This window comes from Grampus griseus (assembly GCF_964374135.1).
Source record: "Grampus griseus genome assembly, chromosome: 5".
NCBI classification, from domain to species: Eukaryota; Metazoa; Chordata; class Mammalia; order Artiodactyla; family Delphinidae; genus Grampus; species Grampus griseus.
The window spans coordinates 15,084,451-15,153,194 of record NC_138998.1 but is presented as its reverse complement, the minus strand read 5'-3'; the positions used below and the strand labels follow the sequence as shown (position 1 = coordinate 15,153,194).

The 68,744-nt window shown below is 39.9% G+C and overlaps 1 long non-coding RNA gene across 1 annotated transcript; it reads left to right on the top strand.

Annotated features, from left to right (window-relative positions):
• Window positions 1-11,528: 11,528 nt before the first annotated feature.
• LOC309823424 lies at window positions 11,529-48,110 on the top strand. The gene is made up of 3 exons (XR_014296829.1): window positions 11,529-11,901; window positions 46,128-46,245; window positions 47,304-48,110. It is a non-coding gene; the product is annotated as an uncharacterized lncRNA (long non-coding RNA).
• The last annotated feature ends 20,634 nt before the right edge of the window (window positions 48,111-68,744 follow it).

Here is a 68,744-nt window from a genome sequence, read left to right as displayed (position 1 = left end):
ATTCCTGCCTCCCCTCAGGCCGGCTGATTTGCCTCCCTAGGAATGTGGCAGGCGGTGAGCCAGTGGCAAAGCTTCCCTTCTCCGCATCACCAGGCAGAGAGGAGAGAGCCAACTCCACAGCTTCTGGTCCCACTTTCCTCTGGGATAATTCCTCCTCACTCTGTTTCAAATGTAATTAGAGTTTATCCGCTCTGTTCCCAATGTTAACACTTTTCTGAGCAGGTAAATCAGGTAATTCTCCTCACCAGCTGCTGCTTCCTGCTGAGTCAAGTCCTCCTGGAAGGCTGCATTTCCTGTTGAACGCCTGATGAGAGGTGCTGTTTACAATGAGTCCAGTTCATAAATAGCTCCTCCAGCTGAGACCATTTGTCTGAGGGATATTTCCATCAGTTACCATTGGAACCTGAAGTATTTTCACTGCAGTATGCTGTAATCTCCTGCAGCATTAGGGGAAAAAAAGCAAAAAAAAGAAAATATATATATATACATTTTTTTAGAAATCTCTGTAGTTTCACCAATAGGAGGTAGCCTCCCTCTAAATGAGCGAGACTCAGCAGGCCTGGCACAGCTAACCTTGATTCTTCCTAGCTGGTTTCCCATTGCTGCTTCTTGCCCAGCCTCCTTTCTGTTTTTGACCTGGCCTCCTCTTTTATGTTCACTTATTTCATGACTTGAAAGGAAACAGCAGAACCTGGAAACTGTAGTCCAGTCATGCTCCTGGACTCCTGTCTCGCCCTGTGGTCTCTTTTGATCTAAATTTCTTTCTCGCTGTTACAAATGCGGCAGCTGAGAAGCCTGGGGAATCTGAAATAAACCAAGGGATTGTATGAGGATGTGTTTGTAAGGGTATGAAACCAGGTGTGTCCCCCACATCACTGTCTGATCTCAGGTTGGCGGCAATTGTAGACGGCGCAGCCTCCCTCCCCAAACAGAGGTTTTTATGGCCACACAGAAGTGTGAGTTCCTACATTTAATTACAACATACGGTGAGTTGCAACATGCTCTGGTGCTGATTTTAACACTTGTGAGGCAATTGGAGGATTGTCCATTCTTATTTAATTGCCTCACGGCTGGAGAAGAAGTATTGCCACAAGCTGGTTTCATAATGAAAGGCTACTGCCGGGATACTCTGGTTTAGGCTGGCCTGCTTTTCTTGGGCAAAGACAACATGCACTCCAGCCTGCCTTTGTAATACTATGTTTGATATACTGGTCTTCTGTATTTTTTGCTTTCTCAGCTAGCTCTTTAAAAAAAAAGTCAAATTTTAGAAGAAATGGAGTTTAAATTGGAAAATGGCCATACACTATTCAGGTAGAGAGGGCATGTGTAGCATCCTATTACATACACCTATACAATTTTATACATTTCATATACATATTTTTATTTGAATTCTTATGAGTGGCTACCTTTTTCTTAAATCTCAATTCATTCATAAAGATGTTAGCACATTTTTATGCCAAACATTAAGGGTTTTAAATTTCATATTTCATAATTGGTTTTTTCATATTGTGTATTTCATACTGTGTGCTTAAAAACATATTTTGAGTTTGTGTTTATATACTATTTTCAAGCTGAGCCATTTTGAAGACCTCCAAGATACAACTTATATTTTCATTTGGAATTATAATGATTTTCAACTCACTTAAAATACTAGATTTTTTTTTTTTTTTTTTTTTCCGGTACACGGGCCTCGCCCTGTTGTGGCCTCTCCCGTTGCGGAGCACAGGCTCTGGACGCGCAGGCTCAGCAGCCATGGCTCATGGGCCCCGCCGCTCCGCGGCATGTGGGATCTTCCCGGACCGGGGCATGAACCCATGTCCCCTGCATCGGCAGGCGGACTCTCAACCACTGCGCCACCAGGGAAGCCCAATACTAGATTTTTAATTGAATTGATTTGTTTTGCAGACTAATTTCATGTGGTAATTAAAATGTTTCCTTTATACACACTTCACAACATTTTGTTGCTGTGTATTCATTTCTCACATCTACTACCTAATCCTGGAAAAAAGAAAAAACAAATCAAGCACAGAGTATTTCCATTCTGGATGAGACCTAATGTCTTTTCAGTTCTGATTCTGTTTCCTACTAAACCAGGAGATGTGTTTTAGAAGGACATGATTGACCTCCATGATGTCAACTTCAAAACGCAATCTAGGGCTTCCCTGGTGGCACAGTGGTTGAGAGTCCGCCTGCCAATGCAGGGAACACGGGTTCGTGCCCTGGTCCAGGAAGATCCCACATGCCGCGGAGTGGCTGGGCCCGTGAGCCATGGCCGCTGAGCCTGCGCGTCCGGAGCCTGTGCTCCGCAACGGGAGAGGCCACGACAGTGAGAGGCCCACGTACCGCAAAAAAAAACCCCCAAAAACACGCAATCTACCATTCCCCACTAAAAGGAATGAGGACTCCTTGAGAATGGCCGATTCCTGGGCAGCGGCAGTGAGAGTACACCATGAGCCTGAGATTTTTTTTTTTTTAATGCCAGAAATAGGGAAGTGCTCAAAAAATGATGAGAACATGTCAGAAGTTCACAGAAGCCAGCTTGAATGAGTTCCCACAGGCCAAATATAGGACAATTTGGGCATGAGAGAGAGAGAAAAATAAAAAAGAGAGTTACATTAATGGAAAATAGTTGAATAAAGCAAGAATTCATGGGTCCAAACTGTTAATAAATAAATAAGGAATAAAATAAAGCTGTTCCTTACTGCCAGGTAGATAGAGTAGGCTAATAGATAAATAAAATGTAAATTAATTACCATTTTGCAACCATCCCAGTGAAATTGATTCAAGCTAGAATGAGCAATAGGCTAAACCTAGGGGAGGAAATTTGATTAGGAACAATATATTTACATAGTTTCAAACTGTCTCTTCACAAATTACTTAATAATTATAAAAGGGAAAATAGTGTACAGTGAAATGGCATAACATCTTAAACAAGTAGATCTACGTTAACCTAACCAATAAGAGGGAAAGTTACATCCAGTTCCTCCAAATTTGAAACCATGAGAAAGACACATCCATCATGTAGCAACCCAACTAAAAACAGGTACTCTGAGTTTAATCACCAGGAAACAACAGAGAAACCAGAATCTTAATCAGTATGAAATAACTGGCCTGTATTCATCAGAAATGCCAATGGTATGAAAGACAGAGGAGGGCTGAGGAACAGTTCCAAATTTAATAAGACTAAAAAGACATGATAAAATGCAGTATGACATCCTAGACAATATCATGAATTAGGGAAAAAAACTAAAAAGGATATTATTTGTACAATTGATAAAGTTGAAATATAGAGTTTAAAGTGTTATATCAATGTTAAGTGTCCTGAATTTGTTAATTGTACTGTTACTATGTAAAAGAAAAATCTTGTTCCTAGGAAACAAACTCAAGTGTGGAGGGATAAAGGGGCATGATGTGTGCAATGTACTCTCACATGGATAAGAAAAACTATGTATATTTTTAAAAGTGTAACATATAATAGATCTATGATAGATAAATAGATAGATGGATACGTAGATGAGAGAGAAATGTTAAAATCTGCTAAATCTTGGTAGACAGTAATCAGGTGTTTGTACTGTTTTTACAACTTTTCTGTAAGTTTGAAATGGCTTCAAATACAAATTTAAAAGAAAAAAATACAGAAGAGAAACAATAAGCCAACTCATTTTTATAGAAAGCTTGCTGTAGCCCAATTCATCTGTAAAAGCAGAGAGGAGCTAAGAGACATGGAACTTCCCATTAGAATTTGTAAATATACTTGAGAAGACTACATTAGCATATAAAACAATTAAATCAATGGATCTTACATAATAAAATAGTTACAACTATTTATTGAATAAACCTTTATAAGTTAAGAATGCACATCTATTTACACCATGGACATTCCCTGATCATATGAAACTACAGGGTTCTAACTTTTTTCCTGAAATCGCATAGATTCAATTTATTATCTGGACCTGTTTATCATACAATTGACTTTTTTTAATATAAATTTATTTATTCATTTATTTTTGTCTGCGTTGGGTCTTTGTTGCTGCACGCGGGCTTTCTCTAGTCGCAGAGAGCGGGGGCTGCTCTTTGTTGCGGTACACGGGCTTCTCATTGCGGTGGCTTCTCTTGCTGCAGAGCACGGGCTCTAGATGCGTGGGCCTCAGTAGTTGTGGCATGTGGGCTCAGTAGTCATGGCTTTCAGTCTCTAGAGTGCAGGGTGGGTCAGTAGTTGTGGCGCACAGGCTTAGTTGCTCCATGGCATGTGGGATCTTCCCGGACCAGGGCTCGAACCCTTGTCCCCTGCATTGGCAGGCGGATTCTTAACCGCTGCGCCACCAGGGAAGACCCATACAGTTGACTTTTGAGTAACAGGGCTGGGGAGAGGGGTGGTTGGGGGTGCTGACCTGGACACAGTCGAAAATCCAAGTGTAGCTACAGTCAGCACTCCGTATACCTGGTTTTGCATCCACAGGTTCAGCCAGCCATGGATTATGTAGTACTGTAATACATATTTATTGAAAAAATTCCACATATAAGTGGACCTAGCAGTTGAAACACATGTTTTTCAAGGGTCAACTGTATTATTATTATTATTTGGCCATTTCTTTATTTATGTAGCAGAAAAACATTACCCTAGGACTCAGGACACTTAGTTTTAGGACTAATTTGTCATTTCATTGCCATTGACTTTATCAAGTTAGTTAATTTTGTATGGCCTCAGTTTCCTCACCTATGAAAAGGGGAAGGTGAGCTCAAGAGTCTCTGAAAGTCTTTTCAACTTTAAAGGCCTATGATTCTACATGGGATGGAAACTATGAGAACTACACAGAGCAGAAAGCTGATGAAAGTAACTGGACATATTAAATATGTTTTGATGATTTGCAGTTAGGATGCATAAGCAAACAGCCAAACTTCTGTAGAAGCTACACACTTTGATGATAAAAACACTTTTATTTCCCCCAGTACTCCCATACCTTTGTTTTGATATTCGTGGCAAAGCTGCTGTGAGATAGAGAGTGTACATCATCAATCCAATTTTTCAGGAAACAAAACAGATCCTGAGAGGTGACCTTTATATCTGTAAATAATATTAATATTTCTTTCTTGGTCTGTCAACTTCAGAAATTTGTATTCATAATCACATAAAATGAGGAGATTAAATGCCCCCTATGCTTTCTTCCATCTCTACTCTATTTACATGTCCCAACTTTTTACACTGTCAATGTTTCTGTCAGTTGGATTGTTCTAAATGGTTGATTATTCTACACTTTGCCAATAGGCTGAGTGAAAAAAAATTTTTTTAATAAAAAGCTTTTTTACTATTATATAATGCGAGTATTATTACTTAAGGTACAAAGTAGTATGATTAGACCCATAAAGGAGGAAATATAGCCTTGTGTTAATTAACCTATGCTAGTTGAAGAAGAATATTCCAAGTGTCAAGGTCAAATTGATTCTTCTCTTTCAATGTATTAAATATCACACAGCATTATAGTTTTTTTTATATTTAGGCCATGATTTCTTTATATATCATGTTTGTTGTTTGGAAATTCTAATTAAATACTTTTCTTGTGGACAGAATTGTAGTATGCTTTCATCTTGTCAAAGATTGTTCAGTTTATTAATAATATTTCCTACAGGAATCTTCCAACGTGAGGACTTACTCCTCAGAGCTTTCTGATTTCCTGTTGCTCTTTGGACTGTTGATTTTCTAAGCCTGCTGAACCACTTTTATCTAATTATTTTTCATAGATTTCTTTTTTCATGGCTGTCATGTTCACCTTTTTCTTGGCTTCCATGACCTTATTTTTGCTGGATTATTTTTTCTTTTTGCTCTAATACATCCCCCAATATTTTTTTTTCCAGAGAGTATGCATGGGAGATAAAATTTTCTCAGCTCTTGAACGTCTAAAAATGTCTTTTGGACTTGAAAAATAATTTAGATAGGTATATAATTCTAGTTTCAAAGGAATTCCCCCTCAGAACTTTTAAAGCATTTTCTGTTATCTTCTAGTGACCAGTTTTGTTGGGGAGGAGATTAACACCAGTCTGATTCTCATTTCTTTATAGATAACTTGTTTCTTCTCAGAAATGTTTAGGCTCTTATCTTTGACATAGTGAAGTTTCAGAAAAGTTGCCGAGGTGTGGATTTTTTTTTCCATGTATCATTTTGTGATCCCTTTAAAGTTAAATCATTCATTTAGTTATTAAAAATAGAGAGGCTACTCCTTATGTACCAGGCGCCTAGAACAGGAGCCTTAGCCCTTCACAGACAAGTTATTCAACTTCTTTAGAGAATACTTCTTTGGATTTAGTTTAATTAGGGGACACATCACCCCTACATGTAGATGTGGGAGTAGAGAGCAGGGGGAAGATGGACTCTTGTAGTTTTTCTGTACACATTAAACTAATACCCTTGATTTTTCATTCACGTTCCCCTGGAATTCTTGCCAGTTCCAAGCTTTGAGCTTCCAGCTTTCTTCTGTGTAATTTCTTAGTTGTAAATTCTTTGGCTTCTGTTTATAACAGTGAAATCTAACTTTTATTGAGCTGTGTTCCAGGAAGTATCCTAGTGCTTCATATAACTTGGTCAACCTACACAACAACCCAGTGCCATAGGTCCTATGATTTTTCACATTTTAAATAAGCAAACAGTTGCTCAAAGTCATACAGCTTATGACTCATGGAGCTGACATTTGAATCCAGACAGTCTATGACCCCATCCTCTGCTCATCTTGGACAAATATATAGAAATCTTTCATTCCCTGATATGGGGATTTATTATGAATTTATTTCCTTTATATTTTTAAACAGGTATTTCAGTGGAATGTGAGGTGGGAAGGCAGAGAAGGAAATTCATGTGTCTGTCTCCAACATTTAACTGAAATCTGTCCATACCTCCTGAATGCCAAATGCACAAATGCTGCTGGTCAAATCTGAGTCTGGGTGGTTGCTTCTGCTGTGAGTTTCTGAGAGCCAAAATGGCAGACAATGAGTAGCCAGAGCCCTTACTTTTAGAGGTACGACTAACTGTGGTCACTCTTTCCCATTGCTTTAATTACCTTCCAGTGACACAGCTGGAATGACATCTTGCTGTTAGAACCTAAAGATACAGGTGAATTTCTCCACTTCCTGCCATGCTCATTTCTCTGATTGGGCTGGTCAAGGGCTGGTAGGTGGAAGGAGGCAGACCACCAAGGGAAGGTGGCACTGGGACTGGAGGAAGGAGGAAGTGAAGAATGGAATTTGTGTGGGAATCTAGGCTTGGCTTCTGCTCCCTGCTAATTACTAAATGTGTCTAATGTGTCATGTGTTGGTCTAGGTATTCCATGTATATCATTCTGTTTAATTTTTATAATGACCCTGTAGCAAAGGTATTATTATGCCCATTTTATAGATTAGGGCACTAGGTTTAGAGAGGTTAAGAATTTTGTTCCAGGTTACACAGGCAATATGTTCAGCTGGCTTTCAAGCCCATGTCAGTTCTACTCTGCCATGCTGTCTCTTAACTCCCTAGGGGAGTATTTGGAATGGAGCTGGTATTTTTGCATGCTCACCCTTCCTCCTTCTCTCTTGATACACTCTTAGGCTCACACATAAACATACATTCATGCACACATGAATTAACTAATTCAGTATTTATTGAGCAGTTATGTACCAGGTGTTTGGTAGAGTCAAGTGATTGATGTACTTACTCCCTTCCATATGTCAAATCATGCTTGTCAAGCACACTGTGATGTAACTCTCTAAGGGGTGTAACTCTCTAAGGAGCGGGTGTGGAATCTGTGTTCAGATAGGTGGCTGCCTGTAGATCAGGACTGGAAGGGCTGCAGAAAAGGCCTTTGCAGAAGAAAAGCTCTTTCTCATCTACCACTGTGCCTCCAATTCTGACTCTAGACATTGGTTCCCTGGAGGTGAGATATTTTGCCAAGTTATGAAGCAAACCACCTTGTTAGGGGTCCTTAATCACCTTCGTGTGAATTAAATTTATGGGATTTCTCCAAAATGATAGTGTGATGGTTCACACAAGTTACTTATATCCCTGTATCCCTTTGCAGTGGAATTTTTGCCATGACTCCCATCAAAAAACTGAGTTTATTTCTCTATCCTTTGAACCTGGGCTTGGACAGCTAACTTTCTTTGGCTGATGGGACATTAGAAAATGTGGTGCAAGGGCTTGAAAAGTGCCTCCAATAGGGTTTTCCTTCTCCTGCTGCTAGGGACCTTTATGTCACCATGTGGACAGACATCCTTGAGGATGAGAGACCACATGAAGAAAGGCCTTAAGCATCCCAGGTGTCCTGGCTGTAACCCCAGACATGAGAGGGAGGCCGTTTTAGAGCATTCAGCCCCAAATGAGCTGGCCTAATCCAGAAGAGCTAGCCAGATCACGCACAGGATTGTGATACATTATAGATGGTTGTTTTAAGTCAGATTTTGTGTTGTTTTGTTATGGGACAAAAACCTAACTGATGATAGATAGCTAGATGGATAGGTAGTAGAGGTAGGTTGGGGAAGGGGGAGTGAAACAGAAAGGGAAAGGGAGCGAGAGAAAAAGGCCTATATTTGTGCAACTGGAGGGCTGTGAAATCTTGGGTAGAGACAGGGGAGCCCCTGGGGAGAGTGAACTACAGAAAAGGAGGAAGAGAATACTTCCTCATAGTTGATCGTTTTATAACTCCCAAGAAGAAACATTTAAAGCATGAACACTTCACCTAAATGTCAGGGTTTTGCTGTAATTTGAACAATCCAAAAGCAATCTGACACTCCTGTTTACTTTTTATTTAATAGTCCAGCAGAGATAAATCATTTCTCAACAGAGTCATTGAGTTGCATGTTGACCCAGAACTCAGTCTAAATACAGCCCTTATCTAAAACTGTGAAACATCAGAAGGGGAAGCCGACTCAACTTGTTCTCTGGCAAACTCCTGCCACCTTGTTTTAACATCCCACTGTGTTAAAGAACGGCAGACCCTGATGTTTTGATTCAGTATCACACTCTCAGTTGGATAATCCTCTTTCTCCCTCCTCTGCCCTCACATATAATGCTTTCTTTTTCTTCCACAATGTAAATAACCTACTCTGCAGTCTGGTTGCTTGAATGGATGGTTGTTTCAGAGACTTTAAGCTTTCTGAGGGCAGGGACCTTATTTTATTCATTCATTCTTCTATTAATTTATTTATGCAGGGAATGTTTATTGTGGAATGATGATTCATTCCTGCTTTCAAGGATCTGATTATCTAGTAGAAGAGGAAAAATCATATGTCAGTTTGTAAAGAACGTGTAACCTTAACATTGAGTCCTGGCAAAACGTTGTGTGAGCACAGAGAAGAAAGCATCGCCTTGGCCCCTCCTCCACCTGTATCCTAATTTGTCTTCCTGCTTCTATACCTGACCCCCTAAAACCCAATGTGCACTCAACAGCCAGAGAGGTTTATTAAACTATATTAGATTCTATCAGCCCTCTGCTTTAAATTTTCAATTTAAACTTCTTACAGGCCTTACAAAGCCAGTGGGGTCTGGTGGCTGCCTTGCCCTCTGGCAGCACCTCAGTCACGCTGGCTTCTTTCAGTTCTTGGGAACCAGGCTTGCTCTCTAGCTTAGCGCCTTTGAATGAATGGTTCCTGGCTCTGCACAACTGGCTCCTTCTTGTCATTCAGAGTTCAGCTTAAGTGACTGGATTCCTGACATCCAGTGTCACTGAATGTCATATGGCCTGCCTAACCCTAACCATAATGAGTTAGCAACTCCCCTCCTGCCTTCTTCTTTCCTTCCTCCCACTGCCCTTCCCTTGCTCCCTTACTTCTTTCCTTCCTTCCCTCCTTCATCCATGCTTTCTTTTTTTTCTTTCTTAACTTTGTCTCTCTTTCTGCAGTAAAATGAAAGTTTCATCAGAACAGTGACCTTCTTCCCTCTCCCATCTCCCCGTTTCTGCCTCATAATAAGTGTTCAGTAAATACTCTTTGAGTGTATGAACAGATGAATAGAATTCTGAATGCTACAGGCACTCCCTGGGTGGAACAGAGGGGGAGAAAAGAGAAAAGAGCACCTTATTCAAAGACACATAACAAGGGACTTCCCTGGTGGTGCAGTGTTTAAGAATCCTCCTGCCAATGCAGGGGACACAGGTTCGAGCCCTGATCCGGGAAGATCCCACATGTCATGAAGCAACTGAGCCTGTGCTCTACAGCCCATGAGCCACAACTACTGAAGCCCGCGCGCCTAGAGGCTGTGCTCTGCAACAAGAGAAGCCACTGCAATGGGAAGCCTGCGCACTGCAACGAAGAGTAGCCCCTGCTCGCCGCAACTAGAGAAAGCCCATGTGCAGCAACGAAGACCCAACACAGCCAAAAATAAATACATTTATTAAAAAAAAAAAAAGACACATAACAAGGACCAAGCGCGCCAAAAGTATTCAGGCACGGTCAGAACACAGGGTATGAGCTGAGCTTGGAGAGAGCAGGAAAATAAAAGGAGGTGAGAACTGAAAGGTTATATATAATAACACACAGGAATGCCGACTTCTGCCACTTTCTGACAGCAGGAAGAGAGGGAAGTGGCCTTGACGAAAGATACTGACAAATTTGGTCTGCTGTAATGACTTATTTCAGAGTCTTAACTTGAATTGGAAATGTACTACTGAAATTGGCCAGTTGTGAGAAACGTGTATAATCATTTTGTGTCACTTATTCATTTGACTCTTCAAATCACTGTAAGCAGCAGCTTCATTTATGATTTTTTTTGTTTTTGCTTGAGCTTTGTTTATTATTTGTGAGGTTTCAAAACACTTTGGGGAGACAATGAAAAGGCTTTCATTCATTTTGATAACTTCCTCATTTGTAAAATGGGAACAATAATAACGCTTATCTCAAAGGGTATTTGTAATACTTAAATGACTTAAAATATATAAAGTGCTTAGGGCAGTTCTTAATGTAATAATTGTTAGCCTTTATCATCATGATAATCATTTGCTGCTCTCATGAAGAGAAACATAATGTAACTTTATTGAAGCAATTTTACACTAGGTTCAAAACACTGCTGTAGATGTGTTTACATTTTGCTGGAGAGACACTGCCGTTTTGCATTGTGAAGGCGTTGCTTGATAATGATGATTGATATCATTTCTTGCGTGTTTTTTTAAACAGAGTATAAATGAGGACCACTCAATTAACTGTGTCAAGCCCACTGTTTAAGAACAGTGCGAGGGCCAGAATATACCAGGCAGATACTGCATAAAAGTGAAAAGAGAAATCTCAACAGAAACAGTGCTCTCTAGGATGAATAGAGCATGTTTTCCTGGCAGCTGGGTCCTGACGTTTTAATCCATTTGGCGAGCCCACCGCAGTGGCCCAGACTCTGTCTGTGGCTCTAGCCCTGCTCCCCAAGATTCTAGGCTCCTTGTGGCCTGTGGTTCTGCAACTCAGCTGGTCGGGAGGGCAGGAAGGAAGGGTGGACCCGCTTGACATTTCCTGTCTTGCTGTGAGTCACTGATACCAAGTACTTTTCTTGCACTTCTCTGCCTACTATCCGGAGAGCAGGAATGCGGCCACAGAAGTCAAACCGGAACCATCCTCTGCGTCATGATAACGGCTCTCACGCGGTAAACTAGTGTGGTCTGCCCCGATATCAGGGGGCACACCCTCCCTGTGCAGGCAAGGAACTGAAGGATGGGCTCGCCATTACATTATCCTTTGTGAGAAGAGGATGGTGACACTTAGGAGAAAGAAAATCCTCCTGTATCACTTTGGTGCAGTGGAAAGGAGTCTCATTTTGGAGAAGGAAGGCAAAATTTCCAGTTCTGACACGGTTGGGAAAGATTGTAAGCCCGTCTCACACCTGCTTCCCTTCTACTCCCTGCCTGCCTGCCTGCATTGCCAACAAACTGAAGTTGAATATGGGGTTTTAAGATTCCTGTAAGTAAATGCCTTAAAAATAAAAATTTTAAAGTAATTCTTGCTTGTGGAGTATAACGTGAACGGGATTAATCTTTGTAGGAAAAGTCTGTCGGGGGGCATGATGACAGTTGTACTACTTAACTGCTAAGCTTGCTGGGAGGATCAGTAATAATAATAATAATAGCTACTGAGCACTTGTCTTACATTGGATATTATACTTTATATACATTATTGCTATTCCTCACAACACCCCACAACAAGCACCCCATTCTACCAGCTGCCTTGAAATGGGATGATGTATACGATAGTGCTTTGAAAATATTAGTCATTAAATACAAGTATTTTTATATAAAGGTATAATTAACATTAGTAAAAATTCCAGGGGCAATATTTTACTTAGGTTACAAAGAGCATGAGCTATGGAGTTACACACAACTAGGTTCAAACACCATTTTACCCCATAGCTATTGCTAAGTCTCTCTGGGCCTCAATTTCCTCCTCTGCAAAATGGGTACAATAACAGCTACCTCTTATGATTATAGCAATCACAAGGACTATTTGTAAGAATTCCACATCTTTGTATTTGACACAATAGGTTCACCCCAAATATGGACTCCCCTTTCTTTTCCATTTTTCCTCAAGGTAATAGAAATAAGACAAAGATCTTTAGAATCATTAATTAGGTATTTGAAAATTTTTCAGAGTGCCTACAGCAATACTGAGGAAGAGGAAGGACAAGTATAAGAAAGAGGAATAACAGAATAGTATAAATGAAGGAGTTTGCTGACCATGAGGAAAATAGTCTGATTGTTCTCATAAAGTGTATTTGGAAGTAACTTTGTATCAGAGACTTGAAAAAAAGTTGTGATGGAAGAGGAATTATTAAAAATGCATTTTATTTTCTTTAACACTGTCTGATCATAACAATATAACTTGATTCTAGGGTTCTGGTAGGGAAGTTGTTATGAATTCAGTTGTAGGAATGAATTTAAATTGCTAGTCATTGAGTAGCTGCCTCAGAAACCAGAAACCTGGCCTGTCATACTGAGTATTCACTGGAGGAGAGAGATTAAGCTGTATAGTGGTCACTGCTGTGCAGTAGAGAATTAGATATTTTCAATATTTTACTTTGTTCACACAATTATACTTTTTATCCATGAGAGCTGGATCAGTTCTCAAAATGGTAACTATTTTATTAAACAAACAGCTCCTTTTCTCAATCTCTTGCTAACTTTACACTTCAGAGTAGAAAATAACAAGTCAGTATCTTTTCTATATCAGTGCAGGTTAGATTCAGTACACTTCATGATATTCTCTACTTTTCATGGACACTTTTATGAATGTGGAGTTTGTTAGTACACTTGAAAGACTGCTTGTGTTGAAAGAAAAACAGTCTTGAGAACTATCTCAGCAAACACACCGGCACCACCCTGTTATATGCCTGAAGCATCAGTTTTCTGTTCAGGCAAGCTTTGTAGAGATTTGAGCACCGTATCATTGTGTTAGCCCTAAATACTTAAGTACATAAGTAGCATTCTTTTCCACAATTTTGGAAACATAAAACACTGGGTTCTAATTATATCTGCACATCTAAAAATAAAGTATACTTTGCAAAGGAAAGACACAAAGACCAGAAGAAACATTCTTAAATAGTAACAAACTTTTTACTACAAGGTCTTCATTTTATTTCACAGTTATCTCCTAACAAAATTCTTACTCTCTTTGTACCTACAATCTCTCCTATGGAAATGGCTTCAGTTATGGGTGGTAAATACAAAACTATCTGACAAATTGAGTGTATGACCCTGATAATTATCTTGTATATTATGGTGTCAGGTACTGAGTTGCATTTTCCTACAGTAGTTGATAGTTACTGAGTACATATTTGATAAAGAGTTTAAAAGGTATTATCCAGAAAAATGAGTCCACGTCTTTAAAAAGGATAGAGGGGGATAAAAGGAAATGAGTGAAACGTAGTGTAGCTTTTAGAAGCAGTTTATAAGATCTTTGTGTGAGCCACATTTAACTAATGGCAGCAGTGTTGGTTGTAGCTTTCATTATTCATGGATATCCTGAGGACATAACATAAAAGTATTTTTTTTTAAGTATTTTAATGCTACTAATATTGCTAAGCTTAACATTAGTTTCTCAATCATGAAAGGGGATTTTCTACTTGTTTAGTTCCTTATTCTTACACTAAATATAAGCTGTGATTTTTTTTTTTTCATATTTTGGTTATTTGATATCCCTATCCACACAATACAGGATCCACATCTAAGGAACAGAAGTTTGCTAGTGAGTCACATGGAAAAGAAACTTGAGTGTTTTTCAAGGCGAAGGAATTTTACAGTAATAATGTAAAATAGGCAAACTCAACCTTGCCTCATCTCTGAGTTTTTCTTTCCTCCCTTCCCCTTAATCTTCCATATGTTACATAAACTAAATTTAGAGAGGTTTTTCATTTTCAAAATAATTATGTTTAACACAGGAAGCAAAATAGGTCAATTTTGAAAAGTGACATTTTCTTCTTCTACTGGTTTTCATTATAAAATTAGAAATACACCCTTACAGTTCCCAAATCCACACAGTTGAAACTTTTACTGAAGGAGTTAAGGTGGAAGTAAGGCTTAGGCCGTAAAAGACCCCGTAGTTCTTAGAGAATTGGAGTTCTTACTTAGATCCTGAATTTGGAATTTCCCTTCTACTATTAACCTTCTACTTCTTTTACTATTTAACCCAAAAGTCCATCTCCCCTGTCAGAGTGAGGCCTCATTCCTCCCACGAATGTTCCAGCTTGGTGCTTGGCTTTCTGACTGCATAGGTACAGTCTTGGTCCAAATCAGCCTCTCCAGCCTTCTGTGACAGAGCCACATGGTGGTGCAGTGGTTCTCAAACTTTAATGTACATCAGAACCACCTGGAGAACTTGTTACAACACAGCTTACTGGGCATCACCCCTGGAGTTTCCGATTCATTGGTCTGGGGCGGTGACTAAGAGGTAGCATTTCTAACAAGTTCTCACATGATGCTGATGCTGCCAGTTGGAAACCACCAGTGTGATGCAAAGTGCCCCAGACCGAAAGCTGAGAAATCTTGCCTTCATCTAGTTTCATAATTTCCCTCCACAAATACACTAATGTGTGACCTCTGGGCCTTATATTTTTTTGTTGTTTTTAAAACAAAAAAAGTTTGAGCCGGTAAACTCTTGCTCAGAATTTCCCAGTAACAGTATTTTGTTATCTTGATTATTTAGTCTTCTAATGTTTGTCACCCTCTTTTTATATAGCAAATTCCCACTCTTTAGCAAGCCTTTCTGCTTGCTGAAGCATCGTTTAATTTATTGCTTATGAAATAGTTTAAACTGACCCATGGGCTCTAAGTGAGCTGTTTTCCATCTCCAGTTGCCTCCTTCACCCAGAAAAACTATGCAAAAGCTCTATAGCATCTTCTTCTGGAACCAGATGGCTCTCACACAACCATGAATAAAGTTAACACGTAAAAACCTATCATTTTTGTGGTAGTACCAAACTGATTTTTACCTCCAGTTAGTCAATCACTTTTAGCAGAGGGAAAGCAGATGACAACATTGGGATCCTTGTGAAAAACAGACCACGTCCAGAAGATACTTAAGGCTGTCCTAGCTCCAAGCTGGGGAAAGATCATTTCCCTGGGGCTTAATTCCATTTTATACTTCTTCTAACTTCATTTCTCAGTTTATTACTCATTACTGATAATTCTGCGTTTGACTCTGGTTGGTCAAGATTTTGAAATGGCAAACCATGTATTATTTTCATTTAAATTTGCTTCAGGGTTAAAGGAGTCTGAAGATCACTGTTTTTTGACAGGAGAATCATCTAGGTGTACATTCCAACAGATATGGAATTCCTTTCCTTTATTATCCACATCCGCTTTATGTAATCCAACCTTCTCCTAGCACTGAGAGACAACCATCTACCCATAATTTGCAAATTTCTATTCTGCTGAATACCGTCCTGCCTGGTTTTTGTAAGAATATTCCTACTGTTATTCTCTTGAGCATTAAAAGCAAGTATAAGCCAAGAGACATACTATGCATATATTAATTAGAAAAAAACAAAAACCAAGTCTAATAACACAGGACAGCTCCTTGCTAAGGGGCACTGCCACCATCAACACCCTCATTCCCAAAGCTTCACCTGTTATCTCGTAGTCCTCCATCTGGTTCTTATTTACCTACCTTTCAATAGTATTTCCAGCTCCTGGGAGCAGGAATCCTGTAATACATCTTTTGCATCCTTCCTAGTGTCTAATGGAGTACTGAGCATCACATGGATATCCAATAAGCAATTGCTGAGTCATGCTGAATTGAATTAAAAATTCCCATATTCCTGGTGCTAATGAAGGAAGCAACTGAACCTACCCCTGCTCTCCACAGTCTGAGAATTATCATCAAAAGTAAGGATTATCAGATAAATGAAGATTACCAGGAAGGAAAAGCCAAAGACCAATGAAAAATAGTGCAAAGAAGGGTTACAAGAAAGATAACTCCCCTTTAACCTAGTCGTCTCTCTGCTGCAAAAAGGGAATGTTTGGTAAATGTTTGGTGAAAGTTATAGCCCACATGGTCTATTGTGATTGTCACATGTACCAGCAGCATAGAGCAAAACAACTTTTTTTTAGGCCTGAATTTCTAATAAAAAAGTTTAGTGTTTATTTCTTTGATCCTATGATTAGTAAGCTTGTGTATAAATAATGAAAAGTGCTTCTCCAAGTCCATGACTAATTCCTAAATATTAATTCAGTGCTCAGACACTAGTTTTTACTGCACATTTTCCTCCCTAATGTAAACCTTGTGAGTGTCATGTGCAGGAAGTAGGACAGAGAACAGAGGTCTTCTGTTAACTTTAGTGCTATTACATGGACTTCCTTGAGGACTGTGTGTTGGGTTCCATGTTCTACAACCGTGAATAGTCATCTTTACCATGCCTTGGCAAGCTGCTGGTTTTTAAAATCTACTTTTGAATCTCTTGCTTTTTAGAGTTGTATTATAAAATCTGTCACTTTATACATTTTTTTTCCCCAGTGTCTAGTGGAGTCATGAGCATCTTGTGGGTTTCCAATTAACAATTTAATCATGTTGAACTGAATTTAAAAAATTTAAAAGGAATTTAAAAATACTATTCTTTGTTTCCAGGATGAAAGTTTTGCATGGCATCTATGGTATAATCGAACAATTATTACAAACTAAATTATTACAAGCTAAATATCATAAAATATTGAAAAAATATTGTAACCAAAAATTGTCATTGCATACAAACACAGACACACCTTTGCCATTTCCTATAACATATTTGTCTTATAGTTTTTATATAAAGATTTTATGTAAAAGCATTAACCACATTTTTTGAAAAGTATTTGGAATTCTTTGTTGTGTACAAATACTAAGGTAGGACCACATGGGACCCACTGTTTTGGCTTTTGAAAAAGTAAACTCAATTTTTCCAGTAAATCTATGGACATTACATGGTATGTACATATGTTGGCTCGATAGATAACTTTACTTGTAGGGTTGGTCCAGTAACAAATCAAAGTCTTAAAAAAAAAAATTAATGTCTTGGCACCACCCCACCTCAACTTTAAGGAATTCTCTGTAATAATGAATTTTCACCCTTTATAATAAAGATTTTCTTCTCATGCAGATGGTGGTATTTTGAATGAACACAAGTGTATATAAAAGATCAATAGGAAATAAAGTTATACCCATATGAAAGGTGCTTTTCTCTAAATAACAAAAACTGGACTATAAAATAAAGATGATGGTTTTAGTTTTCTAAGTTCTCCCTCTTGTAATTTCATTGGCCCTTGTTTGGCAAAATGAAAATTGAAAATTAGCCTTCGTTGTTTTATTATGCATACATATATCTTGCAATCCACTTGATAGGCCACCATTGTCACTGGCAAAGCTAGAACATTTCATCAGACTGTTGTTGTGACTAGAAGTTTGGGATTGTTTAGCAAAACTAGAAGTTTGGGATTGTTTAGCAAAACTGAGCTGGGATCAGGCCTGTTTTGCTGTGCTCACAGACCTGATTAACTGCCACTTTTCATATACAGTAGAACCTAAAGCAGTGGTTTCCAAAGCATGGCCTGAGAATCATCTAAGAAGCTTGTAATTATGCATATACCCAGGCCCCACATGGACCAACAGAATCAGAACCTCTGGGTGCAGGGCCTGGAGATTTACATTTACACAAGTGTCCCACGTGATCATTACGCTCACCAAATTTGAAAGCCAGTAACTGCAGGCTCACACTTAATAATTAAAAAATATACAACTCATCTTTTGGTTAAAAAAAAAAAAAAAAGATTAGTTTGGTAAAATTTATCTTTCGGTTTTATATTTGCTTTGCCTCTCCATTCAGTGTGCTTCCGTTATTTTCTGCTCTCCTTTTCTCTCTCCTCTTACTAAAGTAAGTCTCAGAATTTTAGAACTACGTGCGATTAGAATCCTTTGGTTACAAGCAGCAGAATCTAATTCTGAATGAGTTAAGCTAAAATAAAATTTATTCCAATTTATGGAGTAGCTCATAAGTCAAAAAGAAATCTGAAGGCCCAGTGTTAAGAAAAAGTATTTATGAGTTAGAGTAGAGTAAGAAGGACCTACCGTCTTCACTTCCTGTGTCATTTTATTCACATTACATTTAAAAAGTATCGGCTTTGTCTACCATGGTCCTGTTGCCATATCTTGGCCAGGAGAGGGAGTGTAGCTTAGGAGTGCTTTCCAGAACTGTATCTAGTGACTGAGGGGTAGATCTCTAAAGCAAAATAGTAGTACCTTTACAAGAAGACTGAAGAAAGATTTCCATGTGGTCAAAAATGATAGATTCACCATGATGCAGAAAACTTTAGAATACTGAATGTGAAGTCGTCATTTTAACCATAAGTCACCTAATTTCTGAGAGTTAGTTAACAAATACTTATTACACAACTAGTACTCTGAGTCAGGTGCTATATTAGGTGTTAGGGAAATAATAACAAAGTTACTAGAGGTCAGGGCAACAAATTAAGGCAAATAGTAGGTGGGCTAGTTTAGATTGAATATGTTTATAATAGGAAGTCTCTAATCAGGACTAAGGGAAGAGCCTGTTTATGTAAATAAAAGTCTGAATCAGAGGCCTTTTCAATGGACTGTTGTTTCCATTAACTAAGGAAGGCAGGTAAACACTGTTTGCCTGCTGGGTGTTCTCACCGGGACTTGAGGAATAGATACTCCGGCTTGCAATTTGTATAGTAGTGAATTAAATAATTATTGAATGAATAAAACGACCTGATTACAAGTTTTTCTCTCAGTTAAGTAGGATAGTAGTCTTTCTGAAATTATTTTGTGTTATATTACGTTACATTATTTATTTGAACAGACCCCATCGTTTCAACCAACTTTTATTGAGCACCTAATGTGTGCTAGCTACTGGGGATACAGATTGTTCCTGCACTCAGGGAGTTCACATTCACTTTCAGGGAGTGCCTTTATTCAGCAATAAAGCAAACTTTAGCCTGGTTGTATATTAACTTATCACAAGTTCAATGATTTGCCCTCTTAACTTGTTTTTGCAACAGGTGGTCCTGCCAGCAATGCTCCAGTCCCCAGTCACTCCACTAATCAATACAGATTCATCCTTCATGTTTGACATAAAAAGACCCTCTGGGTCGAGTTTTCTTGCTTCCCCTAAAATTTAAGTCTCCTATGGCATTTTATGCCAATACTTCCATCCCATAATTGCTTACCTGCCTTGCTCCCCACTAGACCTTAACTTCTTCATCTTCCAGGAGCCTAGAGCCTCCGTAGACAATGTGTTAAGTTTCAACCACCATTTATACTCTGAGAAAGCTCAAAGCTATGTCTCCATTTCAGAAATATCTGTTAATTTCTGGATTTATACAGCCTACTGCACACACAGAATTTCCAAATCTGATCTCGCTGATCATTTCCTCATTTGTTTCCTCCTCTTGGAATCCTCAATTTGGGTGAAGGGAACTGCCTTCTATCTAGTTTTTCAAGACAGAAACCTGGAATCTCCTCTGCCTCTTCCATCTCCTCCTCCTTCCACATGAATTCAGAATTCCTCACCTTAATATATTTCTACACCACCCACTCTACTGTATCCCCCCTGTCACCACCTTTGTTCAAGCAAGCATGATTTTTGGTTTGTTTTTAACGTTTTTATTGGAGTATAATTGCTTTACAATGGTGTGTTTCTGCTTTAGTGAATCAGTTATACATATACATATATCCCCATATCTCTTCCCTCTTGCGTCTCCCTCCCTCCCACCCTCCCTATCCCACCCTTCTAGCTGGTCACAAAGCAAAGAGCTGATCTCCCTGTGCTATGCGGCTGCTTCCCACTAGCTATCTATTTTACATTTGGTAGTGTATATATGTCCATGCCACTCTCTCACTTTGTCCCAGCTTACCCTTCCCCCGCCCCGTGTCCTCAAGTCCATTCTCTAGTAGGTCTGCATCTTTATTCCTGTCTTGCCCCTAGGTTCTTCATGACCTTTTTTTCTTTTTTTTTAGATTCCATATATATGTGTTCGCATATAGTATTTGTTTTTCTCTTTCTGACTTACTTCACTCTGTATGACAGACTCTAGGTCCATCCACCTCACTACAAATAACTCAATTTCGCTTCTTTTTATGGCTGAGTAATATTCCATTGTATATATTTGCCACATCTTCTTTATCCATTCATCCGATGATGGACACTTAGGTTGTTTCCATCTCCGGGCTATTGTAAATAGAGCTGCAATGAACATTTTGGTACATGACTCTTCTTGAATTATGGTTTTCTCAGGGTATATGCCCAGTAGTGGGATTGCTGGGTTGTATGGTAATTCTATTTGTAGTTTTTTAAGGAGCCTCCATACTGTTCTCCATAGTGGCTGTATCAATTTACATTCCCACCAACAGTGCAAGAGGGTTCCCTTTTCTCCACACCCTCTCCAGCATTTATTGTTTGTAGATTTTTTGATGATGGCCATTCTGACTGGTGTGACATGATATCGCATTGTAGTATTGTTTTGCATTTCTCTAATGATTAATGATGTTGAGCATTCGTTCATGTGTTTCTTGGCAATCTGTATCTCTTCTTTGGAGAAATGTCTATTTAGGTCTTCTGCCCATTTTTGGATTGGGTTGTTTGTTTTTTTGATACTGAGCTGCATGAGCTGCTTGTAAATTTTGGAGATTAATCCTTTATCAGTTGTGTCATTTGCAAATATTTTCTCCCATTCTGAGGGTTATCTTTTCATCTTGTTTATGGTTTCCTTTGCTGTGCAAAAGCTTTTAAGTTTCATTAGGACCCATTTGTTTATTTTTATTTCCATTTCTCTAGGAGGTGGGTCAAAAAGGATCTTGCTGTGAAATATGTTACAGAGTGTTCTGCCTATGTTTTCCTCTAACATTTTGATAGTGTCTGGCCTTACATTTAGGTCTTTAATCCATTTTGAGGTTTTTTTTCTGTATGCTGTTACGGAGTGTTCTAATTTCATTCTTTTACATGTAGCTTTCCAGTTTTCCCAGCACCGCTTATTGAAGAGGCTGTCTTTTCCCCATTGTATATTCTTGCCTCCTTTATCAAAGATAGGGTGACCATATGTGCATGGGTTTATCTCTGGGCTTTCTGTCCTGTTCCATTGATCTATCTTTGTGTTTTTGTGCCAGTACCATACTGCCTTGATTACTGTAGCTTTGTAGTATAGTCTGAAGTCAGGGAGCCTGATTCCTCCAGCTCCATTTTTCTTTCTCAAGATTGCTTTGGCTATTCGGGGTCTTTTGTGTTTCCATATAAATTGTGGAATTTTTTGTTCTAGTTCTGTGAAAAATGCTGGTGGTAGTTTGATAGGGATTGCATTGAATCTGTAGATTGCTTTGGGTAGTAGAGTCATTTTCACAATGTTGATTCTTCCAATCCCAAGATCATGGTATATCTCTCCATCTATTTGTGTCATCTTTAATTTCTTTCATCAGTGTCTTATAATTTTCTGCATACAAGTCTTTTGTCTCCTTAGGTAGGTTTATTCCTCGGTATTTTATTCTTTTTGTTGCAATGGTAAATGGGAGTGTTTTCTTAATTTCACTTTCAGATTTTTCATCATCAGTGTATAAGAATGCAAGAGACTTCTCTGCATTAATTTTGTATCCTGCTACTTTACTAAATTCATTGATTAGCTCTAGTAGTTTTCTGGTAGCATCTTTAGGATTCTCTATGTATACTTTCATGTCACCTGCAAATGGTGACTCCTTTACTTCTTCTTTTCTGATTTGGATTCCTTTCATTTCTTTTTCTTTGATTGCTGTGGCTAAAACTTCCAAAATTATGTTGAACAATAGTGGTGAGAGTGGGCAAACTTGTCTTAGTCCTGATCTTAGTGGAAATGGTTTCAGTTTTTCACCATTGAGGATGGTGTTGGCTGTGGGTTTGTCATATATAGCCTTTATTATGTTGAGGTAAGTTCCCTCTTGCCTACTTTCTGGAGGGTTTTTATCATAAATGGGTGTTGAATTTTGTTGAAAGCTTTCTCTGCACCTATTGAGATGATCATATGGTTTTTCTCCTTCAATTTGTTAATATGGTTATCACATTGATTGATTTGCATATATTGAAAAATCCTTGCATTCCTGGGATAAACCCCACTTGATCATGGTGTATGATCCTTTTTGTGTGCTGTTGAATTCTCTTTACTATTTTGTTGAGGATTTTTGCATCTATGTTCATCAGTGATACTGGCCTGTAATTTTCCTTTTTTGTGACATCTTTTTCTGGTTTTGGTATCAGGGTGATGGTGGCCTTGTAGAATGAGTTTGGGAGTGTTCCTCCCTCTGCTATATTTTCGAAGAGTTTGAGAAGGATAGGTGTTAGCTCTTCTCTAAGTGTTTGATAAAATTCGCCTGTGAAGCCATCTGGTCCTGGGCTTTTGTTTGTTGGAAGTATTTTAATCACAATTTCAGTTTCAGTGCTTGTGATTGGTCTGTTCATATTTTCTATTTCTTCCTGGTTCAGACTCGGAAGATTGTGTATTTCTAAGAATTTGTCCATTTCTTCCAGGTTGTCCATTTTATTGGCATATAGTTGCTTGTAGCAATCTCTCATGATCCTTTGTATTTCTACAGTGTCAGTTGTTACTTCTCCTTTTTCATTTCTAATTCTATTGATTTTGGTCTTCTCTCTTTTTTTCTTGATGAGTCTGGCTAATGGTTTATCAATATTGTTTATCTTCTCAAAGAACCAGCTTTCAGTTTTATTGATCTTTGCTATTGTTTCCTTCATTTCTTTTTCATTTATTTCTGATCTGATCTTTATGATTTATTTCCTTCTGCTAACTTTGTGGGTTTTTTTCCTTCTTTGTCTAATTGCTTTAGGTGTGAGGTTAGGTTGTTTATTTGAGATGTGTCCTGTTTCTTAAGGTAGGATTGTATTGCTATAAACTTCCCTCTTAGAATTGCTTTTGCTGCATCCCTAGGTTTTGGGTCGTTGTGTTTTCATTGTCATTTATTTCTAGGTATTTTTTGATTTCCTCTTGGATTTCTTCAGTGATCTCTTGGTTATTTAGTAGTGCATTGTTTAGCCTCCATGTGTTTGTATTTTTTACAGATTTCTTTCCTGTAATTCATATCTAGTCTCATAGCGTTGTGGTCAGAAAAGGTACTTGATACAATTTCAATTTTCTTAAATTTACCAAGGCTTGATTTGTGACCCAAGATATGATCTATCCTGGAGAATTTTCCATGAGCACTTGAGAAAAAAGCGTATTCTGTTGTTTTTGGATGGAATGTCCTGTAAATATCAATTAAGTCCATCTTGTTTAATGTATCATTTAATGCTTGTGTTTCCTTATTTATTTTCATTTTGGATGATCTGTCCATTGGTGAAAGTGGGGTGTTAAAGTCGCCTACTATGATTGTGTTACTGTTGATTTCCCCTTTAATGGCTGTTAGCATTTGCGTTATGTATTGAAGTGCTCCTATGTTGGGTACATAAATATTTACAATTGTTATATCTTCTTCTTGGATTGATCCCTTGATCATTAGGTAGTGTCCTTCTTTGTCTCTTGTAATAGTCTGTTTTAAAGTCTATTTTGTCTGATTGAGAATTGCTTCTCCAGCTTTTATTTTTTTTTTTTTTTGCGTTACGTGGGCCTCTCACTGTGTGGCCTCTTCCGTTGCAGAGCACAGGCTCCAGACACGCAGGCTTATTGGCCATGGCTCACAGGCACATCCTCCAGATGCGCAGGCTCAGCGGCTATGGCTCCCAGGCCCAGCTGCTCCACGGCATGTGGGATCTTCCCAGACCGGGGCACGAACCCGTGTCCCCTGCATCGGCAGTTGGACTCTCAACCACTGCGCCACCAGGGAAGCCCTCCAGCTTTCTTTTGATTTCCAGTTGCATCGAATATCTTTTTCCATCCCCTCACTTTCAGTCTTTTTGTGTTCCTAGGTCGGATGTGGATCTCTTGTAGATAGCATATGTGTTGTTTTTGTATTCATTCATCCAGTGTGTTTCTTTTGGTTGGAACATTTAATCCATTTACATTTAAAGTAATTATTGACATGTATATTCCTACTACCATTTTCTTAATTGTTTTGGGCTTGTTATTGTAGGTCTTTTCCTTCTCTTGTGTATCCTGCCTAGAGAAGTTCCTTCTGCATTTGTTGTAAACCTGGTTTGGTGGGGCTGAATTCTCTTCGCTTTGCTTGCCTCTAAATGTTTTAATTTCTCTCTTGAATCTGAATGTGTTTCTTGCTGACTACAGTAATCTTGGTTGTAGGTTTTTCCCTTTCTTCACTTTAAATATACCCTGCCACTCCCTTCCGGCTTGCAGAGTTTCTGCTGAAAGATCAGATGTTAGCCTTATGGGGATTCCCTTGTATGTTTTTTGTTGCTTTTCCCTTGCTGCTTTTAATATTTTTTCTTTGTATTTAAGTTTTGATAGTTTGATCAGTATGTGTCTTGGCGTGTTTCTCCTTGGATTTATCCTGTATGGGACTCTCTGTGCTTCCTGGACTTGATTAACTATTTCCTTACCTATATTAGGGAAATTTTCATCTATAATCCCTTCAAATATTTTCTCAGTCCCTTTCTCTTCTTTTTCTGGGACCCCTATAATTCGAATTTCGGTGCATTTCATATTGTCCCAGAGGTCTCTGAGACTGTCCTCAATTCTTTTCATTCTTTTTTCTTTATTCTGCTCTGAAGTAATTATTTCCACTATTTTATCTTCCAGGTCACTTATCCGTTCTTCTGTCTCAGTTATTCTGCTATTGATCCCTTCTAGAGAATTTTTAATTTCATTTATTGTGTTGTTCATGATTGTTTGTTTGCTCTTTAGTTCTTCTAGGTCCTTGTTAAACGTTTCTTTTATTTTCTCCATTCTGTTTCCAAGATTTTGGATCATCTTTACTGTCATTATTCTGAATTCTTTTTCAGGTAGACTGCCTATTTCCTCTTCATTTGTTAGGTTTGGTGGGTTTTTATCTTCTTCCTTCATCTGCTGTATGTTTCTGTGTCTTCTCATTTTGCTTAAATTTCTGTGTTTGGGTTCTCCTTTTTGCAGGCTGCAGGTTCGTAGTTCCTGTTGTTTTTGGTGTCTGCCCCGAGAGGCTAAGGTTGGTTCAGTGGGTTTTGTGGGCTTCCTGGTGGAGGGGACTAGTGCCTGTGTTCTGGTGGATGAGGCTGGATCTTGTGTTTCTGGTGCGCAGGTCCACGTCTGGTGGTGTGTTTTGGGGTGTCTGTGACCTTGTTATGATTTTAGGCAGCCTCTCTGCTAATGGGTGGGGTTGTGTTCCTGTCTTGCTAGTTGTTTGGCATAGGATGTACAGCTTGTAGCTTGCTGGTCCTTGAGTGGAACTGGGTCTTGGCGTTGAGATGGACATCTCTGGGAGATCTTCGCCGTTTGATATTAAGTGGAGCTTGGAGGTCTCTGGTGTACCAATGTCCTGAACTTGGCTCTCCCATCTCCGAGGCACAGCCCTGACACCTGTCTGGAGCACCAAGAGCCTGTCATCCACACAGCTCAGAATAAAATGGAGGAAAAAAGAAAGAAAGGAATGGAGGAAGGGAGGGAGGGAGGGAGGGAGGGAGGAAGGAAGGAAGGAAGGGATAAAGTAAAATTAAATTTAAAATTTAGTAAAATAAAAAACAAAATATAATTATTAAAAAAATTTTTAAGTAATTAAAAAAAAAGAAAGAACAATCAAACCAAAAAACAAATCCACCAATGATAACAAGTGCTGAAAACCATACTAATAAAACAAACAAAAAACAGATAGATAGAACCCTAGGACAAATGGTAAAAGCAAAGTTGTATAGACGAAATCACACACAGAAGCATACACATACACACTCAGAAAAAGAGAAAAAAGGGAAAAAACTATATATATATCATTGCTCCCAAAGTCCACCTCCTCAATTTGGGATGATTCATTGTCTATTCAGTTATTCCACAGATGCAGGTACATTAAGTTGATTGTAGAGATTTAATCCACTGCTTCTGAGGCTGCTGGGAGAGATTTCCCTTTCTCTTCTTTGTTCTCACAGCTCCCAGGGTTCAGCTTTGGATTTGGCCCCGCCTCTACGTGTAGGTCGCCTGAAAGCGTCTGTTCTTTGCTCAGACTGGACGGGGTTAAAGGAGCAGCTGATTCAGGGGCTCTGGCTCACTCAGGCCGGGGGGAGGGAGCGGTATGGATGCGGGGCGAGCCTGCGGCGGCAGAGGCTGGCATGACGTTGCAGCAGCCTGAGGCACTCTGTGTGTTCTTCCGGGGAAGTTGTCCCTGGATCACGGGACCCTGGCAGTGGCGGGCTGCACAGGCTCCCAGGAGGGGAGGTGTGGATAGTGACCTGTGCTCACACACAGGCTTCTTGGTGGTGGCAGCAGCGGCCTTAGCGTCTCATGCCCGTCTCTGGAGTCCGCGCTAATAGCCGCGGCTCTCAACCGTCTCTGGAGCTCCTTTAAGCAGCGCTCTTAATCCCCTCTCCTCACGCACCAGGAAACAAAGAGGGAAGAAGAAGTCTCTTGCCTTTTCAGCAGTTCCAGACTTTTTCCTGGACTCCCTCCTGGCTAGCTGTGGCGCACTAGCCCCCTCCAGGCTCTGTTCACACCATCAACCCCAGTCCTCTCCCTGCGCTCCAACCGAAGCCCGAGCCTCAGCTCCCAGCCCCGCCCGCCCCGGAGGGTGAGCAGACAAGCCTCTCGGGCTGGTGAGTGCTGGTCGGCACCGATCCTCTGTGCGGGAATCTCTCCATTTTGCCCTCCACACCCCTGTTGCTGCGCTCTCCTCTGCGGCTCTGAAGCTTTCCCCCTCTGCCACCTGCAGTCTCCGCCCGCGAAGGGGCTTCCTAGTGTGTGGAAACCTTTCCTCCTTCACAGTTCCCTCCCACTGGTGCAGGTCCCGTCCCTATTCTTTTGTCTCTGTTTATTCTTTTTCCTTTTGCGCTACCCAGGTACGTGGGGAGTTTTTTGCCTTTTGGGAGGTCTGAGGTCTTCTGCCAACGTTCAGTGGTTGTTTTGTAGAAGTTGTTCCACATGTAGATGTATTTCTGGTGTATCTGTGGGGAGGAAGGTGATCTCCGCATTTTACTCTTCCGCTATCTTGAAGCTTCTCCAAGCCAGCATAATTTTTGTGAGGAGAACTGCAGTAGCTTCTAAATTAGCCTAGCCCCTTCTGGTCCATTTTCCAAAGAGTTAGCAGAAGACGACTTTATAAACCAAAACTTATTTCCCTTACCTCTTTTAAAAAACGTTTCAAAAGCTCTTGTAATGTTAAGGAGAAAGTTCAAGTTCACAGGCACTATATGAAAACCTCTTCATTGTCCATCCTTGCCCATCAGTCTAATTTCTAGGTCTGCCAAAGCCAGCAAGTAGTGTTTGAGATCCCACCCCGCCACCCTATCCCAAGACCTTACCATTTTAGTGAGAGTGACTTCCAGCTGCCTGATGTCTTTCTCCTCTAGCTGTCCTCAACCAGCAAATATCAAAAACTGATGCACGAATGAGTAATCCAACTTCCTTCCTCTTGTTAGATAACTCTAAGGCCTGTGTCCTATATCAGCTCCCAGAATTCCCCAATGTAACTTATTTCCATTCATCTGTATTTACCACAGTGGTAACAGACTTGATAAAGTAACCTTTGTGGCTGTCTCTCCTTTCCCAGCTTACTTTCCCACGGTCCACCCAGTGTCTCCTGGGATCATCCCATTGATACAATGAATCCTTGTCTCTAAATCAGATTTTTAGGAGCCAAATAGACACCCAACATGTATTCGTTGCTTCAGAAAAAAAAAAAAAATTGTATTTTTAAAAATGTCATGTTCTCCCTGGAATGATTCTGGCTCCTACCTCCATTACTTTGCTAAACTTTACTAATTTCTTAAAATTTTTGCTCAAGCACTGCCTCTTTAAAGGAAGCTTAACACTGAATTGTGGACTGGAAGCTCTACCTCACCGTACACAAGCATACCTATATCATGGCAGACAGCTTAATCTCTGATTTGTTTGTCTGGCTTCCCTAGTAGACTGTGATCTCCTTGAGAGTAGGGATCAAGATATATTTGAATGTTTAGTCCAGCCCTAAAAATATAAGGGAAGACAACATTGATTAAGCTCACTAAATGTTTGCTCGAATGAATGGTTTTTAATGAATACGTTATGAATGAATGAATAAATAAAAAATGAAACCAACAAGGGCAGATTGAATTCAAGTAAAGAAATCTATTGCTGAATGAAAATTTATACAATTAATCCCAAGTTTCAGAAGAAATAGTTTAGTTTATTTGCACCATTGTTCTTCCAGTAAGTGTGGATAACAATAAAATATTACATTCTAAGCAATTGTTATGTCCCAGATACTGTGTAAGCACATTAAAAATAGTACATATCTTCCCATTGTATATGACATTATGATATCATATTACATTACACCTATTAGAATTTATTATTATGACTGTTATAGTTAGTTTAACAAAGAGTTAATTATGCTCATGCTGGATATTTTAAAGCAGTTTCTTTTCACAAGAGTCTCAGAAAGTCCCATTATCCTTATCAAGGTGGTACAGAATAATAAATTCAAATGATGGGTTGAGTTTGGGAACTTTCTTCCTTTTGCCTTGCTCAATACAGAGGGTTAATAATCGTCAGGGGCAATCTTCTGGCCTCACACTGTTTTGTAACTTTTTTTTTTAAATTTATTTTTGGCTGTGTTGGGTCCTCATTCCTGCACGCACGCTTCCTCTAGTTGTGGCAAGTGGGGGCTACTCTTCCTTGCGGTGTGTGGGCTTCTCATTGCAGTGGCTTCTTTTTGCAGAGAACGGGCTCTAGGCACGCGGGCTTCAGTAGTTGTGGTGCGCAGGCTCAGTAGTTGTGGCTCGCGAGCTCTAGAGCATAGGCTCAGTAGTTGTGGTGCACGGGCTTAGCTGCTCTGCGCCATGTGGGATCTTCCCGGACCAGGGCTTGAACCCACGTCCCCTGCATTGGCATGTGGATTCTTAACCCCTGAGCCACCAGGGAAGCCCTGCTTTGTAACTTAATGCAGCCAAAATACTCTTATTATGACCATAGGCTAGAATTTCCTAAAACCAGTTTCAGAATTATATTTTACAAACACATTCAAAATTTAGGTTCACAATAAAGTAGTAAAACATTTATTCAACAAACGTAGTAAGCCCTTTTTGTATATATTGCATGGTATTAACTTCTGGGGATACAGATTTAACTAAATCAGGATTCTGATCACTGGCATGTGGTAGCTTATCTTGAATAATACAGCTGACCCTTGAACAACACGGGTTTGAACTGAGTGGGTGCAACTTATACTCAGTTTTTTCAATAAATACACAGGCCCTCAGTATCTACGGGGTTCCATATCTGTGGATTCAACCAACCGCAGATCATGTAATATTTATGATCTGGATCTGCAGCTGGATGAATCCATAGATTTGGAGTCTGTGGATACCGAGGGCAAATATGGGACTCAAGCATCCGTGGATTCTGGTATCTGTGGTGGGTCCAATCCCCCTCAGATTCTGATGACTGTAATTGCCCTTTCCAATTTCAGGATCAGTGACCAAAAGGTACCACCTAAGTCTTTTTTCCTCTACTGTGACCAGAATTAAAAATAAAGATTGACTTGGTCTTTGATAATTTTGTATTTGTTTAGTCTTTCTGCTAAGAAACTCCAGATGCTTTATAAACATTAGCATGTTTATCTTGAAATGACTACTCCCTTTGTGTCAAAACTGAACTGAACAATACTTTCATTTTATCTATGAATGAATGAATTTATTAATTTTGCTTTTCTCTTCTGGTTTTCTCTCTGTAAGAGTACTTGTTTTTTTTGAGGAAAGGGACTGTGTTTTACCTATTTTTGTATCACCAGGACCAGCCATGGCTTTAGGCACCTCATAAGCACTCTATAAGTGTTTCTACAACGGATTAAAAAACAATTCTGTAGAACATTTCATGCTTTTAAGCGTAAAAACTAGAAATGTTTTTGCAGAGTAGTTCTTTATAAATTTTTATCAATAAAGGCATTTAGGTTTAAGTCTTATGAACTAATCGGTACCTTAGTTAATCCCCACCCCAGTATCTTTTCTTCCAGACATAACTTGAAATCAGTGATAAATTCTAATTCATAAAACTAATCTCTAGTGTTACATCCTGTCTGCCTCATTCACTAGCTTTCCAACAATAATCTGAAGTAGTCAGCATGTAGTAATCAGGAAACCTTTACTGGCGTGCTTCCAGGCCCTAGTCATCGTTTATGAGCCTTAACACTATTAAGTCACATTGACTTAGGCTCAACCACACGAATGAAAATTCCACGATACTCTAAGCCAGTATGTACATACAGGTCCACAATTTACAAAGAGGCTCTACTTAGAAGTTCGTTGTCACATCAGTGTCTGCAGCTTGGAGAGCATTTTCATAAATTCCCAAACTAGCCCATCAAATCCTTTTGTAAACTTTATTTAAAGACAGCTGAATCATAAATGCTGATAGTTGTACTCAAAGTTATGGATTCTGGGTCGTGGACCTCTGGTGCAGGAAACTGGGGAGTAGGGATGGAGTCTGTCAGAGAGAGATGTATACCCCGAAGGCCTGAATAGACCAGTGTAGCAAATCCCCCAGTCTTTGCAAAGCCTATGCAGCACCACTTTCAGGTCACACATACCTTCCGGAACCCAACAGCAGGATGAAGGCAGAGGGCTGGCTTCCCAATGTCTAGACTTACAGCTTTCTTTGGACATCCCTGCCACCTTTTGTCTAAAGGGCCAAACAGTAAATATTTTAGGCTTTTCAGGCCATACAGTCCCTGTCACAAGTATGCACCTCTGCTGCTGTGGTGTGAAAGCAGCCAAAGATGATACATAACATATGAGCATAGCTGTGTTATAGTAAAACTTTACTAACAGATACTGAAATTTGAATTTTATATAATTTTCACTTGTCACAAATATTATACTTGAGGGTTTTTTTCCCCCCAATCATTTAAAAATATAGAAACATTCTTACCTGGGCTGGACAAAATAGACAGAAGGCTGGATTTGGCCCACAGGCCATAGTTTGCCAACCCTGCTTTAAAACAATCTGTGTTTGAGACTTCCCTGGTGGTCCAGTGGTTAAGAATCTGCTTTCCAATTCAGGGGGTGTGGGTTCAATCTGGGGAACTAAGATCCCACATGCTGCGAGGCAGCTAAGCCCACATGCCACAACGAGAGCCCTCATGCTCTGGAGCCCATGCGCCACAGCTAGAGAGAAGCCTGCATGCCGCACGAAGAGCCCGCATGCCACAACTAAGACCCGACGCAGCCATAAATAAATAAATAAGTAAATAAATAAATATTAAGGAAAAACATCTGTGTTTAACTTCACATTTGCTAAAATTCTCTTTCTGCCTCCTGTTCCATCTCCCTCATGCACGCTGAACACCTGTTTTGTTCTAAGTCCCCTGCAGGATGATACTAGGCCAAAGTATCCCATGCTCTGATGTGTCTAAATTTTCCTTCCTGCCTTCCCATTTCCCAGGTACAGCTTTCCACATAGTTCTTAAGGAAAATTAAGTGGATTCACCAAGAAGTGCTGTTGCCAGAGTATTCTCTAGAAAATACAAATCTGGACCTGTCATCCCAGTTCCAGCATTCCCCTATCTTTCCTTTGACTAAAAGAAATTAATCTTTTAAAGTCAGCTGTTAAGTCCTTGGCCACCTGGCTGTCATCTCCCATCATATCTTGCTTCTTATCAGTTCTGTGATTCTCACGTGCACTACACACCCTGTAGCCAGGCCAATTGTTTCCCCATTGCCAAGCAGGGCAGTTTGTGGCCCTTTTGCCCTCGTGCAGACCACTCTCTCTGTAATTCTTTGACCCCTCTTCCCTGATATGGAACTTCAGTTGACCCTCCAAGGCCCGGCTCTAAAGTCACACTCACAGTGAAGTCTTTGCTAATACCTTGAGAAATCGCTTTATAAAAAAACTTATAATGTATATATATATATATATATTTTTAATTAATTTATTTATTTTTGGTTTGTGTTGGGTCTTCATTGCTGCGCGCAGGCTTTCTCTAGTTGGGGCAAGTAGGGGCTACTCTTCGTTGCGATGCGTGGGCTTCTCATTGCAGTGGCTTCTCTTGTTGTGGAGCACGGGCTCTAGGTACGCGGGCTTCAGTAGTTGTGGTGCACGGGTTTAGTTGCTCCACGGCATGTGGGATCTTCCCAGAGTGGGGCTCAAACCTGTGTCCCCTGCATTGGCAGGTGGATTCTGAACCACTGTACCACCAGGGAAGTCCCTATAATGTATTATTTATTATGACATATAACACATTGTGGTGTAACTATCTGTTTATATACCTTTTCTTCCTACCAGACAGGTTTCAGGTGGCTAGGGATTGTGTTTCCTTCATCTTCACCGATACCTACCTCTACGACCTGCAGGTCCTAGCCCAGATTTGGCAAATAGTGTATTCCTATGATAGGTATTACATTTAACCCTCCAAGAGTGTTAAATGTTTTCACTTTTAGAAGTGTCTATTCCTTAACTCTAGTGAATTTCGAACTGGCAGAGTTTCAGGCTATAGTAAAATAAAGTGAACACATTTGGGCATAAAAAATAAATACGCTGTTTGTCCTCAGGGTCAGCTTCCCCAAGGGGTGTCCGTGGTTTACAGTCCTTGTTTCTCTCTGGTCCCGCAGGCTCTCTATCACATCCAATGTCCCCATGACCTTCATGGGTAAGGCTTCAGGTCTGAGGAGGGAAGTGGAGTGAGAGGAACTGCCATTCAAACTACCAGTCAGCTGTCACTTGTCTGAAAGCTAGTGACTGAGACAATACCTGGTTCTGCCATTTTCCTTACCTACCACATCTGGGGAGCAGAGTGGGGTTTAAACGGGAGTGACACAGACTCTGAAGCGTGCCACTTAGAAGTAAATGATTTTACTAAATGCAGAAAGAGTTAGGGAAATGAACAACTTTTAGTCTAAAATAAATGGCAGTGGTTCAATGAAGGTCCTGTCAGGAAGGTAAAATGTAAACAATTTTCTGATTTCTCCTTGGAAACTTTTCTACCTTTTAGACCTATTCAGTTTGATTTCTAAGGGAAAAAAAAGTAAAACTAAAAACAACAGAAAGACATTGTATATATATATATATATATGTGTATATATATATATATTTTTTCTTCTTCTTTTTTTTTTTTTTTGCGGTACGCGGGCCTCTTTCTGTCGTGGCCTCTCCCGTTGCGGAGCACAGGCTCCGGACGTGCAGGCTCAGTGGCCATGGCTCACGCGCCCAGCCGCTCCGCGGCATGTGGGATCTTCCCGGGCCGGGGCACGAACCCGTTTCCCCTGCATCGGCAGGCGGACTCTCAACCACTGCACCACCAGGGAAGCCCTCATTAGATATTTTTAAATGGCTATTCACTAATTTGTATCCTTTTCCTGGTTAGCAAAGTTGTTTCACCTTGATTACTATTTTGATTTTGACGTCCCTGAAATTCAGAAACAGAGATTTGATTATCTACGGATTATAGCAATGTTCCAAACCTGGTTTTCTTCCAACTTTGTAAACAGGACATTGTGGACTCATTTCATCTTCCCATTGCAGGGATTACAGACTAATTTATTTATTTAAAAAAATTTTCATTTATATACGATTTTTAAAGATTGCTTTCCATTTATAGTTATTGCAAAATATTGGTTATACACCCTGTGTTGTACAATACATCACTGAGCCTATCTTACACCCAATAGTTTGTACACCCACCTCCTCCAACTTCATACTGGCCCCCTCCCTGGGAACACAAACTAATTTTTTTTTTTAAACATCTTTATTGGAGTATAATTGCTTTACAGTCTTGTGTTATACAGTTTCGGCAGTATAACAAAGTGAATCAGCTATATGCACACGTACATCCCTATATCCCCTCCCTCTTGCGTCTCCCTCCCACCCTCCTTATACCACCCCACTAGGTGGTCGCAAAGCACTGAGCTGATCTCCCTGTGCCATGCAGCTGCTTCCCACCAGGTATCTATTTTACATTTGGTAGTGTATCTATGTCAATGCTACTCTCTTACTTCATCCCAGCTTACCCTTCACACTCACCGTGTCCTCAAGTCCATTCTCTACGTCTGTGTCTTTATTCCTGTCCTGCCCCTACATTCTTCAGAACCATTTTTTATTTTTGGATTCCATATATATGTGTTAGCATATGGTATTTGTTTTTCTCTTTCTGACTTACTTCACTCTGTATGACAGAACCTAGGTCCATCCACCTCCCTACAAATAACTCAATTTCGTTTCTTTTTATGGCTGAGTAATATTCCATTGTACATATGTGCCACACATTCTTTATCTGTTCATCTGTCACTGATGGACACTTACGTTGATTCTATGTCCTGACTACTGTAAACAGTGCTGCAATGAACATTGTGATACATGTCTCTTTTTGAATTATGGTTTTCTCAGGGTGTATGTAGTGGGATTGCTGGGTCATATGGTAGTTCTATTTTTAGTTTTTTAAGGAACCTCCGTACTGTTCTCCATAGTGGCTGTACAAATTTACATTCCCACCAACAGGGCAAGAGTGTTCCCTTTTCTCCACACCCTCTCCAGCATTTATTGTTTGTAGATTTTTGGATGATGGCCATTCTGACTGGTGTGAGGTGATACCTCATTGTAGTATTGATTTGCATTTCCCAAATGATTAGTGATGTTGAGCATCCTTTCCTGTGTTTGCTGGCAATCTGTATATCTTCTTTGGAGAAATGTCTATTTAGGTCTTCTGCCCATTTTTGGATTGGGTTGTTTGCCTTTCTGATATTGAGCTGCATGAGCTGCTTGTAAATTTTGGAGATTAATCCTTTGTCAGTTGTGTCATTTGCAAATATTTTCTCCCATTCTGAGGGTTGTCTTTTTGTCTTGTTTATGGTTTCCTTTGCTGTGAAAAAGCTTTGAAGTTACATTAGGTCTGATTTGTTTATTTTTGTTTTTATTTCCATTTTTCTAGAAGGTGGGTCAAAAAGGATCTTGCTGTGATTTATGTCATAGAGTGACATAAGAGTTTTATAGTGTCTGGCCTTAAATTTAGATCTTTAATCCATTTTGAGTTTATTTTTGTGTATGGTGTTAGGAAGTGTTCTAATTTCATTCTTTTACATTTAGCTGTCCAGTTTTCCCAGCACCACATACTGGAGAGGCTGTCTTTTCTCCACTGTATACTCTTGCCTCCTTTATCAAAGATAAGGTGACCATATGTGTGTGGGGTTATCTCTGGGCTTTGTATCCTGTTCCATTGATCTATATTTCTGTTTTTGTGCCAGTACCATGCTGTCTTGATTACTGTAGCTTTGTAGTAGAGTCTGAAGTCATGGAGTCTGATTCCTCCAGCTCCGTTTTTCTTCCTCAAGATTGTTTTGGCTATTTGGGGTCTTTTGTGTTTCCATACAAATTGTGGAATTTTTTGTTCTAATTCTGTGAAAAATGCCAGTGGTAATTTGATAGGGATTGCACTGAATCTGTAGATTGCTTTGGGGATTATAGTCATTTTCACAATGTTGCTTCTTCCAATCCAGGAACATGGTATATCTCTCCATCTGTTTGTATCATCTTTAATTTCTTTCATCAGTGTCTTATAGTTTTCTGCATACAGGTCTTTTGTCTCCTTAGGTAGGTTTATTCCTAGGTATTTTATTCTTTTTGTTGCAATGGTAAATGGGATTGTTTCCTTAATTTCTCTTTCAGGTTTTTCATCATTAGTGTATAGGAATGCAAGAGATTTCTGTGCATTAATTTTTTATCCTGCTGCCCTACCAAATTCATTGATTAGCTTTAGTAGTTTTCTGGTAGCATCTTTAGGATTCTCCATGTATAGTATCATGTCAGCTGCAAACAGTGACAGTTATACTACTTCTTTTCTGATTTGGATTCTTTTATTTCATTTTCTTCTCTGATTGCTGTGGCTAAAACTTCCAAAACTATGTTGAATAATAGTGGTGAGAGTGGGCAACCTTGTCTTATTCCTGATCTTAGAGGAAATGCTTTCAGTTTTTCACCATTGAGAATGATGTTTGCTGTGGGTTTGTCATATATGGCCTTTATTATGTTGAGGTAGGTTCCATCTATGTCTGCTTTTTGGAGAGCTTTTATCATATACGGGTGTTGAATTTGGTCGAAAGCTTTTTCTGCATCTATTGAGATTATAATATGGTTTTTCTCCTTCAGTTTGTTAATATGGTGTATCACATTGATTGATTTGCGTATATTGACGAATCCTTGCATTCCTGGGATAAACCCCACTTGATCATGGTGTATGATCCTTTTAATGTGCTGTTGGATTCTCTTTGCTAGTATTTTGTTGAGGATTTTTGTATCTATGTTCATCAGAGTTATTGGCCTGTAGTTTTCTTTTTTTGTGACATCTTTGTCTGGTTTTGGTATCAAGGTGATGGTGGCCTCGTAGAATGAATTTGGGAGTGTTCCTCCCTCTGCTGTATTTCGGAAGGGTTTGAGAAGGATAGGTGTTAGCTCTCCTCTAAATGTTTGATAGAATTCGCCTGTGAAGCCATCGGGTCCTGGGCTTTTGTTTGTTGGAAGATTTTTAATCGCAGTTTCAATTTCAGTGCTTGTGATTGGTCTGTTTATATTTTGTATTTCTCCCTAGTTCAGGCTCAGGAGGTTGTGCTTTTCTAAGAATTTGTCCATTTCTTCCAGGTTGTCCATTTTATTGGCATATAGTTGCTTATAGTAACCTCTCATGATCCTTTGTATTTCTGCAGTGTCAGTTGTTACTTCTCCTTTTTCATTTCTAATTCTATTGATTTTGGTCTTCTCCCTTTTTTTCTTGATGAGTCTGGCTAATGGTTTATCAATTTTATCTTCTCAAAGAACCAGCTTTTAGTTTTATTGATCTTTGCTATCGTTTCCTTCATTTCATTTTCATGATCTTTATGATTTCTTTCCTTCTGCTAACTTTGGGTATTTTTTTGTTTTTCTTTCTTTAATTGCTTTAGGTGTAAGGTTAGGTTATTTATTTGAGATGTTTCTTGTTTCTTGAGGTAGGACTGTATTGCTATAAACTTCGCTCTTAGAATTGTCTTTGCTGCATCCCATAGGTTTTGGGTCGTCGTGTTTTCATTGTCATTTGTTTTTAGGTATTTTTTTGATTTTCTGTTTGATTTCTTCAGTGATCTCTTGGTTATTTAGTAGTGTATTGTTTAGCCTCCATGTGTTTTTATTTTTTACAGTTTTCTTCCTGTAATTCATGTCTATTTCCATAGCTTTGTGGTCAGAAAAGATACTTGATACAATTCAATTTTCTTAAATTTACCAAGGCTTGATTTGTGACCCAAGATATGGTCTGTCCTGGAGGATGTTCCATGAGCACTTGAGAAGAAAGTGTATTCTGTTATTTTTGGATGGAATGTCCTATATATATCAACTAAGTCCATCTTGTTTAATGTATCATTTAAAGCTTGTGTTTCCTTATTTATATTCATTTTGGATGATCTGTCCATTGGTGAAAGTGGGGTGTTAAAGTTGCCTACTATGATTGTGTTACTGTTGATTTCCCCTTTTATGGCTGTTAGCATTTGTGTTATGTATTGAGGTGCTCCTATGTTGGGTACATAAATATTTACAATTGTTAAATCTTCTTCTTGGATTGATCCCTTGATCATTATGTAGTGTCCTTCTTTGTCTCTTGTAATAATCTTTGTTTTAAAGTCTATTTTTACTGATATGAGAATTGCCACTCCAGCTTTCTTTTGATTTCCATTTGCATGGAATAACTTTTTCCATCCCCTCACCTTCAGTCTGTATGTGTCCCTAGGTCTGAAGTGGGTCTCTTGTAGACAGCATATGTTCGGGTCTTGTTTTTTTATCTGTTTCACCAATCTGTGTCTTCTGGTTGGAGCATTTAATCCATTTACATTTAAGGTCATTATCGATATGTATGTTCCTGTTACCATTTTCTTAATTGCTTTGTTATTGGAGGTCTTTTCCTTCTCTTGTGTTCCCTGCCTAGAGATGTTCCTTTAGCATTTGTTGTAAAGCTGGTTTGGTAGTGGTGAATTCTCTTAACTTTTGTTTATCTGTAAAGGTTTTAATTTCTCCATCAAATCTGAATGAGAACCTTGCTGGGTAGAGTAATCTTGGTTGTAGTTTATTCCCTTTCATCACTTTAAATATGTCCTGCCACTCCCTTCTGGCTTTGAGTTTCTGCTGAAAAATCAGCTGTTAACTTTATGGGGATTCCTTTTTATGTTATTTGTTGCTTTTCCCTTGCTGCTTTCAATATTTTTTCTTTGTATTTAATTTTTGATAGTTTGATTAATATGTGTCGGCATGTTTCTCTGTGTTTATCCTGTATGGGACTCTCTGTGCTTTCTGGACACTCTCCGAGTGTAGAGGTAGGGTGCTGGGTGGGGATGTAGGGGTTTGGCTTGGGCTCTGCACAGCAGGAGGGAGGCTCCAAGGGCAGTGGATTAGGCCCAGAAGCCCAACAGGCTTCCCGGTTCCTACGTGGACAGGGAAAGCACTGGCCCCGTTCCCTTCCATGCCTCCACGTCCCTCCCCCACCATCTTCCCCAGGGTCTCCCCTGTCGCCGCTGGACCCCAACCGTGTGTGGTTAGGGGTCCCCTCCCCCAGCCGCCCCTCAGGGGTGCCGGTCCCACAGGTCTGGCCTTTACTTTTGCTCGCCCTTCCCTCCCTCCCACTCCCTCCAGACCCACATGGCTGGAAGAGGCCTTGGTGGGCAGAGAATCAGGCCTGGGATCTCAGCAGGTTCCTGGGGGCCCATGTGGGCAGGGAAAACCTGGCCATGCTGCCTTTTGATCCTCTGCCCTCCCGATGGTTCCCCAGTTTCCCCCTTCGGGCGTGGGATCCCTTCCCCTCCCCCAGCCTCCCCTCAGGGGCACCAGTCCTGTCCCTCCCTCCACTTCTCCTCCCCCATCACTCTCCCCACGCCCCATGTCCTACCCGGTCGCTGGGGGCTTCCTCCTGTCCCCTTAGGTGTCTGTGGTCCCCCACTGGTGCCTGGTAGGTGCCCTAGTCGTGAGGAGACACAGATTCCACATCCTCCTAGTACGCCGTCTTACACAAACTAATTTTTAAATGAGTCTAAAACAGGTGTTCATAACCTGGAAACTGTGGGCCCTTGAAGAAGCCAAAAAGACAACCAGATGTGGTTCTTGCCTTCATGAAACATTCCTATTTACTTATGCATTATTTATACTCTAGGGTGTTTGGCTATCATTTCTGAATTATTCAGCCCTCAACACTTTGCATCATGTTTGGTGCTCAATAAATGTTGGCTGAATATTAATAGAGGAAGGAGACCAAGAGTTTTAAGATGCTGGGGAGAAAAATAAATAATAAATGTAGTTGGTCACGAGTGAACCGAAAATAAATGACTCACTGACTGCCCATATGGGAAGTTCTTATTGGAGGAAAGTGGTACAATTATTCAGCAGTACAGGGAAAAAGTTACTAAGTTTTAGAAAGAGCCCAGTTGAATTTGTATTTCTTGGGGTCCTTTCAGATATCAACATGGATTTATTTATTAGTCAGTTTAGTTTGATGTTCCAACCAAGGGAGCTTAGATATGATGAAGGAGGGGAGAGCAGGACAGTAGCCTAGGGAGACAAACTGCAGGCAAGAGCAAAATCTGGGGACAAAACATTGCTGAAAATAATTCCCCACTGGCTACACTGGCCTAACTGAGGGTAAAAACACTCTAACTCCAGGATCTTTGGGTCTTTGGAACATGGAAATGAAACCTTTAAAAAAAAAAAAATCTCTTTTTAATGGAAATGAATGTTAAAAAGCTAATTTTTTTTTTTAACACTTCTTGTGATATGAGGTGCATTTAAAAAACTTGGGGGGAAAAAAGTCCTAAAACAAGTTTGGATCAGTTTAACTTTAGAATGTCAGTTTAACTTTGTATCGGCCTTGGGTCTCCTCTGAGTTGACTTCTCAAAAGCAAAATCTACTTTGTGTAGTTAGGTTAGAAACTGTGTTAACACATGCTATTTTCAAAGAATCCAGAGCCTCAATGAAATTAGAACTGTAATGGGATCTAGGGCATTATCTGTAACATTTGAACAGCTTTTCTTCAGCAGGCCTGCTACATAGTTGCAGTAAATTCCTGCAGAAGGTATTGCAGGATCTTTCTGGTTAAGTGCACTAAACTTTGCTTAAGTATTCCGTGCTGATACTTTTTTTTTTTTTTTTAGCAAATAGAAGCAAAGAGACCAGATTCCAGCAGTGGCCGCCATGGCCCACTTTTGAATTCCTGGCAACTAAAGATTGTTTGATAAGTATCTTCAGCCCAAGTTACAAATTCAAAGGTTTTCTTCAACAAGGGTAGAAAACAGGCACAAGGGTTTATCTTCTATCAGATGGCACAGCTGCTATCTTCAGGGCTGGCTGAGTCAGTGAGATTAGGAGAAAGGCAGGTATTTAGATAAAGAAGAGTTTATCAGAACAGGAGTCTTACCACTGGACATTCAATCTAGCTTTTAACAATCCAAAAAGAACTAGTTTAATCGGCCTTTCCCAGCATTACTATGTGGTCTGTTAAGAGAGCTGCATATGGTAATGATGTATCACAACATTCTGTAGATCAAGATCACAAGGAAACTTTGAAATTAATTCATCAAGACAGTGAAATTTCATTTGATCAATATCTCCTTTTTTCCCTCTTTAAACAAATTCTTATTCCTGGTCTTTATTTTATGGTGGTTACTTCTCTTGTAATGTAACTCTACATAGGGTTTTGAAAAGTGACACTCATTTTCAGTCACGATTTGTTTAAAAAGTGAATGTATGAGGCATATTATAAAAAACTATAGACACTTATACCTACAAATATAGATAATTTAATACATTTCCTGGCTCTTTCCTTTCCTTAACAATTTACCTATATAACCTTTACATGATAATTGATATAATTGTGTCAGCTTTGTTTTTATATAACATTACTTTGCATCTCTAAATAGTGTTCATATTTTAATTTCTTAAGTTACATTGTAATCTATGGAAATAATATAGTTTGTTAAAATGTTTCTGACTGCAGGCTTAGTTTTTACAATTGATAAGTGAGTAGATCTAACAATAAGGATAATTCTGTATATGTTATATTATTAAGGAGTCTGTATAACTTGACACTATCATAGGAAACACTGTTTTTTCTTTGTAAAGAAGTAACTCAGAAGCACAAGATGTGGTACAATTATGTTGTTGTTTTGATTAATCATCTTCTTCTGTGACAATTAACTCAGATTGTAAGTTTTAAGATTATACAAAAGGAAACACAGGACGATGTAACTTATTACAGATCTTGAATTTTCTAACAGTTGTAAGTGGGCCACTGGAGACAAATTATAATGGGCCTTCACTCATCTTTTTCAAGAAATTGTGTTTGGCAGGCTGTTCTGACCCTATACCCATTGCCAATGTTTTTTTCTTTTCTTAATGACCAACTATTTTCTCTGCAACAGAATTTGTTCACTCTAAGTCTAAGGTGGCTGGCATCTTCTAACTAATACTATAAGGGTCGCACATATTTAATAGATTGAAAGGATAGTCTTTTATAGAAACTAATTATTTACATGTGTTGTATGAGAGGGAGGATGGAGACATTCCATGGCACTAGTAGTGTGAGCTTTCTGAAGTCTTCATTTTTAAATCTCCTCTGACTAACCAGTAGTAATGATTCCTCCAGTGATTTGGGTGTGCTACTTCCTCATTCCTGTACATATAGAACAGCAAATAGTTAAATAGCAAGTTCCACAGGCAAAGTGCTGTTGTAGGCACTTTACTTACATTAATTATTTAATCCTTCCAATAACACTGCGGCAAGTATACTATTAATAGCTCCATTTTATAGTGAGGAAAATAAGGTATAGAGAGGTTAAGTAACTTGCTCAAGGTCACTGCTGATCATGGGGGGCTAAGACTCAGACAGTCTTGCATCAGAGCCCGTGTTCTTCACCATATGCACAGCATCTCACAGGCCAGGGCAGGAAACTGGCACACACAAGACATCATGCTATCTTTTAATATTGAGTAAGAGAGGATTAATAAAAGATTAACATTCATCATCTTGAAATGGAAAAGTAAACAAAAAATTGGGGAGAGAAATTCATCCTAGGTGGCCACTTATTCAAGTCAGTATCTGTGCTCTTTCCTCTTACGATTACAGCTTACACTGGCACTGCATGGAATCTCATATATCATCTTTAAAAATTCCTCTGAAAATGTGTCTTCTACGTAGGAATATTATGTTTCCCTTACACTTGGCAGCTCGCATATTTGTTTATGGTACTAAGTAGTTTTGCAATTCCTTAAATCATTTTCAACCTTTTGAGAAGGGGGATCATTAGTCTTAAGGTCACTTCAAAAGCAGCTATCTGGGGCTTCCCTGGTGATGCAGTGGTTGAGGGTCCGCCTGCTGATGCAGGGGACACGGGTTCGTGCCCCGGTCCGGGAAGATCCCACATGCCGTGGAGCGGCTGGGCCTGTGAGCCATGGCCGCTGAGCCTGCGCGTCTGGAGCCTGTGCTCCGCAGCGGGAGAGGCCACAGCAGTGAGAGGCCCGCGTACCGCAAAAAAAAAAAAAATAAAAAAAAAAAAATAAATCAGCTATCTGTCAAATCTTTACATATGATAGAACACGGGTCATTTATCTACAGCAGGGGCAAGGGCAGATGAGGAGAGGGTAGGGATCTGGAGCTACAGGCCCCTGTGGGGCTGATATAGGCAGGAAGGAAGTTCTTTCTGGCCAGTGGATTCCAGGAACGCAGGAGCATGCAATGTTGTGAAGAGAAAAGAGCATGGGGTTTGGAGCCAGGAGGCTTAAATCTGATCACTGACGCAACAAATGCTAACTACACGAGCTCATGTGAGTTATTTAACTTTTCACTGTTCTGGATTTTTTTATGGCTGTTAGGATTAGATAAGAAAATACATTGTGTGCTCTGTGAACTATAAATTATTAAGTACATTTGAGCTAATTAAAACAAAAAGATGGACAGTGGACACTACATTAGACAATCAAGCTGAGCCTGAATCACTGATGTGGCATAATAGTGGTGTCCTAGCCGGTGGTCAGGTGCCATGATGGGTAATCCAGATCTGAGCAAGGTCGGAAGCTTAGATCTCAAGGACATCTATGAGCAGCTATCAGAACTCCAGCCTCTGGTCTGGGGTTCAGGCAGAAAGCCCCAGGTTTAAGTACATTAAGATGCTAGGCAAAACTTTGGGTATTTAAATAGGTCATAACAAAGCCACTGCCCAGATACTGGGTCATAATATCATCTGTGAGAACAGCAAGGATTCCTTGAGTCTGCATCCCAATATTTGGCTAAAGTGCCACCAATCCTTTTATCAGGCTCTGACCATGGGATGTAATGGCTGCCAAGTCTGGGAACCTGATACTAGTCTCCCAAACTAATGGACCACACATGATTCTTGGATTACAGAAATAGAGACAGCTTCAAGGCGGTGGAAAATGAGGACTCAAAGGTGACTTTGTGGTTTTTAGCCAGGGTGGCTGGGGCCACAGATATCTCATTTACAAAGGTTGCTAAGTTGGGGGCCAAAGGTGAGAAAGAAAGGAGATGGGAGAAGAGTAATATTCTGGAAAGGCAGGATCATGGTTGCATAGTCATGAGTCGCTGTTGATACCATACACCTAGAACTCAAAAGGAAAATTAGGACCAGAGGTGTGAGTTTGAGACTGTTCACAGAATAGTTGCCTCTAAGCCCTTGGAAAGTGTTTAGTTTCCTGGGGCTGCCATAATGAATTACCACAAACTAAGTGGCTTGAACAGCAGAAATTTATCATCTCACAGTTGAGTCTAGAAGTCTGAAATCAAGGTATCAGCAGGGTTGGTTCCTTCTGAGGGCCTGAGGGGAGAATCTGTTACATCCCTCTCTCCTGGCTTCTGGTAGCTCAGGTGTTCTTTGGCTTGTAGATTGTATTTTCTTTGTGTATTCACATAGTCTCCCCTCTATTCATGTCTGTGTCTGTGTCCAAATGTTGCCCTTTTATTAGGACACAGTCAGATTAGATTAGAACCTGTACAAATGACCTCATCTTAACTTGATCCTTTGAAAAGACCCTATTTTCAGATAAGTTCACATTCACAGGCACTGGGGGTTAAGACTTCAGCATCTTTTTGGAGGACACAATTTAACCCATAACAGAGGAAAGATGGTTCCTGGGGAATGTAGAATAAGCAAAGAGGGGGGCTGAAGTAAGGTCTTTGAACTTGTGAGCATGAACAAAGGCATAGAAGACTGAAGAAGGAGATGTAACTATCTCATGGAAATAGGAGGAGAACCAAGAAAAATGTAGTAGCCAAGAGAAGGAAAGTTTCACATAAAAAGGGTCATGATTTTAAATGATAGAGAAAAAATTAGGCAGTTGAATGAGGACTAAGAAAAGATAGCTGGATTTGGTGATCAGGAGGTCACTGATGTCCATTATAAGAAGTGTGTGTGGGCGCTTTCCTGGTGGTGCAGTGGTTAAGAATCCACCTGCCAATGCAGGGGACACAGGTTCGAGCCCTGGTCCAGGAGGATCTCACATGCCGCGGAGCAACTAAGCCTGTGCACCACAACTACTGAGCCTGTGCTCTAGAGCCTGCGAACCACAACTACCGAAGCCCAGGTGCCTAGAGCCTGTGCTCCGCAACAAAGAGAAGCCACCGTAATGAGAAGCCTGTGCACCGCAAGGAAGAGTGGCCCACTTGCTGCAACTAGAGAAAGCCTGCACACAGCAATAAAGACCTAACGCAGCCAAAAATAAAATAAATAATTTAAAAAAAAATTTTTTTTTAAAAAAGGATGAATTCAAATTTGAGAAAACAACAAAAAAAAGAAGTGTGTGTGAGACATAGGGTTTCTGGGATACCCCCCATGGGCTCTTAGTTTGGGCTGCTGTTACGAAGTACCATAGACTGAGTGGCTTATAAACAAAACTATTCATTTCTCAAGTTCTGAGGCTGGAAGTTCCAGATCAGTGTGCCAGCATGGTTGGTTCTGGTGAGAGCCCTCTTCCAGGTTATAGACTGCCAAATTCTCATTATATCCTCACCTGGAGGAAAGCAGAGAGGGGATGCGAGCTCTCTCATGACTCTTATAAGAGCACAAATTCCACTTGTGAGGGCTCCACTCTCATCACCTTATCTAATCCTAATTACTTCCCAAAGGCCCCACCTCCTAATACCATGACATTGAGGGGTAAAGTTTTAACATACGAATTTTGGGAGGACACATTCAGTCCATAACAGACTCAAATCTAAGCTAAGTCATTACCATGGGGGATGTTGTCACATTATTTAAACCCTCTATGTCTCAGTATTCTTATCTGTAAAATAGGGATGATAATAATAGTTCCTACCTCATAGAGTTGTTATGAAGATAAAATGAGTTGTGCTTAAAATAGTGCCATGTTATTTATGTGCGTCAAAGGACACTATCAACAGAGTGAAAAGGCAACCCATGGAATGGGAGAAGATATTTGCAAATCATTTCTCTGATAAGGGATTGAGTAGGTTTTAATGATTACAGGTATTCGATTTTTAAAGCCACTTCGCTTTTACAAAATACCTACATTAGTACCCATTTTTGCTAACTGAAAAAAATCCGAAGAGGATTTTCCTTTTTACGAAAAAAGACGAAAAGTGAAAATAGCATTCAGTGTTTGTTTTGCAGTAGCCCTTACAGACGCAACACGCACCTTGAACTGTGCAGTGGTGAGAGTGGCGCCACCAAGCTCCTTTCCTGGGAACTACACTCAGCATTTCAGCCTCAAGCCACAAAGCTTTGAACGGTGTGAGTATCTGTGCTTTATCTCAATTTAGTCTGTGCATCTGTTAGCAAGAAGTGTCCTAAGGCAATTGCTTTGCCACTTTACCCCATTTTAGCTTAACATTTGGATATGGGGGGAATCTGTAATTGCAACTAAATTAGTAGCATTAAAGGCTGTTAAACTTGAAGATCAAATATATTTCAAGTATTATGAAAATTAATGTTTAGATATAGAAGTGTTCCTGGCCAAAAACAGAAATGTAAAAACAGTTATATGTTAAGTACCCCAAAATCTAAACCTTTGATGGGGTTATTCTGAAATTAAATCTGAAGAATTAAACTAACCAAATGGGAAAAAGAAATGAAAGCTCTAGGGCTTTAATTATTTGTGTACTCTCATAATTTTGCTAAAATATCTTTTAATTGGAAAGGAAATTAAGATATTCTCAGCTTCTTAGTCAACTCAAAATAAGTACAGTCCTGCCTTTTTAGTAATTTCACAGCCTATGTTTATTGAACTGTGCTATTAAGTTCTCAAATTAGTTTTCAGAACATTTCGTAGTTGCTGCAATATGATAAAACAATGTTAAGCTTTCCGGTTTTAGATATAAAGGGCCATTATGTATTCAAATGTTGATAGAGGTAAAACAAATTTTATTGGTCCATTCACAATTTAAAAAAACACTTTACATTGATGTGTCTAAAAAAATTAGTTTCCCCCAAATTTATCATTTCATGCTTATTTCATTTAGTAGGATAATAGGTTCTTTACTCTCACTCTACTTTCCCAGGATTTAGATACTGGATGATCCCACCAGATTTTAATTTCCAGCTGGGTATGAATGGAAGTTCAGATTATCCGATGAGATTAGTAATTAGATTTATATTTTCTTTATATAATATTCTAATAAATTGAACACTGGCTTCCAAAGATATCATATCTTAATATCTGGAACTTTTTCTTTACCTTATTTGGGAAAAGGGTCTTTGCACATGTGATTATGTTAAGAATTTCAAGATGGGGAGATTATCCTGGATTATCTGTGTGGTCCCTAAGTGCCATCACATGTATCCTTACAGAAGACATGCAGAGGGGGCTTGAAAATTACACAGAGGAGGACATATGAAGACAGAGGCACAGATTGGAGTGAAGAAGCCACAAGCCAAAGAATGCCTGTAGCCACCAGAAGCTGGAAAAGGCAGAGATTTCCCTCTGGAGCCTCCAGAGGAAGTGCAGCCCTGTGACACCTTGATTTTGGCCCAGTGATGTCAGTTTTTGAACTTCTAGCCTCCAGAACTGTAAGAGAATGCATTTCTGTTGTTTTAAGCCACCCAGTTTTGGTAATTGGTTATAGCAGCCACAGGAATCTAAAACATACAGACTTTTACAGTGGCAAATTTTCACTCCATCTCTTTAATGTTGCAGGTAGTTCTGATGTTTTCACAAAAAACCCTGGAGAGGAATAGTCCTATGAGTTGAACTACAAGAATTCTATATATAGGGAGATATAAAGAACTAGAAAAGGAATGTTGCTGACATGATGATTCAATAGAAATGGTATCCAATTGCATAAGCTATTGCATTAGCCTTTAAGGTTTCTGTAAGGCCAAGAAGAAACTTCATAAATGTGAGAGAAATAAACATTGATTTGAGTATTTTAATCTTCTTCCCTTTAATTACTTGAAAAATTATTTTTCAAACTATAAGGATAGCATAATCACATTGAGTAACCTTTGCAAAATAGGCAGGAACAAAGTCACATAAAATCCTCAATACAACTACTGTCATCGCTTTGTTACAATCGCTTACATTCACTTTCTCCTTTTAAATGGTAGTAGTCATTTAATGCCTACACTATTGTATACTGAATTTTTTCACTTAATAAATATGCAACTTCTACTATTGTTACTTAGTCTTTATAACTGTTTTTTTAAAAGATAAAACAGTTTTAAAGATAAAACTGAGCACAGGCTCAGTAGCTGTGGCTCACGGGCTTAGTTGCTCTGCGGCATGTGGGATCTTCCTGGACCAGGGATCGAACCCATGTCCCCTGCATTGGCAGGTGGATTCTTAACCACTGCGCCACCAAGGAAGCCCAGGGCTGGATAAGTCTTTGTTGTTGGGGGCTGTCTTATGCAATGGAGAATGTTTAGCAGCGTCCTGGTTTCCATTCCACTTGATGCCGTAGCTTTCCCTCACATAGTTGTGACAACCAAAAATGTTTCCAGACATTGCCAAATGTGACCTGGCAGGCAAAATATCACCTTGTTGATCATCATTGTCATAGAAGCTAAGTTCAATCAATCATTGGACAATCCAATACTAAAATCCAAGTTTGGTGCTTTTTATCCACTTTTAATGGTCTTGTTCCACCATTTCTATGGAAACTTTTGAACTCATGATAGTAAGATGGCTGCTGCATCTCCAAGTGTCACATGTACATTTCTGGCAGGAGAAGATTAACAAATAATGAGAGGCAAGAACACTCCTCCCAAAGAGGCCATCTTTTTATTGAGAAGGGATGCCCTCCCTAGTGACTCTATCTACATATTATTGGTCAGAAGTGTATCACACGGCCACCTCTAGTCATGGTAAAAGCTAGGAGTTCAAATTATTAGCTTTAAGAGCGTCTATAATAGAGCAGGAAGAAGGGTATATGTGAATGTTTTTTGAATAGCCCGTCCATAACATTTGTTAAATTCCCCATTCTAGTTCACTTACTTCCCTGTGGCAGATGGGATGGGCAAGAATTTGGAAGCTGCTCAAGACGTTTAGTCATATATATGTGAAGTCTTACTGTGCTGTGATTCATTATCTAGAAAGTGCTTCATGAAATCCTTTCCAGCTGATTGATTTGGTGATTTTTTAAAAATTCTGTTTTCTCTGAATTAGGAAAGTGTATTCATTCATGGACAAGTAGTGTCATTGAAAGGACCCAGTTAATTTCAGCTAGAAAGGTCACTACTTCAAACCAGCAGTGCTTTTACCAGTTGTAATAAACATGCCTGTCAATTCATATCACCCACAGGCCAATGTTTAGAAGACCCATATTGGTTTCATTTCCCACCCAGCAATATTCAGCAGTGTCCCAAAGTGCTACGTGCTAGCTGCATCCGAAGATGTAGAGGATGTGGATACATCAGACATATGATAAGGACACAATACAAGCAGCAGAACAAATCACTACCTAAAAGCAGAACTGTTTGCTTATATCCCAAGTAGCTGAGAAATTTTAATTATGCACTTTTCAATTTTTCCATTCAAAGAAACATGCCCCTACCCAAGTGCTGGGGTTGAACTGTATCTCCCCAAAAGATACATTGAAGTCCTAGCCCTGAGTATCTGTGACCTTATTTTGAAATAGTGTCTTTGCAGATGTAATCAAGTGAACATGGGGTCACTAGGGTGGGCCCTAATCCATTATGACTGCTGTCCTTCTAAGAGAAGAGACGTAAAGACATCTAAGGAGAAAACCATATGACTACCCAGGCAGGAATTGGACTCATGAGTGATAAGACAAGAAACACCAAGGATTGTTGGAAATACCAGCAGCTAAGAGAAAGGCATGGGAAAGATTCTCCCTTAGAGCCTTCAGAGAGAGCATGGCCCTGAAGACACCTTGATTTCAGACTTCTAGCCTCCAAAACTGTTTGAGAGAATAAACTTCTGTTGTTCAAAGCTGCTCAGTTTGTGGTACTTTCTTATGCAGCCCTAGGAATCTAACTAATACACTAAGTATGAAAAAATAGTAAGTACTTGCTAACGGAAAAATAAGTAGTACCTTCTATTAGGCTCTTCAACAGATAATTTTAGACAAGTGCTTCTATTCTTCATGTACGTTCTCTTCCACTTTATTCGAGTGGTCCATTTCCCAATGCTAATTTCCTTGCCTTTGCTTTTATCAAATGACAAGATCCTTTCCAAGTCGAACCTCTTTCTGGAAGAAGGGCAGATGTGAACCTGGCAGTCAATATCAAGGGAAAGGTGGCAATGGGAAATGGAGAGTCGCTCCTTCTTTGTATGATTGCGGAGGGTCTGGAGGCTTGCCAGAGAGAAAGACTGCATCTACAACCCTAACAGAATGAAACCTCATAATGGATTGCATCATAGTTGAGTATCTGTGTTAGTTGGGGTCCTCTAAGAAGCAGACAAATTAATATTAGATGTGCAGAAAATGTATCAGGGGAAACGCCTGAGAAAGATAAAGGGAAGGATAAGAGAAGTATCTGGAGAAGGCAAGGAGAGCCTTCCAATCATAATGCTGGTCTGACTCCTGTGAAGGGGACAGAAAAGGAAGGATGGCTGGATAGGAAGAGTCTCAGTTTTCAGCACAGTTCCAAGAAATGTTCAGCCAGATCAATGGGAAATCTTATACCTAAATTGCCCATCAGGACAGTCCTGCATCCCAGGAATGGGCTTGCCCCAATCCTCCCCATGCTCGGTCACTGGCCAGGAGTGCTCATAGGAAATGTAGCCTGAGATCAGATGTGGTGGTGGATCCAGAGAGGCAACATCTGGGCCATCAATCAACCATGCTCCCAGCAGCAGGAGATCTGAGCAGTGTATTTTCAGGGCCACGACTCTCAAAACGAGAACAGATTTTGAGTGTTGCCAAAAGATCATGAGAGGGCTAGAATTCTTGAGTAATAAGCAACTTCAGCCTGATACATTTGCTGGCTCCTGAGATGATAGTTCCCGTTGCCAATGGCTGGTCAGAGACAGTTTTCTTGTTTGCCTACCTCGTGTTTCCAGGTTCCTGTCAGAGGCTCCCAGCTGTGCTTCTTGACAGCAGCTCTTGCCCAAGGCATCTCCCACTGAGAAAGACTCTGTGGAAGCATGTCTCTGGGGAGCCCCACCCTGGGCTGCATAGTGCCTAACCTGACTGCAACGGCTCCAGGTGTTTTCTCCCAGCTTCAGGAGTGGTTTGCTCTGGCAGTGGTTCCTGGTGCCCACCACCCCTCCTTTGCTCTCATTGTTCCCCCTGCAGGACCCTCCTTCCTCCTCTGCCCATTCAAAGGCTGCCCAAACTTCAAAGCTTAGCTTAATTCCACTTCTTTACCAGAATTCAAAAACATATTGTATAACCTATTCATTATTCAATCAAGGATTTCTTATGCATTAACTTTTTTTTTCCAACAGAATTTCTTATACTTTAATAACTGATACAACCATAGTGGGGAAAAATTGGCATCACCTAGTAAATCTGAACTTGCACATACAACCCAGTAGTTCTACACCTAAGTATATACCCTACTATATATCCTAAATATATAACCATAACTTTTTCACAATTAAGAGAGATATATAAGAATGTACATGGCAGCACTGTTTGTGAAAGCAAAATTGAAACTACTAAAACCCACAAACAGGAAGTTGGATAATCCTGGAAAATTCACACCTGGATTACAATACACATAAAAATGAATAAACCATAGTTATACGTGTCAATGTGGATGAATCACATGAACTTACTAAAAAGGGGGCAGGTAACAAAATAATACATAGAGCATGATTCCATTTTGCCAATCCCAGGCAAAATCAAACAATACATTGTTTAAGTTTACATACAATCACATAGAGTAAAACTATAAAGAAAAGCAAGAGAATAATTCACACAAAATTCATTATAATGGCTACTTAGGGAGTGAAGAAAGGAGGATGCAGTTTTGGAGGGACATATGGTAGGCCTCAAAGGAACTGGTCATCTATTAAGTTGGGTAGTGGGCAAATGGGGTATTAGTCCTAATGGACATATGTTACATATATTCCTATGTACATGAAACAAAGTTCATGCACAAATTATTAAATTTAGTGTGCATAATAATTCTTACTTAAAACATATATTAACGGTATGTGTTTCAGCAGGTCTGGGGAGTAAGGGGACACCTCAGATTCAGCTTTTTTAAACAAGCATCCCAGGCTCAATAGGGAAGATGGCAGAAGAGTAAGACGCGGAGATCACATTCCTCCCCACAGATACACCAGAAATACATCTACACGTGGAACAACTCCTACAGAACACCTACTGAATGCTGGCAGAAGACCTCAGACTTCCCAAAAGGCAAGAAAGTCCCCACGTACGTGGGTAGGGCAAAAGAAAAAAGAATAAACAGAGACAAAAGGATAGGGACGGGACCTGCACCAGTGGGAGGGAGCTGTGAAGGAGGAAAGGTTCCCACACACTAGGAAGCCCTTTCGGGAGTGGAGACTGCGGGTGGCGGAGGGGGGGGAAGCTTCGGAGCCATGGAGGAGAGCGCAGCAACAGGGGTGCAGAGGGCAAAGCGGAGAGATTCCCGCACAGAGGATCGATGCCGACCGGCACTCACCAGCCTGAGAGGCTTGTCTGCTCACCCGCCGGGGTGGGCGGGGCTGGGAGCTGAGGCTCAGGCTTTGGTCAGAGCGCAGGGAAAGGACTGGGGTTGGCGGCATGAACGCAGCCTGAAGGGGGCTAGTGTGCCACGGCTAGCCAGGAGGGAGTCCGGAGAAAAGTCTGGACCTGCCGAAGAGGCAAGAGACTTTTTCTTGCCTCTTTGTTTCCTGGTGTGTGAGGAGAGGGGATTAAGAGCGCTGCTTAAAGGAGCTCCAGAGACGGGCGCAGGCCGCGGCTAAAAGCGCGGACCCCAGAAACGGGCATGAGATGCTAAGGCTGCTGCTGCCACCACCAAGAAGCCTGTGTGCGAGCACAGGTCACTATCCACACCCCACTTCTGCGGAGCCTGTGCAGCCCGCCACTGCCAGCGTCCCGGGATCCAGGGACAACATCCCCTGGAGAATGCACGGCGCGCCTCAGGCTGCTTCAACGTCACACCGGCCTCTGCCACTGCAGGCTCGCCCCGCACTCCGTACCCCTCGCTCCCCCATGCCTGAGTGAGCCAGAGCCCCCGAATCAGCTGCTCCTTTAACCCCGTCCTGTCTGAGCAAAGAACAGACGCCCTCCGGCGACCTACACGCAGAGGCCGGGCCATATCCAAAGCTGAGCCCTGGGAGACGTGAGAACAAAGAAAAGAAAGGGACATCTCTCCCAGCAGCCTCAGAAGCAGCGGATTAAAGCTCCACAATCAACTTGACGTACCCTGCATCTGTGGAATACATGAATAGACAACGAATCGTCCCAAATTGAGGAGGTGGACTTTGAGAGCAAGATTTATGATTTTTTTCCCTTTTCCTCTTTTTGTGAGTGTGTATGTGTATGCTTCTGTGTGAGATTTTGTTTGTATAGCTTTGCTTTCACCATTTGTCCTAGGGTTCTATACGTCCGTTTTTTTTGTTTTTTTTTTTTAAAAATTTTTTCTTAAAATTGTTTTTTATTTTAATAACTTTATTTTATTTTATCTTACTTTATTTTATTTTATCATCTTTCTTTCTTTTTTCCTTTCTTCCCTCCTTCCTTCCTTCCTCCCTCCCTCCCTCTTTTTTTCCTTCCTTCCTTCCTTCCTTTCTTTCTTTTTTTCTTTCTCTCCTTCTGTCTTTCTTTCTTTCTACATTTTCTCCCTTTCATTCTGAGCCGTGTGGATGAAAGGCACTTGGTGCTGCAGCCAGGAGTCAGTGCTGTGCCTCTGAGGTGGGAGAGCCAACTTCAGGACACTGGTCCACAAAAGACATCCCAGCTCCACATAATATCAAACAGCAAAAATCTCCCAGAGATCTCCATCTCAACACTAGCACCCAGCTTCACTCAACGACCAGCAAGCTACAGTGCTGGACACCCTATGCCAAACAACTAGCAAGACAGGAACACAACCCCACCCATTAGCAGAGAAGCTGACTAAAATCATAATAAGTCCACAAACACCTCAAAACACACCACCAGATGTGGACCTGCCCACCAGAAAGACAAGATCCAACCTCATCCACCAGAATGCAGGCACTAGTCCCCTCCACCAGGAAGCCTACACAACCCACTGAAGAAACCTTAGCCACTGGGGATAGACACCAAAAACAACGGGAACTACGAACCTGCAGCCTGCAAAAAGGAGAACCCAAACACAGTAAGATAAGCAAAATGAGAAGACAGAAAAACACACAGCAGATGAAGGAGGAAGATAACCCACCCGACCTAACAAATGAAGAGGAAATAGTCAGTCTACCTGAAAAAGAATTCAGAATAATGACAGTAAAGATGATCCAAATCTTGGAAATAGAATGGAGAAACTACAAGAAATGTTTAACAAGGACCTAGAAGAACGAAAGAGCAAACAAACAGTGATGAACAGCACAATAAATGAAATTAAAAATTCTCTAGAAGGGATCAATAGCAGAATAAATGAGGCAGAAGAACGGATAAGTGACCTGGAAGATAAAATAGTGGAAATAACTACTGCAGAGCAGAATAAAGAAAAAAGAATGAAAAGAACTGAGGACAGTCTCAGAGACCTCTGGGACAACATTAAACGCACCAACATTCGAATTATAAAGGTTCCAGAAGAAGAAGAGAAAAAGAAAGGGACTGAGAAAATATTTGAAGAGATTATAGTTGAAAACTTCCCTAATATGGGAAAGGAAATAGTTAATCAAGTTGAGGAAGCACAGAGAGTCCCATACAGGATAAATCCAAGGAGAAATACGCCAAGACACATATTAATCAAACTGTCAAAAATTAAATACAAATAAAACATATTAAAAGCAGCAAGGGAAAAACAACAAATAACACACAAGGGAATCCCCATAAGGTTAACAGCTGATCTTTCAGCACAAACTCTGTAAGGCAGAAGGGACTGGCAGGACATATTTAAAGTGATGAAGGAGAAAAACCTGCAACCAAGATTACTCTGCCCAGCAAAGATCTCATTCAGATTTGATGGAGAAATTAAAACCTTTAAAGACAAGCAAAAGCTGAGGGAGTTCAGCACCACCAAACCAGCTTTACAACAAATGCTAAATGAACTTCTCTAGGCAAGAAACACGAGAGAAGGAAAGACCTACAATAACAAACCCAAAACAATTAAGAAAATGGGAATAAAAACATACATATCAATAATTACCTTAAATGTAAATGGACTAAATGCTCCCAGCAAAAGGCAGATTGGCTGAATGGATACAAAAATAAGACCCATATATACGCTGTCTACAAGAGACCCACTTCAGACCTAGAGACACATACAGACTGAAAGTAAGGGGATGGAAAAAGATATTCCATGCAAATGGAAACCAAAAGAAAGCTGGAGTAGCAATTCTCATATCAGACAAAATAGACTTTAAAATAAAGACTATTAGAAGAGACAAAGAAGGACACTACATAATGATCAAGGGATCGATCCAAGAAGAAGATATAACAATTGTAAATATTTATGCACCCAACGTAGGAGTACATCAATACCTAAGGCAAATACTAACAGCCATAAAAGAGAAAATTGACAGTAACACATTCATAGTAGGGGACTTTAACACCCCACTTTCACCAATGGACAGATCATCCAAAATGAAAATAAATAAGGAAACACAAGCTTTAAATGATACATTAAACAAGATGACTTAATTGATATTTATAGGACATTCCATCCAAAAACAACAGAATACACACTTTTCTCAAGTGCTCATCAAACATTCTCCAGGATAGACCATGCTTGGGTCACAAATCAAGCCTTGGAAAATTTAAGAAAACTGAAGTTGTATCAAGTATCTTTTCTGACCACAACGCTATGAGACTACATATGAATTACAGGAAAAGACCTGTAAAAAATACAAACACATGGAGGCTAAACAATACACGTCTTAATAACAAAGTGATCACTGAAGAAATCAAAGAGGAAATAAAAAAATACCTAGAAACAAATGACAATGGAGACACGACGACCCAAAACCTATGGGATGCATCAAAAGCAGTTCTAAGAGGGAAGTTTATAGCAATACAATCCTACCTTAAGAGACAGGAAACATCTCGAATAAAGAACCTAACCTCGCACCTAAAGCAATTAGACAAAGAATAACAAAAAAACTCCAAAGTTAGCAGAAGGAAAGAAATCACAAAAATCAGATCAGAAATAAATGAAAAAGAAATGAAGGAAATGATAGCAAAGATCAATAAAACTAAAAGCTGGTACTTTGAGAAGATAAACAAAGTTGATAAACCATTAGCCAGACTCATCAGGAAAAAAGGGAGAAGACTCAAATAAATAGAATTAGAAATGAAAAAGGAGAAGTAACAACTGACACTGCAGAAGTACAAAAGATCATGAGAGATTACTACAAGCAACTCTATGCCAATAAAATGGACAAACTTGAAGAAATGGACAAATTCTTAGAAATGCGCAACCTGCCAAGACTGAACCAGGAAGAAATAGAAAATATGAACAGACCAATCACAAGCAGTGAAATTGAAACTGTGATTTAAAATCTTCCAACAAACAAAAGCCCAGGACCAGATGGCTTCACAGGCGAATTCTATGAAACATTTATAGAAGAGCTAACACCTATCCTTCTCAAACTCTTCCAAAATATAGCAGAGGGAGGAACACTCCCAAACTCATTCTACGAGGCCACCATCACTTTGATACCAAAACTAGACAAGGATGTCACAAAGAAAGAAAACTACAGGCCAATATCACTGATGAACATAGATGCAAAAATCCTCAACAAAATACTAGCAAACAGAATCCAACAGCACATTAAAAGGATCATACACCATGATCAAGTGGGGTTAATTCCAGGAATGCAAAGATTCTTCAATATACGCAAATCAATCAATGTGATACACCATATTAACAAATTGAAGGAGAAAAAACATATGATCATCTCAATAGATGCAGAGAAAGCTTTTGACAAAATTCAACACTGATATATGAGAAAAACCCTGCAGAAAGTAGGCATAGAGGGAACTTTCCTCAACATAATAAAGGCCATATATGACAAACCCACAGCCAACATCATCCTCAATGGTGAAAAACTGAAAGCATTTCCACTAAGAACAAGAACAAGACAAGGTTGCCCACTCTCACCACTCTTATTCAACATAGTTTTGGAAGTTTTAGCCACAGCAATCAGAGAGGAAAAGGAAATAAAAGGAATCCAAATCGGAAAAGAAGAAGTAAAGCTGTAACTGTTTGCAGATGACATGATACTATACATAGAGAATCCTAAAGATGCTACCAGAAAACTACTAGAGCTAATCAATGTAGTAAAGTAGCAGGATACAAAATTAATGCACAGAAATCGCTGGCATTCCTATACACTAATGATGAAAAATCTGAAAGTGAAATTAAGAAAACAATCCCATTTACCATTGCAACAAATGAATAAAATATCTAGGAATAAAACTACCTAAGGAGCCAAAAGACCTGTATGCAGAAAATTATAAGATACTGATGAGAAAAATTAAAGATGACACAAATAGATGCAGAGATATACCATGTTCTTGGATTGGAAGAATCAACATTGTGAAAAGGACTCTACTACCCAAAGCAATCTACAGATTCAATGCAATCCCTATCAAACTACCACTGGCATTTTTCACAGAACTAGAACAAAATATTTCACAATTTGTATGGAAACACAAAAGACCTGGAATAGCCAAAGCAATCTTGAGAACGAAAAACGGAGCTGGAGGAATCAGGCTTCCTGACTTCAGACTATACTCCAAAGCTACAGTAACCAAGACAGTATGGTACTGGCACAAAAACAGAAAGATAGATCAATGGAACAGGATAGAAAGCCCAGAGATAAACCCACACACATATGGTCACCTTATCTTTGATAAAGTAGGCAGGAATGTAGAGTGGAGAAAGGACAGCCCCTTCAATAAGCGGTGCTGGGAAAACTGGATGGGTCCCTGTAAAAGTATGAGAGTAGATCACCCCCTAACACTATACACAAAAATAAGCTCAAAATGGATTAAAGATCTAAATGTAAGGCCAGAAACTATCTAAGTCTTAGAGGAAAACATAGGCAGAACACTCTATGACATAAAGCACAGCAAGATCCTTTTTGACCTACCTCCTAGAGAAATGGAAATAAAAACAAAAATAAACAAATGGGACCTAATGAAACTTCGAAGCTTTTTCACAGCAAAGGAAACCATAAACAAGACCAAAAGACAACCCTCAGAATGGGAGAAAATATTTGCAAATGAAGCAACTGAGAAAGGATTAATCTCCAAACTTTATAAGCAGCTCATGCAGCTCAATTAGAAAAAAACAAACAACCCAATCCAAAAATGGGCAGAAGGCCTAAATAGACATTTTTCCAAAGAAGATATACAGACTGCCAACAAACACATGAAAGAATGCTCAACATCATTAATCATTAGAGAAATGCAAATCAAAACTACAAGGAGATATCATCTCACACCAGTCAGAATGGCCATCATCAAAAAATCTAGAAACAATAAATGCTGGAAAGGGTGTGGAGAAAAGGGAACACTCTTGCACTGCTGGTGGGAATGTGAATTGGTACAGCCACTATGGAGAACAGTATGGAGGTTCCTTAAAAAACTACAAATAGAATTACCATACGACCCAGCAATCCCACTACTGGGCATATACCCTGAGAAAACCATAATTCAAAAAGAGTCATGTACCGAAATGTTCATTGCAGCTCTGTTTACAATAGCCAGGACATGGAAACAACCTGAGTGTCCATCATCGGATAAATGGATAAAGAAGATGTGGCACATATATACAATGGAATATTACTCAGCCATAAAAAGAAGCGAAATTGAGCTATTTGTAATGAGGTGGATGGACCTGGAGTCTGTCATACAGAGTGAAGTAAGTCAGAAACAGAAAGACAAATACCATATGCTAACACATATACATGGAATTTAAGAAAAAAAAATGTCATGAAGAACCTAGGGGTAAGACAGAAATAAAGACACAGACCTATTAGAGCATGGTCTTGAGGAAATGGGGAGGAGGAAGGGTAAGCTGTGACAAAGCAAGAGAGTGGCATGGACATATATACACTACCAAACTTAAGGTAGATAGCTAGTGGGAAGCAGCCACATAGCACAGGGAGATCAGCTCAGTGCTTTGTGACCACTTAGAGGGGTGGGATAGGGAGGGTGGGAGCGAGGAAGATGCAAGAGGGAAGAGATATGGGAACATATGTATATATATAACTGATCCACTTTGTTATAAAGCAGAAACTAACACGATTGTAAAGCAATTATACTCCAATAAAGATGTAAAAAAATAAAATAAAATAAAAACAAAAGAAAACAAGCATCCCAGGTGCACCTGCAGGTAGTCCATGCAAGGCCATGGACTACCTTATGAGAAATACTAGATTGTTCTTCCTGAGCTATCAAGGTTTATACCAAATGTTTATGGACTGTCTCAAATGAAATCTTATTTTAAAAGAAAAAGAACAGGGCTTCCCTGGTGGCGCAATGGTTGAGAGTCCGCCTGCCGATGCAGGGGACACGGGTTCGTGCCCCGGTCCGGGAAGATCCCACATGCCGCGGAGCGGCTGGGCCCGTGAGCCATGGCCGCTGAGCCTGCGCGTCCGAAGCCTGTGCTCCGCAACGGCAGAGGCCGCAACAGTGAGAGGCCCGCATACAGCAAAAAAAAAAAAAAAAGAAAGAAAGAAAACTGTTTGTAAAAAGAATCAAAACAAGGGGGTTTTGGTTAGTGTTGGGAAGGAGGCCCCAAGACTTTTTTTTTGGTTATTCCTCTCCCCACTCCGACTGCAACCTTGGAATCAGCTCTAGAAGTCCGTAACTCTATTACCAATGGCAAAAAAACTTCCAGTGTCAATCCCATTCAATATAATCAAAATAAAAAGAACTCATTATTTAGGCTTGACTAAAAGACAAAGGCAAGCTGGGAAATAAACCTTGGGTATATTTTAGCCAGAATTTGTAAAATGTGTTTACTAGTATGACTTGATTATGCACACAATTTGCATATGTGAAAGCACCATGTCTAACACATAGGTATGCAATACAGCTTAAGTGAATAGGTACCTGATACATTCAGAACCTTCGATAAAATAGGATTTAAGGCAAGAGACATTATTCTGTGATTCTAAGTTTTGGGTTCAATTTACCACATAGTAATAGCCACAATTTTTTCCACTGGAATGCTTCTAGGCAACAAAAGTAATGGATTTGTTAAGGTACCCATGGCAAACCACAGCACCCTGAACACCTGCTGAAAAGAAAGAATTTTCTAGTTACAAATGTACTTTGAACGTGCTGTCTAGAGCAGATCTACTCTGCATGAAACAAGTAGCCAAAGTCAGAAAGGAACGGAATGGAATATTCAAATAGAGAAAAATAGGTGGGTGGCTACATATTGGTGTAAATGGAACATCATGTAGAGAAATGTATTCTTTCTCTCTGAATTTACATTTTATCCACAAATCATATAATTAATACTAGGCCATTATTCATTAACTTTTCACATGGGGCCTATCTTATTTCTCTAATAATGCATATGACAAATTCTTAAATATATGAGCCACGATAAATACTTTTCTAGGGGGCTAAAAAAAAATTTAGAAAAACACTGACGCTATTGATATTATTCAATAATATCCAATGAATATCTGCAATGACAATGGGTCTGTTCACCCAGTAACCATTCCTGGTTCCCTAGCTGCTGATGACATTGTCCCTGTTTCCAGACACTTATGATTCATTGTGAGTTGATAGTACAGTATTCTGAATGTTAAAAAGTATTCCAAATTATTTTCTAGTCGAAGTAATTTTGCAAATACTGGATAAAACAGTTATATATATTTTTTCTGCAATATATTTTGGGGCCTTTAATATATATATATTTTTTTGGCATTGCGAGGTTTAAAGAGTTAACAAAGTACGGAGCATTTACCAAATTTCTTTGACCACAGAGTTTTTTTTTCCCCCCCCATGAAACATGTTGAGAGACTAGAACTATATATTTTTGGAAATACTGGATTAAATATCTAATCTTCTCAGGGGTGATTTTCATTTTGATGGGAGGTTCTAGAAGACCAAAAAGACTTCATGACCTAAACGAGTGACACTCTAATGGTGGGATTTCAGGCGTTAAGAAAGTCAGGAAAGTTATGAAGAGGAGGAGAGACTATTTTGGCATGGGTCTAATGTATCCTGCCTGATAACACTGCCCCTCCAGTGACCTCATGGAAGCTCTTATTAAGAGCTACAATTTTGCAACATGTCATCCCGATTTGGATTCAAACTGAATTGTTCTATTATTCACAGACTTCATGTTATCACTTGCCCCGCCTCTCCCCCACTTCAGAGTTGCACTCCTTCCCTGTGAAACTTCTTACTGAGCCTAGAAAAGCAGTCTGAGAATTGCATGACTCCTCCATTCTCAGAAATGATATCCTTAGTTTTTAGCCTAAAATCAGGATCCTATCTTAAGAGAAGCCATTGCCTGTCTGGTTGGGGACACTTCAAGGTTATCAACTCAGCACACGTCCCCTGAGCAACCCAAATGTGCAAAGTCCTATGCTTTATGTTTGCCTAATGTCATAGTTTTCTCTGTTCCTTAGGAACAATCTAGATTAATGGAACAAACCTAAATTTAGTAGCCTGATTATTTAATGTTTAACCAAATGTCATGATCTTATTTAGAATGCAAAATGAAAGCAAAGCAATATCTTTGTTAAGGTCTCCACTAAAACTATTTTCTATATAAGCTGTACATATAATTGGGTCATGATCTGTCCCTAAAGCTTTCTGCTTCAGAATATTGTTGTGTACTCCATTATTAAAAACTCTATTCAGAGATCTGGGAGCCTCTCGTGGAATATACACACTTAACTATTAGACTGTGATCATCAATTTTTTATGGATTACCCACAGTCAGTAAATGTTAATAAATGTGGTTGATATATTCATTTTAAATAATCAATATTAAAGAAATTTCATGGATGCTTTTCTGGTGGGAAATTGTTATTTCCTACTCTTTCAAAGACATTATTATTACCACTAATGTAATTCCCTTTCCCAGGGCTCAATAATGCCATATAGCCATCATTTCACTAATTTTGCTTCATTATAAAATTTTTCAGAAACGGGGCAGATGCAATTATCAATATTTAATGACAAAGAGATGGGAAATGATCAAGAGTTTTTTCTATAATTCATAACAGGCAAACTTATTAACTGGCCTTGGCAATGAAAAGGTTATTTGCTCTCCTTTTTTGTTTTTTCTTTTCCCCGTTGGGATAATGTGTTGATTACTGAGCTTAGACTGGGCTTGCCACCCAGTGGTGTCTCAGTTCTGGATTTGTTTTGTTCATCTTGGCCTGGGTGTGTCTTGGGGGAGGGAGGATCTGTGAAGTGGAGTTTGCTGTGTAGGCAGCTGGAGACAGCCTGGTAGACAATGGAGAAGACAACATGGGTCAACCCCCCAGCCAGCCCTGGAGACTAAGTCGGAGGCCTGTGAAGAAAAGGAAGGAACTGAAAGAGCTGTTTTAACTCAATGACTGGTGAAGAACCAGGAGGTAGGCCCATTGCCTGAGTGCCCTGGATGAGACAGGAACCATATATTTGTTGACTGTATGTCCTGGTTTGCCTGGGATAGGTCAAGTCTATTCTTCTGTCTTGGGGTAACTGTTAATTAGAGCCCCCTCTCACTCTCAAAACTGTTCAAGCTAAGAAAATAAATTATATATTCACCCTCAACATAGAGTGAGGCAGAAAGGAGACTCTCTCCTTGGTGAACAAGGAAGGAACTGTGCGCCTCTGAGGTCAGAGGGCTGAAGGGAAGGCAGGGACGTTTTGCCATCTCATGGAGGGCCTGGGCTGTGGTGACCAGTGTCCCCCAAATGGTTTTGTGGGTGCCAGGCATCACTTAGAAGCTGCACTGGAAGAATGTGAGCTGATCTGTTTGGGGACACATGGAGTGTTGTCCTGAGGACTACCTGAAATACTGAAGAGAGACTTGTTAGGAGGGAATTTTTGTCATGTGACCTCACTTGATCTCCAGGCTGGTAAGGCAGGGGGAACCTAATACAGGGCCTGGCAGTAATCACAAGGGCCCATATTAATTCTAAGAATTTATTTGTTTAATGCATTCAGCAACATTTTGGAATGGGTATGATTCAGTCACAGTGAATCTTAAGTAGTTTCCCCAAGTTAAATGGATCTAAATAATGCTGAACCCTTTATCAAATAGTAGAGTTCAGCAATTTATCAGTCTGGATCTGGGTCTTTTGAAATCCTGCGGCTCCTGTCTGAGGCAATCACTCAAAAATTCTCAGTGATGACAAGATGAGGACGATGACTAAGTTCGCTTCCAGGTGTGGAGCCAGCTTGAAAATAACTATAGTGCATTTTTGACTGATTAGCTCATGCTCTCACTTTAACATGATCATGTCTGTCTGACTTATTTTTATTATGTTATATAACCAAAACCTTTCCCAACACAGGAATAAAAATAGAACTGCCATAAGTAGTTATGCATTATTTGTTCTAGGGACGGTTTCATATTTTGTTGGTTCTCAGAGAACTGCCTTAAATTTACTTGTGATTCATTATAATAAGGGTTCAAGTCAAATTACTACCCTCATTTTTGTTTTGGGTGATTTAACCTTTGGATTGAAAAGGACATTTGCATTAGTGCTCTGAATAAGTTAATTTTAAAAAATCTCAACAAATCTAAAAGAACTGATGTACCTCCCCAAGTTGAATAATCAATTCCTTTCCTTCCCCCACCATCGCTACTTTTTTATTGGTATATATAGGATGTTTCCTTATAATGCATTAATAAAAAGCCTTTTTTTCCTGCTTTTCCACATTTTCTTTTGTGCATAGGATTCGCTCTCTTAAAGAAAGACACTAAGTTCTTTTAAATGTTTTAGCCCCGAGAGCAAAATAACTAGCAAATATAGATATTTATGAATTTGCATTCATGTACTTTAAATTTATATTGTATTTTGTTTCTTGGGGCAATGACTGAATATTATGAATTATTCTATTTTTAAATAATCTGATTATTTTGTTTTCCCAATGTTTTAGTATGTTTAATTCTTTCATATTTGTGTATTGTATATTTACATTACCCTTTTTATTTTATGATGTCCTAAGAAAAGGAACCATTTTTATTATTGAATTTTTCCATTGTAAGCTCAGCTTTTTCTTTTTTTTTTTTTAATCAGAAAAGCAAATGTGAAAAATGGTTGTTTAGCACTGACTGAATTATTTGGGTATAGAAATTATCTGACTACTGCATCTTTTAAAAATAAAAATGATCTAATTATAAAAAATACATTCCTTGGGCCTTTGGCTTTTCTTCCTTACCTACAGTAACCTGTCCAGCTATGCTATTTAACACATCATCTTTCACCTTCTCCAGGATCTTCCTCCATGAAACAGCTCCTTTTTCCTGAAATAATCAACTCTTGACTGGCCCCTATCATTCTACCTACAGACACCATCAACCCTTCCTTATTTATAAAAGCAAATGAAGGCAAACAGACAAACAAAACACCACCATTTTCTTCACTGTCTTGCAGCTTCCTTTACTTTTTTTTTTTTTTTTTTTTTTTGCGGTACGCGGGCCTCTTATTGTTGTGGCCTCTCCCGTTGCGGAGCACAGGCTCCGGACGCGCAGGCTCAGCGGCCATGGCTCACGGGCCCAGCCTCTCCGCGGCATGTGGGATCTTCCCAGGCCGGGGCACGAACCCGCGTCCCCTGCATCGGCAGGCGGACTCTCAACCACTGCGCCACCAGGGAAGCCCCCTTTACTTTCTTTACTACTAGATATCTTGAAAAAGCCACCCTGGGCTACTTTGCATCAATAACCTCTCTCTTATCATCTGACTTGCTCCTGTCTCAACTGCCCTTGATGTCTTAAAGGTCCCCAGTAACAGACAATTCTCCGATGTGCTGCTACAGCCTCCTCAACCTGTCTGAGCACTTGATGATTTAATCACATCCTCCCTTTCTTAAAACTCTGTTTTCCTTGGTTTATTTTGATGTGGTCCTGTTTATAATTGCTGGACCATTTTGAACTATCACCACTGCCCCCAATGCAATATGATATATTCATCCAGACTCTAGTTCATCATTTAGGAAAAATAATAATTCAGTCATGTAAACATTTAACATCAGGATATAATACAAATGGCATAGGATTTTCTGCCTTTGAACACTTTCACCATCAAAGCTCCTGAAAATTAAGTTGAGGTCAGCAAGCCTTCTGTTTTTACGGCTGGTACCTTGGGCCCCAAGTCCTTCCTTAATGCATCCCATTACTAGAACTTTGAGTGATTCAGTGGCAGAGTTAGCACAAAACTACAGGGATGTGGTACAATTTTAGTCATCTCATGAGCGTTCTTATCTGTTATTAAAAAGAGAGAAAGATTTAAATGAAGCCTATCTGTGACTGATGTCAGCTGAGTAATAAGGCAGTGAACATTTCTAAGTAATTTAAAGGTTAAGAGCTATTTCTTGACACTTCTGATCCTCTACACATGGTCTGGCCTTGGCAGCCCCTGTACTCATACACTCTGATGTGCTTCAGAATTTATTTCAGCACAGTCTATCCTCCTCTCCCTCTTCTCTTCCTAGATGGTTATTCACATTCTTTTACATTATGTTTATTCAATCAGCATTTACTGAATGCCTACTAGGGGTGAGTTCCTTTACTAATACTGAATATAGAGAGATTAATAAGACACAGCCTTTGTTCTAGCATGTAGTCCATTAGAGGAGATGGACACAGTCAAATATTCATGAACAGACGCAGAGTTCAAGTCTCCCCACAACTATGGTGCCTGCTGGATGCTGGTGGGGGACCTTGATGGCCAAGGAGACGGGAAGAACCCCCAAGTGAACTGGTAGGACGTGGGGGACTAAGTGGGGAGGAGAAGTGGAGGCCAGACAGGATTGGTGCCCCTGAGGGGTAGCTGAGAGTGGGGAGGGGTTCACACGCCTGGAAGGACCCTCAGGGCTCAGATCGGGGGGGAAGAGGTCCAGCATTTCCCCTGCCCAATCGGCCAGGGAAGTCTGCCTGGCTCTTGGGCCAGGTCCTACGCCCTCAGGCGTCCTCTCCAGGACCAGAGGAGGAGGAAAGGAGCAGAGGGCGTTTGCCTCGCCCACTGGGGCCCAGGTTAGGGGTTGGAGGGGAGCCTGCTGAGCTCCCAGGCCACTTCCAAACCCTCCAAAGCCCCCTCCAGGCTGCGTGGGTCCTAGGGGCATAGGAGGGAGGCCAGGGAGATCAGGGGATGCAGGCAGGAGGGTCCTCCATGACAGGAGGAGCAGGAGAGGAGCAGAGGGCATCTTTCCTGCCCACTTGAGCCTAGGAAGCCTGCTGGGCTCCCAGGTGGGGCCCCCCGCCCTCTGAAACCAGAGATGGGAGGCATGCCTGGGCCCCTTCTGTTCTGTTGAGCCTAAGCGCCCCAATCCCCCCGGACTTTTCCAGCCCTGTGAGTCCTAAGCATAGGCCTTGCCCACTGCCCAAACTTCACCCCTGCTTAGGCCCTGCCCTCCACAGCCAAGGCCTTTTCCACCTTTTTTTTCTCTTCTTTTTTAGTACTGTGGTTCTGTTTTACCTTCCAGTTGTTGTTTCATCTATATTTTTATTTACATATATTTATTTTTATTTTTTACTTTGTTATACTTCTTTTTCTTTTTTTTGCCACCCCATGCAGCTTGAAGCTTCTTGGTTCAGGAGCTGGGGGTCAGGCTGAAGCTCCTGTGGTGGAAGCTCTGAGTCTGAACCACTGAAGTAACAGAGAATCTCAGACCCCAGAGAATATTCATCAGAGTGAGGTCTCCCAGAGGTCCTCATCTCAGCACCAAGACCCAGCTCTACCCAACAGCCTAAAAACTGCAGTGTTGGAAGCCTCAGGCCAAACAACCAGTAAGACAGGAATACAATCCCACTCATAAAAAAAAAGAAAAAAAATGAGATGGCAAAAAAATATGTCGCAGGTGAAGGAGCCAGGTAAAAACCTATAAGACCAAATAAATGAAGAGGAAATAGGCAATCTACCTGAAAAAGAATGCAGAGTAATGATAGTAAAGATGATCCAGAATGGATTGAGAAAATACAATAAATGTTTAACAAAGATCTAGAAGAACAAACAGAGATGAACAACACAATAACTGAAATGAAAAATACACTAGAAGGAATCAATAAAGAATAACTGAGGCAGAAGAACGAATAAGTGAGCTCAAAGACAAAATGGTGGAAATAACTACTGCAGAGCAGAATAAAGAAAAAAGAATGAAAAGAATTGAGGACAGTCTCAGAGACCTCTGGGATAACACTACACACACCAACATTCAAATTATAGGGGTCCCAGAAAAAAAGAGAAAAAGAAAGGGTATGAGAAAATTTTGAAGAGATTATAGTGGAAAACTTCCCTAACATGGGAAAGGGAATAGTCACCCAAGTCCAGGAAGTACAGAGAGTCGCATACAGGATAAACCCTAGGAGAAACACACCAAGACACATATTAATCAAACAAAAATTAAATTCAAAGAAAAAATATTAAAAGCAGCAAGGGGAAAAAAATAGCATACAAAGGAATCCCCATAAGGTTATCAGTCGATTTTTCAGCAGAAACTCTGCAGGCCAGAAGGGAGTGTCAGGATATACTTAAGTGATGAAAGAGAAAAACCTACAACCAAGATTACTCTACTCAGCAAGGATCTCATTTAGATTTGACGGAGAAATCAAAAGCTTTTCAGACAAGCAAAAGCTAAGAGAATTCACCACCAAACCAGCTTTACAACAAATGCTAAATGAACTTCTCTAGGCAGGAAACACAAGAGAAGAAAAAGACCCACAAAAACAAACCCAAAACAATTAAGAAAATGGTCACAGGAACATACATATCGATAATAACCTTGAGTGTAAATGGATTAAATGCCCCAACCAAAAGACACAAACTGGCTGAATGCATACAAAAACAAGACCCATATATATGCTGTCTACAAGAGACCCACTTCAGACCTGGGGACACATGAAGGGCTGGAAAAAGACATTCCATGCAAATGGAAATCAAAAGAAAGCTGGAGTAGCAATACTCATATCAGAAAAAAATAGACTTTAAAAATAGACTGTTATAAGAGATAAGGAAGGACCCTACATAATGATCAGGAGATCAATCCAAGAAAAAGATATAACAATTATAAATGTTTGTGCATCCAACATAGGAGAACCTCAATACATAAGGCAAATGCTAACAACTATGAAAGGGGAAATCAACAGTAACACAATAATAGTAGGGGACCTTAGCACCCCACTTATACCAATGGACAGATCATCCAAATGAAAATATATAAGGAAACACAAGCTTTAAATGACACAACAGACCAGATAGATTTAATTGATATTTATAGAACATTCCACCCGAAAGTGGCAGAGTACACTTTCTTCTCAAGTGCACACGGAACATTCTCCAGGATAGATCACATCTTGAGTCACAAATAAAGCCTCAGAAAATTTTACAAAATTGAAATCATATCAAGCATCTTTTCTCACCACAACACTATGAGATTGGAAATCAATTACAGGAAAAAAACTATAAAAGCCACAAACACATGAAGGCTAAACAGTGCACTACTAAATAACCAAGAGATCAAAGAAGAAATTTTTAAAAATACATAGAAACAAATG